Here is a 72,089-nt window from a genome sequence, read left to right on the forward strand (position 1 = left end):
AATCAGTGCACAGAACCTGATGTGGGGCTCGAACTCACAAAGTGTGAAATCATGACCTGAGCTGAAATGAAGAGTCGGACGCTTCAACTGACTGAGCCACCCAAGTGCCCCTGGGCATGTCCTTCTAAAATAAGCCAGATTTACTGGCTTAAAAGATCTTCTCTAGCAGGAAAGCTTTTTCCTCAATCACTTTTTAAATTTTATCAGAAGACATTATTGCAACCTTATCTACTGAGATACAATCTCCTACAAATGTTATGTTATGCTTATACAGACTGTACCTTACTGGACTTGATGTTTAATTATTTTTGTTTTTGTATTCTTTCTCAGTTCACTTTTTGACTCCATTTTGGGAAATAAATCCATACAGGTTTATTCAAAATTATTCCACTAATGGGACATTTAGGACCTATGGCCAGATCTATCTGACCCAGGAGATTATTTTTTCCTCGTCAATTAGAAGGCAAATATTTCATGATTAATATGGCTGAAATAACGTTCTTAGGTATTAATTAGTGTAGACTACAACAGTCGCCACAACAGTCATAATCTCTGGTGTAACTTTGTGCCTTCTCGTTGATCCAAAAGTGTGTCCTTCACTTTTTCAAAAAAAAACTGTGTCCAGTTTTTTGTTTCCCTTCATGCTCAACAGCTTCTGTTCTCTCTAGTTATAAACAATGAAACAAATGGACAATCTAATATTTGTCTGACCCTCAAGGTCACAGGTGGGATTCAGAGTTTCAAAGTTAAGATGCAACATTAACGTACATTACTTCAGGAGGACCTAAAAGAACACAGATAATAAGTGGCAAAATACTGTATCAAGAAATGTTAAAAATCATGATAATTTTGGTGTGGGCTTGGCTAACACTTCTTAAACTGGACCTTTGTTCCTTTATTATACTCCTGATTTTTCTCTTGCCAGTCTAAATAGATCTTATCAGAGCCTCAGGGACAGGAGCTAAATCAATTCTATGTGGTGTAATAGCTGGACACATGTTGAGTCCCAGATGTTGCTGAATGTTTCCTACCCCCCCCCCCCCCCTTATTCATTAAACACCATGCCTTCCTTCAGAAACACTGATATGTTTCCAGCCTTTTTTCTTGATTTTATGCAACCTTACCAAAATTTTTATCAGCCTTTTCTCTGAGTGCCAACAAATCCATCTGCTTTAAAGCAACAAATGACACAGCCTAAATAAACAATCTTATAGTGAAGGTTGCGGAATCACTCACTCCATTTTTATGGCCATGCTGATTCGGGGCATTCTGCTGTCAAAGGCTAAGTCCTTTCGGGAGAAACAGTGATTTTTCCCTACCCGACCAGGAAGGATGGAATCTGACAGGGCAAAGGCACGCCAGCACTTCAAGAGTGCCCACCTAAACCACCAGGGAAGCTCAAGCTCATTTCACTGGCAATTCCACAAAGGGCGCGCCGCCCTTTTCGGACGATCGAAATCACCTGTTCAAGGTCGCACATCCTCTAGTTACCGCATGCAATCAGCAAGGTTAGGCAGGGCTGCTGGGTCTACCGCCGGTTGGCTCTCGGCGACACACCGGGCCCACCTGCTACCCTGCAATCTGCGCAATCGCGGGGAGAACGCGCCCTCTCGCGACCGACTTCCCGCCGCAGCCCGGCCTGGAACAAACGCCCTCCGGGGCCCGCGACCCGCGGCGGCGGGGCAGGGGCCCCGGAAGGAGGCGGTGCCGGGGCGGCCCGAGGCTGCGCGTGCGGGAGGATGGGGGCGGGGCGCGCCTATATAAACTCCGTGCGGCGGAAAGGGCGGGCCTGGGCGAGAGCGGCTGAGTCGGCGGAGCGCCCGGCGCCGCAGACGCCGCCAGCGAGGACAGGGAGGGGGAGAGGGAGGAGGCGGGAGGAGGAGACGCAAGTGCGGGGTGGCGCCGGTCCACCTCCGCAGCTCTCCTGGCTCCCGCCGGCTTTCGAAGGCGGGCCCGGGCTGCGGCAGCGGCAGCGGCCTCGGCGGCCAGCGGAGGTGAAGCCGAGCTGCGGCGGCCTGTGGGTCGACGCGGCGTAGGGAGGGCAGGGCAGGGCTGGGCGGCCGCCGCCGCGGTGAGCTGGAAGGGCAGCTCGGCATCCCCGGGGCGGGGCCGTCGAGGGCAGGTGGCCCGTGCGCTTTTCTCCGGGTCGGCCTCCCCAGAGGCACCTGCACACGGGGCCCCAGCCTGGTGCCGGGGCGTCCGGAGGCTGTGGGAAGGGCGGGGGTCGGTGCCCTCGGGGCACTTAAGTGACCACCCAATAGAGGCGACTCTCGCGCGGGGCGCTGCGGGGACTGAGGATCAGTGCTGGCGTGCATGGGGCCTGTTATGCCCTTGCTTTGGGGTGCTCCGTAAGGGGATGCGCGGAGGTGAAGGTTGTGAGGACCGCTGACCAGAGCGTTGTGAGGCTCGGGAGGATGAGCCTTTAAACCCGTGTGGTGTGAGTGGTTATGGGTTAGTCTAAACAGAACAGAAAACCAACTCGGGGCGCTCGCAAGTACCTCGCTACAAATGTGCAGCAGTGACGGACTTGCCTTGTAGGCCCCAGAGCAATCAAAGGGAAGTTAGGGGTCTTGTTCAAGAAGCTGCTCCTCAGTTAGTGAATGAGGCTCTAAAAGAATTGTGTGTTGGGAATTTTTCTTTTAAATGGGCTTGTTTTTAGGATTGCGTTTGGGGCTAGTGGTGAGGGTAACGTAAAGAGGTTACAAAGGCTGCCTTAAGGTCCTAATGGGGAGAGCTTTTTTGTGTGTCATCATTCGACCATAGAAATTATTCAGAATGTGGATTGCCCTTACGAGAAGAGAGGAGCTCTGAAGCCATTGCTTGATTAGCAGTTCTTCTCCCTATGTGGAAAGTTGAATTTCTGGAAACATCCCCCGTATTGTAGATTTTGCCCACGTAAAGGCGCTAGCACTTGGCACTAATCTCCTTAAAAGTAGTAAGATGGAAACACAGTACCTAGCATCGCTGGGTTTTGAGCTCACTTCTGTGCAAAAGAATTTTGAGGGAGTGGGTCTAGACTTTTCAGGGAAGTTCGAGTCTCCATAGTCTCCTCTAGTCTTAATTTACTTTTAACTTTTTTTTTCCTTCCTTCCTTCAGCTTCATCGGTTTCAATGGTGCAACTCTCTTCATCTCCTTTTGGTTACCAGTCACCTTCAGGCCATTCAGAGGAGGGAAGAGAGGGGAATATGAAGTCAGCCAAGCCCCAAGTGAACCACAGTCAGCATGGGGAAAGCCAGCGGGCCATGAGCCCTTTGCAGTCTGCTCTCAGTTCTGCTGCCTCTCCTTCCCAAGCATATGAGACATATATCGATAATGGACTCATATGCCTTAAACACAAAATTAGAAACATCGAGAAAAAGAAGGTAACTTTTTTCCCTCCCATCCCTGTATATGTACCATCTTTAATAAGGGTTAGGGAACTGGCATTTTTGCTTTCTGTCAGGGCTCAGAGGTACTCTTTCCTAAAAGATTTACCTAACCTTGGGATTTAGCTGGCTGAAAACATACAAGTAGGTTAAATATTGGGTATATTAAGCATTTTATTTGATTTCTCAGCATAACTAAATAAAAATATTCCTCATAGTAAAATTACTATGCATGCTGCTGTTGAAATACTTGAAGAGCCAGCAACTTTAAGTCAGATTAATTCTTTGAGTGTAGTATTAATGTTTCTTTTCATAGATGAGTAATAGCCTGATTTTTTTTTTTAGCTTGTTTTCCTTGTGACTTTCTGCAGCAGTTGATATTGCAGTAAAGCTGCTGCAGTCATTGGAAGCTTCAGCGATGGGAGAGCCAGAAAAGGTTTTAGCACTAATTTTTGTGTTGCTAGGTGATCGTTTAAGATTGGTAGGTTAACATTGTAGAAAGCCTTATAAAGAGACTCAAATTATAATCAGCCCAATGTTACAGTAAATGCTGATGTAAAGATCCAAATCATTCCTTATTTCCTGAGTCATGTAGCCTGTGAAACAGTGCTGCACGTTGCTTTGTTGTGTCATGATTCTCTTTTGCTTGTGATAGTAAGGTGAGTGATTGACTATCTGGACCTGGGAACACTTACATATTTTTATTCCAGGATCTAGTTCAACCATAGGAAAGTTGCTTTTAATGGAGGAGTATGAAGAGATTTTTAAGATCTGGTTGACTCTGTCTCCCCCCAGCCCCCACCCCCCATGCCAAGGTAGGGAAGAAAGACCAGTTACTAGTAGCTTCTCTGTAACCCTGGCTCTCATCAGTTGTCTTTTGAATGCATGCAGTTGATCACAAGTGTGATAAGGTGAGTGTGCCTGGGTCAGCACAAATTCCCTGCCACTATGGGAAACTAGTCAAAGCACGATCTATTCAAAGCAGGATCTGTTGATGGAGACCCATTAATGTCTTTTTCCCAGGTGGAGGAACTACATATATGTGTATACTTACACGCTCTAGTGTAACTATAGTACCTCCTTAAGTTTGAATACTTATCTGGTCAGTAACAATGCTTTTGTTTGAAGCTTCTGGAAAAGCAATTGAAAGCTATAAAGCCAATATGGGAGAAGCCTAAACATTGCTTTTAGAATACTGTAGTGGGTCATGTCATTATTCTGGGGACAATAAATGCAATTTGTCATATATTCAGTGAAATATGAAACTCCAGGAAAAAAAGCTTTGAGTTAAGTCTATTATAATGCTAGAGAAAATATCTTCTACATTTCTATAATGCTAGAGAAGATATCCTCTTCTTCCATGAAGAAGTTTGCTATTCGACAAATGCCACATAATTCAACAGGTAACTAATAGTTTAAGCATGAGGTTAGAACAGAATTTCTCCGCCTCAACACTATTGACGTTTTTGTGCCAGATAATTCTTTTGTTGCAGACAGGGTGTGTGTGGGGGTGGAGGGGGGGTGGGGGGGGTGGCTATCCTGTGGAATGTAGGATGATTCGCAGCATCCTTGGGTTCTAGTCACACGATGCCTGTAGCATTCTCCACCTCCTTCTCATCCTTCAAGTAGTGACAACCAAGAACATCTCCAGACACTACCATAGATCCCTGAGGGTCAAAATTATCTCTGATTGAGCACCACTGGGGTAGGGGCATGTGATTGACTAGTTAAGTGTCTGTGTGTTAAGTAGTCTGATTGTAAGTAGAGGCCATGAAGAGAAGAGTTTTATTACTGCTTAACTTTTCTAATTCCAGACTAATGTTGATTGTAATATTTTTTCCCTGGCTGGATCTTATCTACAGTTGCTGCCTGCCTTGTAGTAAACCAGTATTCTTACAGATTGATAGCATACTTCAAGAACTTTGTTTTCATAAGAAGCAGTCTGGTATTTAGTTTATTTTTTTTCAGAATTTTGTATGAGACTACAGTAGATACAAGTTTCTCTTTTGTAGCTCAAACTGGAGGACTACAAGGATCGCCTGAAAAATGGAGAGCAACTTAATCCAGATCAGTTGGTAAGTAGTGTATAATCCTTGGGTCACACTTGTTGGCTTTTTTCTTTTTTCCTTTTTTTTCTTAATAAAACTCTAGACGGGATTGGTGAGAGCAAAGATTTGATAAGGCCAATAAAGAAGAGCGAGAATCCACTGGATTTTTCAGAAGACTTTCTTTTCTTCACTTATGAGATCTTACAGACTTCTTTTGCACTAGCAGATGGTATGGATGGAGGTATGGGTTGCTAAATAAGAGTGAAAATGTAGACTATTGCTGAACACACGGATTTAAGTTTTAAACTTTTGTTAGGCTGAACTAAAGAGGTGGAGGGACGACTAGCTTTCCACTGTTCACTGGTATATATAAACCTGACATCTTTCTGCTCTAAAATGTAAAAGAGTATTTATTCTAGCTTGCCTAGGTTTTCTCCTTTTGCTTCTTCTTAATCCTTATGTATTTTCTCCTTGCTTTTCTATCCTAGATTGCTATGTCACCTCTCAGGAGGCATGTTTACTTTAAAAAATATTGTTTAACTTGTCTGTGGTATACCTGGCATCTGCAAGTTTTATCTAATGTGGTGAAAGTTTCAGCAATATGGAAATAAAAATGCTTAATTGATGTTTGTCTGATATCTCTTGGCTAAGAAGGGACAGAATTAAAAGTTATTTGATCTAGTCTGTAGACCTATCATCTTCATCTTTTTCAACTACGATTTTTGGTTGTGTATCACAGATACTGGCATTCGAGATCTTTTCCCTTATTGACTCCTCTTCACTGACCTAGAATTTTTGTGATGTAGTAAATTATAATTTTGCTGAGGCACAGATTTGAATTGTGTGAGCTCTGAGAATGATGTGCTCACATAGCTGGTGAGAGGACTTAGCTGGGCATCCAGCATTTCAACATAGCTTTGTTCTCAAAGTAGTCATGGTATGTTCAGTAACTTTTGAAGTGATAATATTTTTCTTTGTGTAAATATCCTTGAAGGAAGTGTTCTGATATGGTAGTATTCTTGATTTTGGGGAAATATGGGGGTTAGGGAGAGGGAGGTTGGTGGTTCTCATGGAAGCTCTCTAGCAAAGGTCAAGGACATGCTGTATTTCAGAGCTCTGGCCAGGTAAACTGTAGTCTCAGTATTTCATTACTGTCTTTATAACTACATGTTGCTTTTGTAGCATTAACTTTTATTTCTTGAGTTAAATGCTGACAACTGCCAAATTTATGTTGCCAATAGATAAGCCCTTGGAACTCGAGATTCCTGTGTTCAGTTGCTTATTTGGCATCTCCCGACCCCCAAAACCTGTTCCTCCTCTAATCTTAATGATGTCAGTTAATGGCTTGGGGAACTAAAAGGATGGAGTTGCCAAAATCCTTGGAGAATTTCTCATCTATTTCCTGATACCACACATCTAGCCCATTAGCAAGGTCAGTTCTACCTTCAAAGTAAATCCGGAAACTGGCCATTTCTCAAATTCCGCTTCTGCCGTCCTGGTCCAGGCCACATCATCTTTCATCTACATTACTGTAATAGCTTCCTCACAGGTTTTTCTATTTCTGCTGTATCTCCAAGCTTGTTCTCAACATGGTAGCCTCAGTCATCCTGTTCGGATGCAAGTCAGTTGGTCATTCCTCTGTTCAACTCTCCATTGGTTCCCATCATGGCAGAATGTCCTTACTGTGGCCTACAAAGTCCTACAAAATATGCTTGCTACTTCCTTTCACATCTTTATTTCATGTCCTGTACTTCTGTCCCTTCCTAGCTTCATTCCGGCTACATTGGCCTTCTTGCTGTTCCTCAAACATCCCAGGCACGCTTTTGCTTCAGGGCTTTTTGCACTGTGTGCTGTTCCTACTGCCTGGGATGCTTTTTCCCCAGGTGTCTAAATGGCTCAATTTCCAACTTCCTTCAGCTTTTTATTTGAAGGTCATCTCAGTGAGGCTTGTCCTGACAACGCTATACCTCCATTCCTCCATTCACACTCCTTAGCTCTTTGCCTTGCTTTAATTTTTTAACTAGTAGTGCTTTTCTGACAAACTATAAAGTTTATTGTTTCTCTTTCTCTTAAAATGTAAGTTTCATTAAAGTAGAGATTCTGTCTGTTCATTGCTGTTTTCCTAGTACTTAGAATAGTTTAGAGAATATAGCAGACATGTAAAATATTTATTACAAAAGGATTTACTAAATATAAAATGAATGTTATGATTTTAGATAAAATTAAGCATATAGTTTGTGGTACTTTAAAATTTTTTTTTTTTTTTTTTTTTTTTTAACATTCATCTTCGAGAGACAAAGTGTGAGTGGGGGAGGGGTAAAGAGAGAGGAAGACAGAATCTGAAGCAGGCTCCAGGCTCTGAGCTGTCAGCACAGAGCCCGATGCTGGGTTTGAACTCATGGACTGCAAGATCATGACCTGAGCTGAAGTTGGACACTTAACTGACTGAGCCACCGAGGTGCCCCTAATTTTTTTTTTTTTTTAAGTTTATTTATTTAGAGATAGAGTGTGCAGGCAGGGTAGGGGCGATGGAAGAGTGTGAGAGAGAGAATCCCAAGCAGGCTCTGCACTGTCAGCACAGAGCCTGACATGGGGCTCTGTCTCATGAATGTGAGATCATGACAGCCAAAATCAAGAGTTGGATGCTTACCTGACTGAGCCACCCAGGCACCCTTAGTTTGTGGTTCTTATGGGAATGAACATCTCTTCATATAAGCAATATATATTTAAGGTAGAAATTCAGAAAATGCAGATAAATTGGAAGAAAAAAAATCTGTTATCTGATCCCTCAGAACTGTCATTAGTAGTGTAGTATTTAATTAGAAAAATCTAAGTTTAGTTTTTAAAGCTGGTAATAATTCACATAGTTCAGAAATTAGGCAATAGTTTAAAAGACAGTTTTTCTTTCACCTTGTCCTTCCTGTGTTCAGTTCTTATCTTACAAAGTAAGGCCCTGGGATTATGATCTGAGCTGAAATCAAGAGTTGGATGCTCAAATGACTGAGCCACCTGGGTGCCCCACTTTCTGTTTATTTCTAATTTTGTGTGGTTGTATTTTCCCAGTTTACTTTTAATTAAGTTAGCTAGTGCTTCTTCTTTTTTTTTTTTTAAATTTTTTTTAGCTTCTGGGTTTGTTTTAGTCTTTCTCTTTTTCTGCTGTCCTTTGTTTTATTTGCTTCACTTTCTAACTTTGAATTAAGTGTTTAATTCATTTGTTTTCTTCCCCCCCCCCCCATTGGTTTGCATTTAAGGCTGTGAATTTTCCTTCAAGTAATGCTTTAGCTACACATTTGATACTGTATTTTCAATATTGTTGGCTAAAAATTTTGTAATTTCAGTTTGTAAATCTTCTTTAACCCAACAGATATTCTTAATATTGTAAATAAAACTTTCTATGATCTGCATGGCTATTGTAATCCTTTTAACGGTAACTCTTAAGTAACCTGTCAAGACTAAGCTAAAGACTAATAAGATTTCATTGAGATTTCTAATATAAACCTAGATTTTTTTCCTTTGAAATAGTAAGATTGTGTAATGAAGTTTTTTAGAGTCCCATTTATAATTTTAATATTTATTTTGGTTCAGATCTGGATTTGAAATAGAGAACTGAGATTCAAGTGAGTGCTTGAGCAAAAGGCAAATGGGTACTTTCAGCTTCAGTGAAACTTTTAGTTTTAAAGAATTAAGATTTGGCATCCATCTCTAGTTGCTAAACTCTGACCCTATGTTATATTTAACGCATAATACAAAACTCTTTTATTAAATAATGTGAAATCTTTTCTGCTTTGTAGTCCCATTGCAGTTGGCCTTGTCAAGGCAAACCACTCAAATGTTACATGGGCTTCCTAATTAATATCCTTGTTTTGAGACCTTCCTTTTCAGTTCACCAGCCCTACTCCCTCTAGTGTTCTTTTTTGAAACCGAAATCTCAGTATAGGATTCTAATCAAAAGTTTAAAAATTCTATTGAGAATTTTAACATGTTTTCTTAAAACTTTTTTTTAAAAGCATATTTATTTTGAGAGAGAAAGAGCATGTGCATATGCATGCCAGTAGGGGAGGTGCAGAGAGCGGGAGAGAGAGAATCCCAAGCAGGCTCTGTGCTGTCAGCGTAGAGCCTGACTTGGGGCTTGATCTCACAAACTGTGAGATCATGACCTGAGCTGAAATCAAGAGTCGGATACTTAACTGACTAAGCCTCCTAGGTGCCCCAAAAATCTTTAGCATATTTGAGCCTAAAATGTTCTGAACTGTGTTTTATTAATTCAACCATAATATATTAAGTACTTACACTGGGGGATTCTGGGCTTAAATGCTAGGGTTATGATGTAAGGGACAAATGTGATCCTTGCCCTCAAAGATACAGTGTGATGAGAAAGAGGTAGGAAATAAGTAAATAAAAATGTGATGGTGTTAGGGTGAGGTACAGAGTGATAATGGATTGTAATGAGGAATTTAACCTAGTTTGGAGAATTCAGGACAGCTTCCTTGAGAAAGAAGTGCTTCAGTTCAGACCTAAAAAATGAGAAGGACTTAGCAAGTTAAAATGGGGAAGGAGGAAGAAGAGCAGGCTAGGCAGATGCTAGCATGTGTAAAAGTCCTGAGTAGGGAAAGAATGTTTTTACAAAGAGGAAACTGGAAAGAAAGCCAGTATCGATGGAGTGATGTAGTTGGAATGGGAAAGCTACATGTACATCCTTATTTCCCGTTTAAAGACTGTGTTTTTTCTTAAGGTCATCATAAATGATACAGATAAGTTTTAAGCAGAAAATAACTAGATTTGTAATAAAATCACTTTTAAGGGTGAGTGATGGTTTGGAGGTGGTAAGTGTGGGTGTAAGAAGACTAGATAATGGTTGGCTGTAGTCTCGGTCAGAGGTTATAGATACCTTGCTGGTACCAAAGTAGCAGCAAAGGAGTTTGGGTAAAGTAGATTCAAGAGATAGAATTAGCATAGCTTGGTGATAGGATCTAGTAGAAGAAAGAGCCAAGAATGGGTTCCAGGTTTCTGGCTTGAACACTTGGATGGATGGCAGAACCATTTATTGGGCCTGGAAACCCTGGAGGAGAAGATGGTTTTGGGAGGAGAGGATAAAAAGCTCAATTTTGGACGACTGATCAAAAAAAATTTTTTTTTTAATGTTTGCTTATTTTTGAGAGAGACAGATAGTGCATGTGAGAGCATGAACGGGGCAGGGGCAGATAGAGAGGGAGACACAGAATCCGAAGTGGGCTCCAGGCTCTGAGCTGTCAGCACAGAGCCTGATGCGGGGCTCAAACTCATGGGCCATGAGATCGTAACCTGAGCCAAGGTCAGATGCTTAACCCACTGAGCTACCCAGGTGCCCCAGGACCACTGATTTTTTAATGTGGCTGTGAAACATTAAGGGGTGGGTAATATCGAATAAGTGTTTGAGTTACAGGTCTGGAACACAAGTTTAGTGTACAGTTAAGCTCATCTGTGTGGTTGCTGATTGAAACCATAAGAAAAGATGAGACTATGTTGGATGAGAATATAGAAAGGAGAAAAGCCTAGGACAGAGGAACTTTGACATTTAATGTTTGGATAATAAAGGCTAAAAATATTTATAGCCAACTTTAGGGTCAGGTATCATTTTGAGTGATTTGAATTGGCCAACATCTCTGTGATGTAGGTCCTGTTTATTTTGTAAATGCTAAAAACTGGGGTGAGAGAAGTTTATGGAAAAATTACTGGTAAGTAAAAAGCTGGAGAAATGGGAGAAAAATGGAAGTTTAGTGTTATTAAAAACAAAGAGATGTTTGTAGAGCCAAAGGTGCTTTTGTGTGGAAGTCTTCTGAGAAACCAGAATGAGAGTTATAAAAGATCTATGGATTTAAAAGGTGGTATTGACATGCTTACTTTAGCCAGGATAGTTCTGGTGGAATGATGGAAACAAAATCCGGGTTGATAAGGGCTGAAGAGGAAATGGAGACTGTGTAGCCATTTTTGAAACTTTGAGACTGAAAGGAGGGGGTTGCCAGAAAGGCGCTTATTTTTCTTATTTAGGTTGGGGGAGACTTGAACTTGTATTTATTTATATATTATATTTATTTATATTTATGTTTTTGAGAGAGAGGGCACAAGTGAGCGACAGACAGAGAATCCCACAAGGGACAGAGAGATATACAGAGAGAAGTGGGGCTCACCTGGGGCTCGTGTTTTACCAGAAGCAGGGCTTGTGTTCACCTGAAGCAGAGCTTGAGCTCACCTGATGTGGGACTCGAACTCACAAACTGTGAGATCATGACTTGAGCCAAAGTCATATGCTTAACAACTGAGCCACCCAGGCTCCCAAGACTTGAACTTGTTAAGTACTAGTTTAAGCATCAACAGAGAGTGAGAAATTCAAGATTTTTAAAAGGGAATCATAGAGTAAGATTTTTTATGAAGACGTAATTGAAAAGGATAGAAGGTAGAAGGATATTTCCTCCAGTAAGCAAAAAAAGGAAGGAAGAAAGGATGTATTCACATTGGATGATGGGAAGTTAAGGTAGTTCCCATTTGATGCTGCTTTTCTTGAATTAAAGTTAATACCATTTGGGAGTAAATATGAGGGAGTATTCCCTTCTGGTTTTATATACCTCTGAGGGCTGTATACTATGATTGTGTTATCTGTGCAAGGTTCTATAGTTGGAATACCTCTTCGTCTTTTTTATTATGAAATAATACAGCTGCAACTAAGTGTCGCTTCTAGGTTATACTGCATAATAAAGCAAGCATCAGAATCCACCATTCAACTCCAGTAGTACATTACCAACACCACCAAAGCTCCTTCCCAGTTCTTTGTCTTTACTATAACCTGACCCTGAGCTGCCCACTGCCATTTCCTTGCTTTATTTTAATAGCACTTGTTTGTTGCCCTTGAATCTGTTAGAGTTGCTTTTTCGTACCTTATAATAAATGTTATCATACTGTGTTCTGCAGTTTGTCTTTTTCACTCATTATGTTTAGGATTTTTATATTAAGGAAAGTAGTTATATTTTATTTGTTTTACTCTACTTAGTAGTAGTTTGTGAGTAGATGATGTCCTACTTAGAACAATCTTATATGTTATTGAGACACAAGTGTGAAATTTTTCAGGGTGCACCTGAAAAATTGCCTATCATGGGCTGTACGGTATGCCCATAGTTAACTTCATAGGTAAAAATGCCAAACTTTTCCAAAATTATTATACTAATTTATGCTAATGCTGGTAGTACATAGTTATATAGCAGTATATAGGTAGACTCTATACTTTTGTAAAAGCTTATGTTATCACACTGGTTTTAAAACAGCTTTTTTGAAGTATCATATATAGATCATAAAATTAACCCATTTTAAGTATATAAGACAATGATTTATAGTCAATTCGTAGAGTTATGCAGCTTCCATGACAATCTAGTTTTCAAACATTTCCGTAACCCTTCCAAATTCCTTTTTGTCTCCTTATTTGCTTTCTATCTCTATAAGTTTGTCTTTTCTGGATATGTCACATAAGATAGTCTTTCCCATATGGCTTCTTCGAGTTATGATTATGTTTTTGAGGTTCATCCTTGGTGTAGTATGTATCATTAATTCATTCCTTTTTATTGCTGACGAGTGTTCCTTTGAATGATTGTACCACATTTTGTTTATTTACCAATTGCTGGATATTTGGATTGTTTTTATTTGGGGCCATAATGAATATGCTGCCATACAAATTTGCATGTAAGTCTTTATGTGGATATATGTTTTCATTTCTTTTGGGTAGGTACTAGAAGTGGGATACTATATTACTTTAAATATGGAGACTTTAAAATACTGTATATCTTTATGTGGTTAGACAAGTTTCCCACCTTGGTTTGTTTCATATTAGCCCTTTGTTTTTCCAAACAGATTAAAGTCCCATTAAAAAAAAGTCTATGCCTTTCCTAATTACCAACTTTGTTAATCTGTGAAATCTTAAAAAAAAAAATGCCCCTTGAATTTCCAATATTTTGGGGGTGTCTGGGTGGCTCAGTCAGTTCAGGTCTTGATCTCAGGGTCATGAGTTCAAGCCCTGTGTTGGGTTCCATGCCTGGCGTGGAACCTACTTAAAAAAATTTACAATATGGGGGCTCCTGGGTGGCTTAGTCTGTTTAGTGTCTGACTTTGGCTCAGGTCATGATCTTGCTGCTCATGGGTTTCAGTCCCACATCGGGCTCTGTGCTGCCAGCTCAGAGCCTGGAGCCTGCTTCAGATTCTGTGTCTCCCTCTCTCTCTGCTCCTTCTCCACTCATGCTCGCTCTTTCTCTCTCTCTCAAAAATAAATAAACATTAAACATTTTACAATATTTTTGTTATAATACTTAATTTTGTCTGTTATAGGTAATTGTTTACAAGTCTTTTCTACCATAGTATAAATTTCTTGAAGTTGCTTATTTGTGATCCTCATTCTGCTACTTGTGTACTATATTTGAGTAGTGAATGAATATTGACAGAGGAATACTATTGGCTCATTGCTCTTGAAAACCACAGGCTCTAGGGGTGCCTGGGTGGCTCAGTCGGTAAAACGTCCGACTTTTGGTCATGATCTTGCAGTCTGTGAGTTCGAGCCCTACATTGGGGCTCTGTGCTGACAGCTCAGAGTCTGGAGCCTGCTTCGGATTCTGTGTCTGCCTCTCCCCCACTCATGTTCTGTGTGTGTGTCTCTCTCTCTCAAAAGTAAAATAAAACATTAAAAAGATTTTTTAAAAACCACAAGTCTGGGGCGCGTGGGTGGCTTAGTCAGTTAAGTGTCCAACTTTGACTCAGGTCATGATCTCATGGTTCATGTGTTCAAGCCCCACATCGGGCTCTGTGCTGACAGCTCAGAGCCTGGAGCCTGCTTCTGATTCTGTTTCTCTCTCTCTCTCTGACCCTTCCCTGCTCACGCTCTGTCTCTCTCTCTCTCTCTCTCTCACAAATAAACATTAAAAAAAGAAAAAAAACACAGGTCTCTCTGATCTTATACTGTACACTTCATAGTTAGGAACTCAAGTCTGTTGTTATGGCTCAGATTTCTAGCATAAAAATTGAATCTTAAAATTTATATAACTTCTATTAAATGCTCTCTCTTCCTACATTTTTTGAGTATGGCTAGTCCATAAAGTCTTAAGTCTTTTCTACTCTTTTTATAGGAACACTTATTTTGACATATTTATATTTAGAAGTTAACAGAATTGATGTTTTCTTATCCTATTTGGTAGGAAGCGGTGGAGAAATATGAAGAAGTTTTACATAACTTAGAATTTGCCAAGGAACTTCAGAAAACCTTTTCTGGACTGAGCCAAGATGTGAGTACGTTTTCTTTGCTATTCCTGAAACCACTTTAGCCACGGATCTGGAAGAAAATATTAGCGTTCATTAATGGTGTTCAGTTATTACCATCCATCTCATTCCTGCTGATATTTTATTGGGGGTGAGGGGGTTGACAATAGCTATTGAAGAACTAGTGTTTTCAGGTTTCTGGAGTCTCAAGAGAGCACAAATGGTGTCCGAATATGAGACACTGTGAATAAAGTATTAGTTGTCCAATGGGTATTCACTGTGGAGTTTTAGAAATCATTGAGAAGGGGAATAAAAACTATTTTGATGGACACAGTTTACAAAAGATTTTTTAGAATATAGGCTTGTAAATTTGTATAACACAGGCTTGTAAGTTTAGCATTATTTAACGTATAAAGAAACAGAATTGGTAGACTCTTTTTCTTGAGACCATGGCAGTTATTACCAGGAAGATTTGTGATTCATGGTAAATAGAGTTAAGTCTGGTTTCACAGCTTGTTAGGGTCTCTATGTTGGCAGTCCAAACTTCTGTCTCTGACAGATTTAGTCAGTAATTAATATGAAGCCTTAAGCATTCACTAATGAAGTATTCTTCCCTGTTTTAGAATTGTATTAGAAGGCCCTTTAAAGATCATCTTTTAACAATTAAGAAATATTTTTGTAAATTCATTTCTGGGATGGGGAGTATGCTTCATAAAATAGTCTCTTTCACTTTTTGGGTATCTTCTTGTATAGTGAACTAAAATTCTCTTCTCCATTCCTCTGGCATCAAAAAACCTCCAAAAACAAACAAACCCAACACATCATTTCTAGGCTGAGGACATCTATCATCTTTTTATAATATCATTGCTTTCTCTGGATGTTTGACTTACTTAACTCTTAAAAGGTAGTGTGTAAATCTGAAATAGCCTAGTATAGAGCCATTATCTTCTGTTTTCTAGAAAATTCTGTTAATGCAACTCTAAGATGACATGAGCTCTTTTTGTCAACCATAGTATATTTTAACTCATGTTTACTCATTTATCACTTAATTTTAGTGCTTTCTGTGAATTTCACAGTTGTTAAATATTTCTAGGCTATTTTAGATACTTTTAAATTGATTTTTTTCCTTATGATTAATCACTCCCCCATTTGTTAAATTTATTTAGTTTTGACCCACTTTACTATAAAAAGATATTTCATATCTTCTTTCTGGTTGGATGTTTGGAAGTATACTTCTATAATACTTAAAATTTTCTATTAACTTTTTTTACTCAAAATTATTTGATAATTTTAGTTTTTCATTCAGGTGTTTATTTTTTCAAAGTATGTTTTGTTTCTTTTATCCTTCTTTTTATATTTAAATCTTTTTTTAAACACCTTCCAAGTGCCAGGTACTTCTGTAAGTCAACTTGATTTTTACAGCAATCCAGGAAATAGATGTATATAAGCCCCATTTTACAGATAAGGAATCCAATGCTCAGAACAAAAGGAACTTCTTCAAAATCATATAGTCAGTAAGTGGTAGAGTGAGGGTAGGACCCTAACTACTCTTTATCTCTAAAAATTGTGTTCTTTATACAAGTATATAGTATCTATCTATTTACATGCTTTTCCACTGCTGTTGTCTAGAGGTAGTTACCAATCCACCAAATTTTGTTGCTATCCATGAGGTTATTTTTTCTAATTTGTACTGTGGATTTACTTTCACTTTAGGTGAGATATTAAGGTACTTTGGAACATGCCTTAATGAATAAAGACCCCAAAGGTGCTTGCCAAATACCTTCCAGCCTACTAATTTTTTGAGTTTCCTTTTATTAAAGCCTTTCTTTTGTCAAACCTCTTTTAATGAGAGTCAGTTTTATAGTGTGTAACATTTTCTTTACTTACAAACTAAAGTTGGAAGCCTTTCTGTTCATCTCAATTACATCTCTCTTTGTCTTCATGACATAAGCTCTTTCCCTTGGTGGGGATTTATTATTCTAAGACAGGGATCAAAAATAAATTTTATTATTCAGTGTGATTTGTTGATAGTGGTTGACTTCATATCTTCTGCCACCCCCGCTTTTTTTTTTTTTTTTTTTTGAGAGAGAAAGTGGGTGCAAGTGAGCGATGTGCAGAGAGAGAGGGAGAGAGAGAGAAGTGGGCCTGGAGCTCACCCAACATGAACTGTGAGATTATGACCTGAGGTGAAGTCAGAAGCTCAACTGACAGAGCCACCCAGGTGCCTGTATCTTCTGCTTCTTTACAAACCAGTCCTCAACTGGTAGAAGAGAGGAAAATGTAACCTGACTTCTTAGTTTCTATATAAATAAGGAGAAATAGGGTGTTGTCAGTAGTTTTCTGATTATGATCTAGGAGACAGTGTACTTTCTTACTTGATACGTGATAGTCATCTGTCAGGCTTTATTTTGGGCATTAGTGATATATTGGTAAACAACAGAGATCTAGTCATCACAAAGCTGAAACCTATGGGGATGCAGGTAAATAAAAAGATAGCCTTTTAATGTAATAGGTACTTTGATAGGGGGAGTTCAGGGTGTCTTAAGCCCATAAAAACACTTAATCCAGCCTTGGGAATGGCTAAAGACAGATCTGCGTTAATCCTGGGATATAAGTTTGTCAGTTGCCTTTCTCTGTACCATCATGAAACCATCCAAGAGAATCCCACTGTTTTGGAGAGCTAGAATTGCCACCTCTATTCTCCATCGTCCTCAAACAGAAACTGAGGATAATGTAGTTTTGGTAAATGTTATTGGTGTAAGTCCATATTGAGATCTTGGTAAAAGCTTTTCTGAGCCTTTGCTGTCCTGAAAGTATCCTTGCCCTTGTAAACTCCAGCCAGTCCATTTCTCATTCTTGAAATTTTACCTTCACCTATGATCTCTTGTCCCTGATAGTGGCACAAGTTAAATTCATTAAGTGATCTTCATACCTCCTAGAAAGGAATTAATAATGCCTTAATGAATCTTTTCCAGAGATTCCCCCCTTCTTAATCTATTAGGATTTATGAACATGTCTTTTGTAGAGTCCTAAATATGATGGTGTATCAAAGTACTTTAACTTGCATATAGGAAAACTCTTTTAGATTTTTGTTTTATTCTCTTAATCTTCATACTTGGAAAATGTCCAGTATGATGGAAACATTACAATCAGAAAAGCAACTATGGGGAGAAAAGACCTTTTAGGTTTCTTACTGGAAATAGATGGTACTTTTTATTGATTGGTATTTTATAAATGGGAAGCCACTTCTGGGACCCATGTGTTATGTCAGACTTTAAGGTATTATAGTTCTGAGCTTTAGAGTAGATTCAGTTTGCTCAATCTACATACACATTTATTTGAGGGGAAATTTATGTTCTGCTAACTGTATGTTTTGTCAGCTAAATATTGAAAAATACAACTCCATCCAGACTGACAAACTATTGTGAAAATATCTTAGTTTTACTTAAAAAAACAAAAACAAAAACAAAACTATTTGCTGTGTATGTATTTTAGCATTACATTGGTAAGACATTTTATTTCTGTTTGGTTTTCAATTCCTTATGCTTTAGCCAGTATTCTTTGGTTGAAAATTGACCTTTTTAGTTTAAATACTCTTCCCCTGCAACAAGAATTTAAAAAGCAAAAACAAAAACTTCAAAACTAAACTGGAGCATTTTCTTAAAATCTTTGGCTTAAAAAGGCTTATATACATAAATATGGAAAAGTTAAATTTGGGGATTAATATGTGCATCAGTGATAGGTACTTATTGCTTATCATAGTGATATCAGAGGTACTAGATATAGCTTGGTGTTGGGAGTCAGATATTTTGACTTTCTTAGCTTTGGTTACCTGAGACATACTAGTTTATTACTCAGTCCCTTCCTCAACTGAAAAAGAAAAGGGGATAAATGAACCTGTCAATTTCACAGTCACTGTTATATATGTATATATGTGTGTGCATATATATATATATATGCATACATATATATATATACACATACATACATATATATACATATATATATAAAATAAGATTCATCATCTAATCTCAGCTCTTTGGCATTAGATTTTTGTGCACTATGAATTGCTAATATGAGATGGTAGAAAGTTGCCAGTTTTAATTAGAATTTTTTTTTAACAGCTACTTAAAGCGCAGAAGAAGGCCCAGAGAAGGGAACACATGCTAAAGCTCGAGGCTGAGAAGAAAAAGCTTCGTACTATACTTCAAGTTCAGTATGTATTACAGAACTTGACACAGGAACACGTACAGAAGGATTTCAAAGGGGGCTTGAATGGTGCAGTGTATTTGCCTTTAAAAGAACTTGACTACCTCATTAAATTTTCAAAACTGACCTGCCCTGAAAGAAATGAAAGTCTGAGGTAAGCCGAAGAAAATATTTTCCTAAAAGAGAACACATAACATTTTAGCCTAGTTTTTTAGTTTTATATATTTTATAGTATTTATACATACACACACATGTACACACACATGTATATAATAATTAAGAAAACATTATTGTGATTCACAATGGGAAACATTGGCCAGACCAGACTGTGATAGGGTTGATAGGCTATCTAGAAGGGAAGTCAATTTGAATGATCTCATTAATGTGCTTTTTTTATTGTAACATTGATTTTAAAAATGATGTCTCATCAAGTTTTGCCCCTATACAAGTATTAATTATGTATATGCTTAAAGGTTTTTTTGTAATTGTCTCAGGCTATTGTATTACCTGAGAGTCTTTGCCTTCTTACTACTGCTGTACTTAAGTGGAGGTTAATAAAATTTAACTTGGCCAGTATCATTAAACTTTCAAAGTGAGATAGGGACGCCTGGGTGGCTCAGTCGGTTAAGCGTCCGACTTCAGCTCAGGTCACGATCTCACGGTCCATGAGTTCGAGCCCCACGTCAGGCTCTGGGCTGATGGCTCAGAGCCTGGAGCCTGCTTCCGATTCTGTGTCTCCCTCTCTCTCTCTCTCTCTGCCCCTCCCCCGTTCATGCTCTGTCTCTCTCTGTCTCAAAAATAAATAAAAAACATTAAAAAAAAATTAAAACAAACTTTCAAAGTGAGAATTATTTGGTGGTCTTCTTATACTGTGAATAAATACTGAGAAGCAAATCTGATAATTTCAAATACAAACCCAGCAACTTGAGGTTACCTAGTTTTTCCCAGTTATCCGTTTGCTGTTTTTGCTTTGATGGGGGAAATCATCTAATGAGCAGATCTCTGTGCTTCTGCTTTGTTAGATATGGGTCCTTCCAATGTTGTGTCTTTGGCCATGCTAAAGCAGAGTCAGATTTCAACAATTACTGGAAATCAGCCCTATATCAGGAAAAAAATCTAATAAAACTCTCAATTATCTCTATAGTCATATGTATTTTTTTTTAATTCCCATTCTGATAGTGTAGTCCATCATCATCACCTATGTGGTTGTTTCCTTCTCTTCACTTTGATGAATTTAGGGAGTGTAGCTTACTTTAATATGTGTAAGTGAAACATAATTTGAAAAATAAGCTGCTCTCTTTAAAGTCAAATGCAGCTCTTAATATTGCCATTCCACTGTTCTTCCTTCTAGGACATACACTTGATAATTAATGACACTGCATTGACAGCCTCAAACTCTTTTTGGTCTGTTCCTTAGTGGGTCTATTTGGTACAATATTTTAGTTGTTTTTAAGAGAAAATGCTTACGTTTGATATCCATAAATAGGCATTTAGTCATCTTTTACAAAATTTTAACTTTTTGAGAGAGTAAAAAGACAAAATTAACCTTGAATGTCCTGATTGTTGACGAGTTCTACCATGTAAGTTGTACTGCTCCACATGTATATGTGTGTACCTCTAAAGCTACTTCGTTCTGCTCTGCTTTTCCTTGTCAGTGTTGAAGACCAGATGGAGCAGTCATCCTTGTACTTTTGGGACCTTTTGGAAGGTAGTGAAAAAGCAGTGGTAGGAACGACATGTGAGTTTTCTCTACTCTGGACTTATGCACTAAATACTAGACTTTATGTTTAGAAGTTTAGTATGATATTGAGGGCTGAAACTGTGTCAGTTCATTAGAACTTACATGTCTGACAATGCTATATTCATAGGGAAAAAGATCTCTGTTTAGTTTGGTTAAAAGCAGCTACTGTGGGGGCACCTGGGTGGCTTGGTCGGTTAAGCGTCCGACTTCCGCTCAGGTCATGATCTCGCGGTCTGTGAGTTCGAGCCCCACGTCGGGCTCTGTGCTGACAGCTCAGAGCCTGGAGCCTGTTTCAGATTCTGTGTCTCCCTCTCTCTCTGCCCCTCCCCTGTTCATGCTCTGTCTCTGTCTCAAAAATAAATAAACGTTAAAAATTAAAAAAAAAAAAAAAAAAAAAGCAGCTACTGTATAATCATACTCACTAAATGGAACCTAGGGAGAGTTTTTAAGTGGCAAGTCACTATGATTTGAGAATAAGAGCTAAAGACTAGTGCTGGCTTCAACACCGGCTTGACCATTTTGGGGTTCAGTTCTCTGCATAGCAGTACCGTACTAGTTCTATTTAAGAATCTTAAATACATACATTGTTATGTATCGGACCTGCCTAAGAAAATGGGGATGGCTTGGCTACATAGTCTTTTGAAGCATTGTTGTCTGTCAATCTGGAAATGATCTGGAGAGAAAGAGTCTTTTGGCTTCCTAAATAGACTTCAGCCAAATGACCAAGTACAAATGAACATTAAGTACATAGTTTTGTGTACTAGCTTAGGATAATGAGAACATTACAAGCTGGTAAACATTTTTGTTAGTAGTGAATGCTTCCTTTTTTGGAAATATATTTGTAGTATAATGCTTTCAAAATTTCTATGTCCTTTCAAGTTTAAATTATAGAAATTTTTTTCTTGGTTAGAATGCGAAATGATACAAATAACTTTGAGACATAGTTTGACAGTTTCTTACAAGTGAATGCTTACCAAATGACCAAGCGATTATACGGCAAGTACCCAAGAGAATTATAAACACATGTTCACGTAAGTACTTGACATGAATGTTCATACCAGCTTCATTCATGATAGCCCCAAAGTGAACACAACTTAGATGTACATCAACTGATAATTGATAAACAAAATATGGTATGTTCATACAATAGAATCTACTCAGGAATAAAGAAAGGATAAACTGTTGATACATGCAACAACATGGATGAATCTCAAAATAATTATGCTGAGTGAAAGAAGCCAGACCAAAAAAAGTGATACTTATTATATGATCCCATTTATATGGAATTTTAGAAAAGACATAACTAGAATGATAGCAGGTCAGTTGTTGCCAGGGAGTGGGAGGAGGGGATTGATATAAAAGGGACATGAGGGAACTTTTGATGAAAATGTTTTTTATCATGGTTCTGGTGGAAGTAACATGACTATGTATCTACTAAAACTGTACACTTAAAATGACTGAACTAAAATGAATGAACTAAAATTATATCTCAAAGTTTATTAAAAAAATAATAAACAGGGCGGCTGGGTGGCTCAATTGGTTAAGCGTCTGACTTCAGCTTGCATCATGATCTCATGGTTTGTAAGTGGAGCCCGCTTCGATTTCTGTGTCTCCCTCTCTCTGCCCCTGCCCTGCTCGTGCTCTGTCTCTCTATCAAAAATAAGTGAATATTAAAAAAAAAAATACTAAAAACCTGTCATAGTACTCCTATGAAAGGAATAATAGACCCAAATCAAGTATGGGCACCCAAACGTAATTTGGGAATTATGTTTTTAGGGGATATTAAAAGTGAAATAGACTTTAGATCTGTTTATGGTGCAGCTACTTTAACATCATTTTAAGATTTTTCTTGTTCATCAAATGGTGATATGCTCAAATGGTGATATGCTAAGAGTCACAGCATAATTCAAGAGTAAAATCTTTATCATGGGATTTTGGAGTTTAAAAATCCTTTAGAGATCGTCCAAGATAGGGTTTTCTAATGGTTATGTTTGAGGAACTTTTACTTCTATAAAGCCTTAATTACTTGGAAGGTAGAATAATTGCTAGTTGTGATGTCTTTGGGACAGACAGGAAAAATGGCTTTTCTCTCAGTTCAGGGAACAGATGTGTGCTTTTGTAACATAGCCTTTGATTAGGGTCTCTGATTTTAGCCGTTTTTCAAATGGTGGAAATGGAGGCCCAGAGAAACTTAAGTGACTTGCTAAACTTTGGGATTCTGATCTTTAAAATTTATATTGATTCAGCATGACAGAAATATGGCTTGCACATTTGCTGTTCATGATACTGACCAGTTCTTTGAATCCCCCCAATGTGGGGTGTTGACATACTGTAACTAGGATAAAATTATATTAGGATTTCTATTCTAAATAATTTTCCGTGAACTATTAGGTTATGTGATAACTAAGTCTTAATCACTCTTTCTTAGACAAACACATGAAAGATCTGCTGTCTAAATTGCTGAACTCAGGCTATTTTGAAAGTATCCCAGTCCCAAAAAATGCTAAGGAGAAAGAAGTATCATTGGAGGAAGAAATGCTAATAAAATCAGAGAAGAAAAAACAATTATTGAAAACTGAATCTGTCAAAGAGTCAGGTTTGTTGTGATCTCAGAAATTCTTTATAGTAGTTGCATTTTTAATATTTACACAGAATGAGTGAAATCATTGTAAAAGGATTGCCTTATTTTAATTTGTTAATTTCTACACGCATGGAAATCTTTACTTGCTGCAGGATAAACTTAGGTTTAGAATAGGTCTCTAGGTTTTATTACTGTGATTTACAGAATGAATGCTAACAGAAACATAGGTTATCCTTTGTTACAAGAGAATACCCTGCTGAAATGAGGCCCTTATGGAATTTGAATGAACCTCTTTGTTAAATTGTTAGTAGGATAATTCCATTTAAAATTGTCACTTAAAATGTTTATGGTAGAATCCAATATGGTAGTAGAATGAGAATATAAATAATCTAAGGTTAACATATTTGGAAAATGTTTGCCAAAATCAGTAAATGTACTTTTCAAAATTCCACCTTTCTTAAGGGAAGAAATATTTTGAGTGAATGACAGTTTTGGTCCTGTCTGTGGAAGCTCAATTTATTAAAAAAAAGTCATCTCTATGGGGGTAGAGAAGGCAGAGTTCCAGTGGCCACTACTAGCATGATTCAAGTCATTTCTTATGTCTACTTTCTATTAGTTCTTAACACTTAGTCTAATGCTTTAGGGTTTCCATTCCCTTACTACCTTCCAACCTTAAACTGGCTCGTAGGAGACCTTTAAGGCCTGTTTCAATGACTAATTTTTACGCCATGGGACTAGAGGTATAATTTCAACTTGAAAGAAGCTGTATTTGTGTGTAAGAGGAGATAGTCTTATTTTCAATCAGTTTTTAACTGCAACTTGACTTTAGAAAAGTGTCATATAAGGAGAACTACTAGCTTTAGCTCGTCTCAGACCACGTGCTTTTGACCAACAAGCAATAGTGAGAATTACTCCTGCCATTAATATATTTCATTGTACTGTCCCTTTTTTTTAAATATGTTACTAGAATGAATTACAGTTGTAATAAGTCTAAAAATGTAGTTTAGTATTTGCTTAATACTCCTTTTATCTTTTCAGAGTCTCTTATGGAACTTGCACAGCCAGAGATACAACCACAAGAGGTAAGTTTCTGAAAGGTAATTTGCTGATTTTGGCTTTTGAGACTTTTGTATTGTGTTGCAGTTAGGAGCTGAGGCTCTGGAACTAGGTTTCTTAAACTTGAATCCTAGTTTTGTAGCTTATGAGCTTAGTGACTTTGGCTACGATGTCTAGCCCAGCTGTGTCTGCTCTCCTCATGTATATAGAATAGGGATAATAGTAATGCCTGCCTTATGAGGCATCTTGTGAGGATGTAAGGAGTCAAATTCTAAATTACTTAGAATTTGAATTTGACCTGGTGCACAGTAAACTGCTCAAGCGTTAGCTACTGTTCTTGGCCCTTTAAAGATGGGTAGGATTTTGCTCTCGTTAGAACTTACTCATGTTGGTAATAAAGTGTTCTCTTTTTGAAGTGACATTGAAATTCATGGAAGCTGAAAAAAACCAAAGAGTCAAAGTCACAGTATGACTGATAGAGAAATAAAGAAAAGGCTGCTAATTCAGGAAACATAAGGCTTAAGGTTAAATAGTGTAAATGTGTGTAGTTGAACTATATCCTCTGCCTTAACATTTTAGGGAGTCGGGTAGTAGAGTGGTCTAAGGTTGGCAGAGGCAGAATAACCTTGGTCAAAGAGCCTGAGTCAAGCAAACGTGGCACGGTGATGTGCAGTTCTTAGGTGGGTCAAGTATACATTGCTACTGTTGAAGTATCAAAGGTTGTATTTCTGTTAACTGAGGGAAAAGGAATGGACAAAAACATAGGATGGTCTTTTCAAGTAGGATAAGGACAGAAATTTCCTGTTAGTTTAGTATAGTGACTCAGACCAATGGACATAGGAATACTAATAGAGTTCAGTGTTCCCCTCAAGGTCTCTCAAGGTCTTTTATAAATCTTGTGACTCAAGCACGTATTTTCCTCTGGTCTAGTTTCTTAACAGACGTTACATGACAGAAGTAGATTATTCAAGCAAACAAGATGAAGAGCAATCTTGGGAAGCAGATTATGCTAGAAAACCAAATCTCCCCAAATGTTGGGATATGCTTACTGAACCCGATGGTCAGGAGAAGAAACAGGAATCCTTCAAGTCTTGGGAGCCTTCTGTTAAGCACCAGGAGGTATCAAAGCCTGCAGTTTCCTTAGAACAGAGGAAACAAGATCCAAAACTCAGGTCTACTCTGCAGGAAGAGCAGAAGAAGCAGGATGTCTCTAAACCTAAGCCAGCTCCTAGCCAGTGGAAGCAAGAAACTCCTAAATCCAAAACAGGATATACTCAAGAAGAACAGAAGAAGCAGGAGACACCAAAACCTTGGCCAGTTCAGCTGCAGAAAGAACAGGATCCAAAGAAGCAATCTCCAAAGTCTTGGACACCTTCTGTGCAGAATGAACAGGACGTCACCAAGTCATGGGCCACTCCCATGTGTGAAGACCAGGATGCAAGACAGCCAGAGACTCCAAAATCCTGGGAAAATAATGTTGAGAGTCAAAAACGCCCTTTAACACCACAATCACAGATTTCTCCAAAGTCCTGGGGGGTAGCTCCAGCAAGCCTCATACCAAATGACCAGCTCCTGCCCAGGAAGTTTAATACTGAACCCAAAGATGTGAGTTTGTTTTTATCAGTCTGCTCTGGTCAATGTAGGCATAAGTAAGGACTGGTGGTAGTCATAACTTTTTAGTCCTCTTTAAAAAGAATCTCCGAAATCTGTGTTAAATTCATGTATAAAGTATTTCACTTAACTCCTTAACATGTAATTGGTTTTCCCTTGAAATTGGAAGTAGACCTAGTCTGTGTTTTAAGCCTAAGCTGAGGTGAAATTTCCACAGTTAGAAACTATTGTTTGAATGCCAAAATTTTAATGACATGATATGACATGAAAATAGTGAATAGCTCAGACAAGACCTTAGTGTGAACACATGAGAAATGTAAATGCATGTCACAAGACGAGGGGCTTGTTTTACTGTGTTTCATTCATCATCTTCTGCCTGGCACATGGATGACCTTTTCTGACAGAAGTTACATTTTTCTGTATTCTCTTGAGTTTCTTTCACTCTTTGTAATCACTCAGGTTAGCCTGCACTCTTTGAAGAAGGTACATGGTGGTTGCAGATATTCCAGTAGTAGGTCGGGTAGGATCTGAATTAGTTCTCCATTTCTGTTTCAAAATGAGAATTTTTCTGGAAGTGGAAACTATAGGCTTTAAATATTCTGTAACTAAGTTTGGAATATGAGATTTAGTTCAAATAGAAGACCTCATTCTGTTAATGATAACCTATTTCAAGAAGATAAGAAGGCTTATAATGAATAAGCCTTGGATACACTGCTATTAAGGTTATTAAATTACAAGTTATTTACTTCTATTTAAATATGAACTTGTTACTACCTTGTTTGCTAAGAAATGTGAACTTATCTTCCTAGTGTTTTCCATCTCTGTCTAGTAGTGTTCCCTGCACTTCGTGCCATTTTAGCCAGAGGCTCTCTGATAAATCTTTGGTCCCCTAACAGTGTGAAAAACTTTTGCTTGGAGAAATCAAAGCATTGCTTTTTATAAATAAACTGCCAAAGGGGTGCCTGGGTTGCTCAGTCGGTTAAGCATCCGACTTTGGTTCAGGTCATGATCTCACGGTTTTTTAGTTCGAGCCCCGCTTCGGGCCCTGTGCTGACAGCTCAGAGCCTGGAGCCTGCTTCAGATTCTGTGTCTCCCCGTCTCTCGGCCCCTCTCATGCTCATGTGCTGTCTCTCAATAATAAATAAACATTAAAAAAAATAAAAAAAAAACAAAATCTGCCACTGCTTCAGTTTTGCTTTATGGGAAGAGAACTTCAGAGTTACTTGTCTCCCTTTGCTCACCTTTTTCCCTCTTTTCTTCAAGTGCTAATATCAATTTCAGCTTCTTCCTGACCCTATAGAAGATTGATAGCCTTATTTCATTAACCAGATATCACACAACAGTAATTGTAATATGACAACTATTTTGAGAAACTTACTTAAAAAACCCAATTTAATATTTCAGTAAAGCTGTTTTAAGAAATTTAAAATTCCATTAAGTATAGTAGTACTGAGCCTTTACCTTACCAGAATATTATGCTATATGTTGGATAGTATGTAGAATTAGTTGGAAAGGCCAAAACTCATTTAATTTGTCTTTATGGTACAGACTGCATTATATTGAATTTGCAGGGCCTTTCAGTGACTGAGAGGACACTTGTCTATATAGTACACTGTCTCTCTGTCTTGCAATCTCAGCTTTCTAGAACATGACTAAGTACAGTCAAGGACAAAATAGAGTTCAAAGCTAAAAGACTAGATAACGTGAAATTAATCACTAACGCTAATACTTTTCTCCTAAAAGAGTCTTTCGTATATTCACTTAGGATTTATTAACTCTTATTTTGTATGACACTTTTGACAAGCTTAGCTGTGTGACTTCCCAGTGAATTAGAAGGTGGAGGAGAGGAGCTGGTGGAGACAGACACTGGCAGCTGTAAGATGTTAACCATATCAGCATTAGGTCAGCATTCAGGGTATGCAGCTTTCATAAGCAACTTAGCGTGAGGACTAACCACTTTATAAACATCGTTAGTCCCCCAAAGTATACTTAACCTGATAACAAAATATAGTAGTGAATTTTTTCAACCTTAGGATGTGTTTGTATACATATTTACTTCTTAATGTTTCTGAAAGCAGACATTTAAAAGTGGAATGTGGTGATAGTAACTTTTTCTCTGGGGAAAAAAAATCATTTGCGTGTCTTACAGTTAGTGGTATCTTATAAAGAATATCATCAGCTGATTGTCCATAATGAAAAAACTTTCTGTCAAGGAAGTTTTGTTACTCTGGGTCTTCCCTTTGAAAAGAGGTTGTTTTAGAAAGATATCCATTAGAGGTATTGTGAAAGGGAAAAAGTGTTTATAAAGTTTGCTTAAATTATTTAGAAACTGTATTGTTGTGGAAATTCTTTACCTGACATAAATCTGATAAATGTGCTTTGCTATGTGTTCTGGTTTCATTAAGATGTAGTGATAAGGTGAGTTTCCTGAATTAGGCTGTTGAATGTGAATTTCGCTCTTATACATTGTGGGTTTATTTTGTAGGTGCCTAAGCCTATGCATCAGCCTGTAGGTTCTTCCTCGACCCTTCCAAAGGATCCAGTATTGAGGAAAGAAAAACTGCAGGATCTGATGACCCAGATTCAAGGAACTTGTAACTTTATGCAAGTATGAGCCATTCTTAAATGAATCTTAAATGATATTCCTGGGGCTACTCGCTTCTAATCAGAAGTATTACAGTAAAGTGTTTTGTTTTTTTTTAATGTTTATTTATTTTTAGAGAGAGAGAGGCAGAGACACAGGGTGTGAGCAAGAGGAAGGGCAGAGAGAGTGGGAGACACAGGATCTGAAGCAGGCTCCAGGCTCTGAGCTGTCAGCACAAAGCCTGATGCAGGACTTGAACTCACAAACCGTGAGATGTGACCCGAGCCAAAGTCAGACACTTAACTGACTAAGCCACCCAGGCGTTCCTGTAACGAAGTTGCTAAGAGCTTAGGTTCTGGTGTTCAGAATGCATGGGAATTCTGGCCACTTCCTAGGTCTCACAGTTCAGGCAAGTTACTTTACTCTTTGCCTTGGTTCTTTTTTTGAAAAATGAGGATAATAATTCTTACTCCTAAGTTTGTTGTGAGTAATGAAATGAATTAAACATGTAAAAAGTATAAGTGTTCAAATATATTTTCTGCTGTAGATCATTGGTAGTTTCCACTCAGACTGTGAGAACCTACTCTGTGCTTGGCATTCTGGTAGGTGCTATTGTGTGTAGAAAATCATAAGACATTTATTGCCTTCAAGGAGTTTATATTCCAGTTGTATAAGATTTTAACTTGTGGCAATAGTTAAGTGCTAAATTGTGTCATACAGAGTCTTACAGAATTTCAGAATAGTACAATATTATTGAAGGAGGAAGTAGACAAATAAGATCTTTTTGTGTAGTAAAAAGATCTTGAGCTTTGGAGTTAGACTTGTGTTTAAATCCTGGTTCTGCTATTTACTGGCTATAAAATCCATGGCAAGTTATTTAGCCTGTAATCCTCTACTTATGAGGGAATTCCTTACCCATTTAGATTATTTGAAGATGAAAAGTGATTGCTACAAGGGTAGCTTAATTATTCAAAATGTTGGAAACATTTGAAAACTAAGATAGGCAGATGGGAGAGAGAATCGTTACTCATTATGAAAGATCAGAGAGCATGAATGAGCTAGATTAGTGGTTGAGATGAGACTGTTAAACCCCCAGTTGTTGGACATAATAAAAGCAAGGTTACAGAATTAATGCTTGTGTTTAAGAGCTTAAGTCAGGAGTTTTTTTGTTTTTTTTTTTCATAGTTAAGCTTTGGAATTACTTGACATAATTTTAAGGTTTGACAGTTACTTTAGATTTTAACTCTTAACTCTTTCTCTTATGAAGACTAAGTTGTTGGAGTATCTGGGTGGCTCAGTTGGTTAAGCGTCCAATTCTCTATTTTGGCTTAGGTCATGATCTCACAGTTTATGGGATTGAGCCCTGCATCAGGCTCCGCTGATAGCATGGAGCCTGCTTGGGATTCTCTCTCTATTCCTCTTTCTCTGCCTCTGCCCTGCTCATGAGTGCTCTCTCTCATAATAAACACTTTTTTTTTTTTTTTTAATAAAGAGTAAGTTATCAACATTTTGAGATAGTTATTAGCTAGATTCTTATAGCTACTAGCTATGGACAGTGTTGTGAGTAATGCAATGGTAATAGCTTTTAAACAGTTTATTTTTTTTTAAGTTTATTTATTTTTGAGAGAGAACACAGGAAGGGCAGAGAGAGAGAAATCCAAGCAAGCTCCACACCATCAGCACAGAGCCCAACATGGGGCTTGATCTCATCAACTGTAAGATCATGACCTGAACCAATATCAAGAGTCAGACACCCAACTGACTGAGTCACCCAGGTGCCCCAATGGTAATAGCTTTTAAATGAATAATTGTTTCTAGTCATGATTTAGAAAATCTTGTCTTTAGGAATCTATTCTGGATTTTGACAAACCTTCAAGTGCAATTCCATCGTCACAGCCGCCTTCAACTACTCCAGGTAGCCCAGTAGGTATGTAATCATAACTGAGAGTAAACATGCATAGGTCCAACATTTGTTACCTCTTACAAATAATTTTACTCTAGATATCTTAAGGGTTAAATTGTGTCTCTGTGTTAATTCTAAATGTATCTATGTGTCATCAGTTATATATGGGTAAATTACCATTAAGACATTAGTGTGCTCACCTCACCTGTTTGCCTTTTATAGAAGGTCTCCAGATGGTTAAATGGAGAAACACAAGCTGGTTTTGCAAATTTTGAAGTGATTGGGGTCCTTTTGACTCTATAAATCTAGTATTGAAACTTTTTGATCCCAATTATGAGTGAAATTACATCAGTGATATTTAGTACATTGATTAACACAGTACCTAATGACGGAACCTAGAATTGAATCTGGCCTGACGTTAGGCTTTTTGCTCTATACTCATTTATTTCAGGGGAGGAATGAGGTATTTGAAGCCACAGTCCAGTTGTAGTGAGCAGACACCAACTAGAAGATGGGTGTAGTAATTCCTGGATGAAGTAAGGAGAATGAAGAGTAATTAACAAAAGTGATAGACATTAACAAGAAAAAACCAAACCGAAACTATATAATTGAAAAGCATATTAATATACATGACCAAAGGGGGAAAAAAAACCTGAAAAGACATATGACCCAGCTAAGAGTTATTTTGAAACTTGGAATTTGAGTGTATCACTTGATTACTATTCATGATAGCTTAGATTTTATCTTCCAGTTTACTATTACTAGTCATTTTTTAAAGTAATAGATTTTTGGAAGCTTTGAAATGCTGCTTTTGCCCTTTGAACCTTAAAACATCATGAGTATCACAGATGGGACTAGTGTCTCCCAAATCCTCTCTGACTCTTTAGAGCTCTCACAGAAAATTCATGATGGCCTTGAGACCTAGTTTTTCTAGCTATGGCTTATTTTGTAAAGTATAAACTTTTAGTTTCCACCCAGTTGATATGCATAAACTTTTCTCCTTCCTCAATAGTTTACTGTTGATTTCACTCTCTGCAGCATCTACAGAACAAAATCTTTCCAGTCAAAGTGATTTTCTTCAAGAGCCATTACAGGTAACTTCTCCAAAGTGATCTTTCTTTGCTATTTTTAATTTCTTTGTTATTCAGGGAAGAAACTCTTGCTTTGGTAAGATAGATCAGACTTGCTGATTCTAATATACCTAACTAAATTATTGAAAGTGTTCTAAGGATATCTAGTTTTTTAGATTAAGTACAACTGGCCCTCCAAAGGTTACCTAATGATCATGGGGAAGACATCTGTTAAAATAGAGAAGGCTGGCAGACTTTAATAAGGAAAGAGCAAGCCTGAAGAATTCAGAGATACCTTGTCTGGGAATCTTACTCTGCCCTTGGCTACTTAAGTCACTTTGGCAGAGCAGCATAGTCAAGAGTCTAAAGAAAGATACTAATTTTGTTTAGCACATGGTTAGCTAATCTCCTGCCTCCCTTCACACATAAGAGTTGACATTCTGAGGAACTGATTTTCACAGAACACCTTAGATTTACAAAGGAACCAGATCATTGAGATCTCTGATGCCACATTGCACTTCTATCAATAGTAAGTTCAAGAAAAAAAAAAGTACAAGGTTTGATAGTTTTCTGGTCATTACCTTTAAAAAAATTATCAGGATCCCTCTGAAAACTTTATGGCAATTTTCTTAACAATAGCATCCCTGATAGGTTAAGTATTTTGACCAGATGGCTCAACAGTTATTGCCTTCCTGTCCAAAAACTTCTGAGTAAATACCATTTGTTTACAGTGGTTTATATTTAGTTGATAAGGTATGGCTCAGTTTTCAAAATGTATTTATTGAGCTGAGTCCCTCACCCTACTCACTGGTTTAAGGGTTCCATGTTACCTGTTCTAGCTGTTAGGGTTCTACATGAGGCTTTCAATGGACAAGTTAAAGGTTTTCAAAAAGCTGTTGGTCTAGTTTAGTAGTTCTCAGGGGCAGGTCTGTGGATGGCTGCATCAGAAGCACTTGATCACTTTAATAAAGGTATCTATATATATCTCTGTATATATATCTATATATCTATCTGTAAGGTTTTTTTAATTTTTTTTTTTTTTTTGAGAGAGACAGCAGAAGTGGGGGAGGGGCAGAGAGAGAGGGAGACACAGAAGCAGGCTCCAGGCTCCAAGCCATCAGCACAGAGCCTGACGCAGGGCTTGAACTCATGAACCACAAGATCATGACGTGAGCTGAAGTCAGAGGCTTAACTGACTGAACCACCCAGGTGCCCCTAAAGATATATCTATCTAGATATCACCTTAGACCTAGTGGATCAGAATTTCCAGGGGCGTTATCTAGACATCTATATTTGTAATAAGCTTCCTGGGTGAATCTGCACATGCATTGTTTGGGAATCACAGGTCCCCAGCATCATGTTTACTCACCAATACCTAAAACTGCTTTCAGCTGGTCTGCTTAAAGAGCAGTAATTTGGAAGCAAGAATTGCCATAACTTCTAAAGAAATACTAATGTGAAGAATTTATCTTTATTTTTTGTTGTTGTTGTTGTTAAGTGAACCTTTTAAATTCAAAAGCTCAGGTATCAATGTCTTAGCTTAACATTTGTAAATCTTTCTGTAGCAGGAAACTTCTGTCCCCACAATACCCAGTTCCAATTATTTTGGGCAGTTGTCTTGTTATTTTAAAAAGAGGACCAGAAGAAAGACCTAGTTTTAGAAACACTACAGTATCATAATAGTTCTAATATTTTAGTCGGATCTAAATTATACCTATTTATTTAGGTATATAAAATTTCAAAAGGATTTAAAATTTTTTTTTCTTAAGACCTCTTTTAAAACTTGGTCCCCATCTCCTTCCCAAGGAGTGGCCTATTATGATGACCCTCTCTAGAAGGTCACTGAAATGTAACTGCTCTGGATATTTGGTTGCCATTAATTAGTTTCCAATTAACCCATTTTATTACTTGGGCTTCTGAGATTGAGATAAAAGGAGTAGATTCATGTCATGGACACTTCAGACCTTGTGATTGCTGGATTTTTATAGATCTCTCCCTGTTATGTTCTAATATCTTTGTGCCATAGAATTCTTTTGTAGCCACTTTCTTAGTTTTTTATTGGTTACAGTTGTCACAGCCTTAGTTTTTCCTGTGCTTGCTTTCTTCCAGTTTTTGTTTTATGTTATTAGCTTTAACATTTTGTTAGAATTTTGGTGACTCTGTAATTTATGTAGAGCTTATCATTTTTTTCTTTCTTTCTTTCTTTCTTTCTTTCTTTCTTTCTTTCTTTCTTTCTTTCTTTCTTTCTTTCTTTCTTTCTTTCTTAATGTTTATTCTTGAGGGAGAGAGAGACAGAGTGTGAATGGGGGAGGAGCAGAGAGAGAGGGAGACACAGAATCTGAAGCAGGCTCCAGGCTCTGAGCTGTCAGCACAGAGCCCGATGTGGGGCTCGAACTCACAAGCCATGAGATCATGACCTGAGCCGAAGCTGGACACTTAACCGACTAAGCCACACAGGCGCCCTAAGCTTATCATTTCTATTTGTACTTCTGCCTACCTCTTTAAGACAGTGGGAGCACAGAGAGCCAAACCACAGTTACTGTGATCCCTGGCAGAGCTGTGCCCACAGTGTTGAATGTGCCCTGAGCTGCTTCCATTGAACTGCTGTTGAGGGCCAGATGTTCCATCTGCTGTTGAGGCCCAGGTTTCTAGGACCAAGAATCTTGATAAATGAGGATGGGATTAGATGTGTAGCTTTGGTGACCAGGCCTGGAAAGGCAATTTAGCTGACTGCTTGGGTTTGACTCTCACCACTAACTTAATTTTTGTGTGATATTGGATCCATTACTTAACTTATCTTTGCCTATGCCTTATTGTCTATAAAATGGGGATGGTTGTATCTACCTCACAGGGTTATTGTTAGGACTAAACACGTGAATATGTATAAAGTGTTTAGCATAGTATTTGGCACTAGTGAGTGCTTGGTAAGAGTTACATGTTATGAAGCTCAGGACTCAAGAAATATAAAGTGAACAAAATGTGCCTTTTATCATGTTTTATATCTTCCTGTGTCTAGGCTGCTTCTTCTTCAGTTACTTGTAGCTCAAATGCTTGCTTGGTTACTACTGATCAGGCTTCTTCGGGATCTGAAACAGAGTTTATGACCTCAGAGACTCCTGAGGTAATAAGAGGCCAATTGTGTTAATTTCTTTTCTGTCTAAAATAATAGCAGAACCAGCTTACCTTATGCATTACAGGCATGATCAGTTGAATTATTTAACATTTATACTTGACTAATGTATTGCTTTCTGTAGATATTGTCCTGGAATTACAGGTAACTTTGCTGTGACTTTGCCATATAAGTAAACTTAGTAGTGTGTAATGCCTTATCACATACAATAAATATGTCTAAATTGCTGTTGTCAAAAAAGATGAAAAGTTTTAGGTAGGAGTAAGTCAAGTTTCTCACTATATATATTATATTGATGGAATCCTTAGCAGAAAAATCTACTTACATAACTGAGACTCAGTAAATTTATAGTGTTAATATTAGCACTACCTCCATAAGAATGAATTACATTTTCTTTTGGCTAATTTTGTCAAAAGCATTTTGATAGCACAGTTGACCCTTGAACAATATGGTCTTGAACTGTGAAGGTCCACTTATACGTTTTAGTTTTTTGATAACTACAATACTGTAAATGTATGTTCTTATGATTTTCTTTTTTTTTTAAATTAGGTTTTAATTTTAATTCCATTTAGTTAACATGCAGTGTAATATTAGTTTCAGGTGTACGATATTGTGACTCAACACTTCCTTAAATCATCCTGTGCTCCTCACAATAAATGTACTCCTTAAATCCCCATCATGTATTTAACCCATTTCCCCTCTGGTAACCGTCGGTTGGTTCTGTGTAGTTAAGAGTCTTGTTTCTTGGTTTGTCTCTCTCTCTTTTTTTTCTCTTCTTCCCCCCCGCCCCTTTGCTCATTTGTTTTGTTTCTTAAATTCCATATATGAGTAAAATCTTACAGTATTTATCTTTCTCTGGCTGAGTTCTTTTGCTTAGCATTATCCTCTCTAGCTTATCCCTGTTGTTGCAAATGGCAAGATTTCATTCTTTTTTATGGCTGAATAATATTTCATTACACACACACGCACGCACACACCACATCTTTATCCATTCATCTACTGATGGACACTGGGCCTTATGCTTTTCTTAACATTGTCTTTTCTCTAGGTTACTTTGTTGTAAGAATACAATATATAATACGTATACCTTACAAAATATGTGTTAATCGACTGTTTATATTATTGGTAAGGCTTCCTTTCCATCTCTATAAGCTATTAGTAGTTAAGTTTTTGGGGAGTCAAGAGTTATATGTGGATTTTTGACTTTGGGGTTCAGCACTCCTAACCTGTGTGTTTTTCAAGGGTCAACTATATTATGTTTGTGCTTTCAATTCTAAAATGATAGTTTTTGCTAAGTTTGAGCAAATCCTTGAAATAGGTATAGCAAGATAGCATGATTTTTTTAGATTAATTTAGCAGCTCTTAGATTTTACTATTTTTGGTTTGCTATTATACAAGATAATGTATTCATTACAGAATATAAGAATATATAGATACACATTAATTTTTATCGTGTAGACTTGGTCTAAATTAAAATTACTTCGTTCCTCATTTTAAGAAGAGGAAGGTGTGACCAAGTGAGTCACAGCTCTCTGTTTCATAATCTGATTAGGACTGGGTTTTTGGTATCTTTTTAAGCCTTTGGATTTGTAATCTGTTACATCAAGGATTTGCTTATTACCATAGATAAGTATTATTTAAATTAGATCAGGTTTGATTTTCTTTTTTAAAGGCAGCTGACTTAGAAATCCAGGAATAAGACTTTAAAATCAAGAAAAATTAACATTGACTAAGCAACTAACCCAAGATTTTTCGTAATTCTTCTGTATAGATTTGGAATAATATTAGATTCTTAGTTGGAAACTACCGTTTCAGGGTTTGACTAGGTACTCATAAAAAGTTCAGTACCTCATCTGTTAGACTGATTAATAGTAAGACTCTTTCACTTAGTCAGCAAGCTGTGCACAGCAAATGCTAGTGTGCATCCTCAGCAGTTGTGATTTGAAATTGTAAGCAGAAGCTATTCTTTTGCATTCCTGTGTCCGAATGTCATCCTATAGAACTTGCTGACTTAGGCCAGTCTGGGGTTTAGTGTAAGTTAACTGCTTGTTATATGGCAGGTGATTGGCTGATGCTGCATTTCTCCTTCCCAGGCAGCAGTTCCCCCAAGCAAGCAACCATCTTCACTAGCTTCTTCAAATCCTCCCATGTCAAAGGGCTCTGAACAGGGCTTCCAGTCACCTCCAGCAAGTAGTAGTTCAGTAACGATTAACACAGCGCCCTTTCAAGCCATGCAGACAGTGAGTATGAAACGTGAATGGTGATTACAGTTCATTGTTCCTGTTAAAAAGCCATTGTTTCTCTTACGTCCATTATTGGGTACTTACTATGTGAAAAACTTTGCCTTTTGTATTGCTCTTATTTGGGTTGATCCTTGCTTTGTCCAATGCAAATATTATTTGTGGTGAAAGAGTATTAAATCCAAAGCCTTGAGAATTTTGAATGGATATTTTATCAGAACATTTTCCCCACTCAGAAAATTAGTAGCAGGCAAAGCTGAGGGTTCATATTAATTAAAAAAAAAATGTGTGAGTGAGAAACATAATTTTCTGTGAACAGCTTAATAATACTAACCATTACTAATACCACACTAGTGATGTTCCATAGCATCAATAGCCTGAAATATAGGGCACATACTTGGGTGTTCTGTCATTCTGGAAACTTTCATTTGATTTTATTTTGATCTTATGCTGATTTTGGATAATTGTTCCAATTTGTGTGGTATTCTGAATTACACATTCCTCTGCAAATTGTTTAAGCTTAAAACATTTTTCAAGGTAATATACCTAGGTTTATATGTTTACTCTCTGAAACAGAATAGTATAGAACAGTTCTTTAGAAAAAAAGTCTGAGCCAGTAAGTATCTGATGATGCTTAATGCCCCACTCTGGATACTTTTCAGTGATGGTGGTCGGGTGGGGCCAGTGGAGTGGCAATGGAAAGCAGATACAATGCAGGGAGATAAGCTTTTGAATTCAGGCACCTAAATTCACTAGTTTTATCCTTCATGCTTGGCCTCTTAGAACTGATTAGTTTCTTTGTTTTCCCTCTTGCCCTGTCCCTCCTGCACAGTGTTGCCACATTGGTTTTATTAACTTTTTCTCGTTAATGAAATCAGATACTGTTCTTAATCACTGGGGTTGGGTATTGGCAGTGAAAAAGAGACAAGTCTTTGTGCTCAAGAAGCTTACATTTGATAATGGAGGTGAGAGGGCTAGAGAGAAAAATATACACATACACATATATATGTGTATACGTATACATATGTATATATATGTATATACATATGGGGAAATGTCACCTGTGTCATGGGGAAAAATGGAGCAGGGTAAGGGAGCTGGAGAGTAATGGAAGTACTATTTTATAGACAATGGCCAGAGTCTGGACAGGTCATTTGCCTGCCATGTGGTAGAAATTTGGTAGGTGGCAGATTTTTTTCATCTTTAATTTTTGAAAAAGTACTCTCTTGGCCTGTGTAGCTTTCATGCTCAGTAAGCATTATTATATCATAATAGCAGGAAGATTAATTTTTGTATTTGAGTTTAGATCTACTAGAAACCAAATAGGTTTTTTTTGGCCATAGTAAAATACGTATGACATAAAATTTACCATTTTAACCATTTTTAAGTATATAATTCAGTGATGTTTAGTACATCTACAGTGTTGTACAACCATTTCCACTGTTTCCAAAACATTTTCATCATCCAAACCATTAAACTATACTCATTAAATAATAGCTTTTTATTCCTCCCTCTCTCCAGCTTCTAGTAACCTATCTTCTTTTTGCCTCATTACCTGTTCTAAGTACTCAGATAAGTGGAATCACATTATTTGCCCTTTTGTATATGACTTATTTCATTTAGCAAAATATTTTCAAGGTTTATTCATGTTGTATTATGGATGAGAATTTCATTTTTTATAGCTAAATAATATTCTATTGTATGTCTATACCACATTTTGTTTATCTATTCAGCTGTTGGACATTTCGATTGTTTCCACCTTTTGCCTATTGTTTTTGTTTTTTAATTTTTTTTTTTTTTAACGTTTATTTTTGAGACAGAGACAGAGCATGAATGGGGGAGGGGCAGAGAGAGAGGGAGACACAGAACCGGAAGCAGGCTCCAGACTCTCAGCCATCAGCCCAGAGCCTGACATGGGGCTCGGACTCACGGTCCGTGAGATCGTGACCTGAGTTGAAGTCGGACGCTTAACCGACTGAGCCACCCAGGCGCCCCCCTTTTGCCTATTGTGAATAATGCTGCTATGAACATTGATGTACAAAATGTGAGCCTCTGCTTTCAGTACTTTTGGTTATATTTTAGAAGTGGATTTGCTGGATCATATGGTAATTGCATGTTTAACTTTTTGAGGAACAACCACACTGTTTTCTACAGTTGGTTGCACCATTTTACATTCCTACCAGTAATGCACAAGGCTCAAATTACACCACATCTTTGCCAACACTTAGATTTTCTCTCTCTCTTTTTTTTTTTTTTTCTTTTGGTAACAGCCATCCTAATGAGTATGAAGTGGTATATTATTGTGGTTTTGATTTGTATTTCCCTAATGACTGTGATGCTGAGCATCTTTTCATGTGCTTATTGGCCATTTCTCTTCTTTGGAGAAATGTCCATTCAAGTCCTTTGCCTGTCAAATAGAAGTTTTTGAATGTTGGAGAATTTTGTTGGATGTCATCCTTAATCCTTTTCTATGAAACATTACAAAGGACTTAGTGTACCCTTTGTCTCTTAAGGTGTTTAATGTTAATGCACCTCTGCCTCCACGGAAAGAACAAGAAGTAAAAGAATCCCCTTATTCACCTGGCTACAATCAAAGTTTTACTACAGCAAGTACACAAACACCACCCCAGTGCCAACTGCCAGCTATACATGTAGAACAAACTGTCCTTTCTCAAGAGACTGGTAAGATCTTTGCATATGATATTTTGAAGACTTAGATGACAGCTAGTAGAATGGAAAGTAATTCAGTAGTGATACTTTAAGGGTTCTTTCTTGACTAGTAAGCATTATTTCTTCGCATGTTCAAGTGTTGAGAAACACTTAAATGCCTTTCTTCTATTAATTAAGTTCGCCTATTAATTTTAACTTTTGTAGAGGTAGAACCTAGATGGTTGATTAAACCTTGAAGTAGGTTCATATTTTTAAATCTGATTGCTTTGATTACCATGGACAGTAATAGGAGTAGATAGGGCGATATATATATATATATTGCCCTATCTACTATAGAAGTGCCCGTCTTCTACTTAGAAGAGTTTTGAAATCACTCTGTTGAATCTTTTAGCACAGACAGATAGCTATCTGGCCTTTTCTCTCTTTTTCCCTCTTACAATAAAGCATTGATTAATGCAAAGATATAATTTAGTATGCTTTTCCATTGTTTGCTTAGAGATGAAAAACTATTTTGCTCTTTTATGCTATCCAAATACATGAAAGAATAGGCAACTTTGTAGTTATTTCCTAATTTGATAAACACCTGTAGATTTTTAGTGTTGGTGTTTCAGATCCCCATTGAGTTTTCTAAAACTTAAGCCTGAGTAAATGAGTTGAACATTAGAGGTATTTGGTTACTCACAAGAGATACTAAATGTAAATCCTTGGACCTAGCCACCAATGACCTCATTCTGTTCTCACTTGTACTGAGTGAAAACATTGTGTAGATGATTTACATAAGGGATATTTGTCCTGTGCCTTCTTAGGTATAGTATTAATTAAAATTCATTGTCTTTTACTCCTTGATCTGGGGTGTTTAGCCTTTTTTCCTTTAATTGTGGCCAAATATACATAACATAAAATTTACCATTTTAACCATTTTTAAGTGTATGGCCAGATGGTTGTGTAGCCATCACCACCATTCATCTCTAAGGACTTTTTCATCTTTCCCAAATGAACTCTGTACCCATTTAACACTAACTCTCCATTCCCCCTCTTCCTACTGCCCCCTGGCAACTACCATTCTACTCTATGAATTTGACTACTCTAGGTACTTACCTAGAGTAAGTGGAAACAGACAGTATTTGTCCTTTTGTGACTGGCCTATTTCGTTCAGCATAATGTCTTCAAGATTTCATCCATGTTGTAGCATGTGTCAGAATTTCTTACCTTTTTAAGGCTGAATAATATTCTATTACCTAAATATATGTATAGATACCAGGATCTCTATATATACGTACGTGTATATATAGCACCTGTTTTTTTTTTTTTCAAAGGGAGAAAATTATATTAAAGGTTTTGATATACAGTGACTTTTAAGTATAAAGAATATTAAATCTTTGTTACCATTTAACTCTTGGACTTAAAACTGTTTCCTTAAGCAGCAAGTTATCCTGATGGAACTATTCAAGTAAGCAATGGTAGCCTTGCCTTTTACCCAGCACAGACGAATGTATTTCCCAGACCCTCTCAACCATTTGTCAATAGCCGGGGATCTGTTAGAGGATGTACTCGTGGTGGGAGATTACTAACCAATTCGTATCGGTCCCCTGGTGGTTATAAAGGTATGCTCTGAACAAAATTTAATTATACTGAATTATTTTGTTTATATATTTACTTAACTCAAACTATTTTTACTTTACCTTGTTCCTTTTTTAGTTGCCCTCCATATTGTGGTAGAAAATTCCCTATTTCTGTAAAATATAGCTTTTCTAATATACCTGTTGCCTATATAACAGAGGAACTTTTTGTATGAAAAGCAGATTGATCCTGTGACTTGCTGCAGTGAAAGGTTGAGCATCTTTCTTTTCCGGGGATGAATTTGGGTTTTCATATTTGAATACTTACTTTTTTTTAATTGACTTGACTGCCCCAAGTCAAACTATGTCAAATAAAAATATGTCTCAAAATGTGTCATAATCAGTGCCCATTTTCTAGTTATTTTTCTATGAGAGGATACTATACATAAAAATATAAATTTTGAGACTATAATAGTGATATTTTCTTAAGTCTTAGATATGGTTCCACATGTTATTCTCTTGGTATTAGCAGAATTGCGCTAGACAGGCCTTAACCATGCACCTTTTTGAACCCCATCTGCATTGCAGCAGTAGTAAATCTCTGCCCTTGGCTTATTTGAAGTTAGCGGTATTTTATAAATATGTGTTTTCCTGTGGAAGCAATATTAGTAGAGTTTGCTTAAAGAAGGCATAAATCTAATGATGGTATTATAGGATCAGTTTAACTTTTAAAGTGGTATAGAATTAGACTATTTAAAAGTTTAGTATAATTTTGCCCATAATTTTATTTAAGTTGTTTGTTTATTAGGTTTTGATACTTATAGAGGACCACCTTCAATTACCAATGGAAATTATAGCCAGCTACAGTTCCAAGCTAGAGAGTATCCTGGAACACCTTATTCCCAAAGGGTAAGAATAGTTGTCATAGTTGAATAATATAGTACAGTTGTTGATGTTAAGCTGTGATTAAACTATAGCCGAGTCACAGTGTATTTGGTGTAAGGCACTCTTTGTTTTTTTTAAATTTTTGAAATGTTTATTTTTGAGAGAGAGTTAGACAGAATGTGAGCAGGGGAGGGGCAGAGACAGACAGAATCCAAAGCAGGCTTCAGGCTCTTAGCTGTCAGCACAGAGTCTGACACGGGGCTTCAACCCACAAACCGTGAGATCATGACCTGAGCTGGAGTCCAACACTTAACTGACTGAGCCACCCAGACACTCCAAGGCACTCTTTGTTTTAGAACTACTTGTCAGTACTGTGGAGAGTTGAGTTGGAAGCTTTTCAAGTAACCCACAGAAGATAAATGACAATTGTCTGTTACACAGAACTTAGAAGGTCTTAAGAACTTTATTTATCATGTTGTTTGCATTAACTCATTCACTCCTCTACCTTTTGAGAGAAACTGGGGTTCAGAAACAAATTACTTATCTGAGGTCACTCAGCAAATGAATGGTAGAATTAACATGAGACTGCATGTTTCCTAACTCCAGACCCTATGAGCTTAACTTTATTATTTTCTTTTCCTTTTTTTTTGAAGGGGAGAGAATCTCACACAGTGTCCATGCTCCATGTGGAGCCCGACATGGGGCTTGATCCCACGATTCTGGGATCATGACCTGAACTGAAATCAAGATTTGGGTGCTTAGCCGACTGAGCCACCTAGGCGCCCCAACTTCATTATGTTGCTTTCAGTTTAACTTTTCTAGGTACCTGGTGTAGCAAAAGTATTTTTCAAAAATTTATTTTTTTATTTATTTTTATTTGAATAGCTCAGATTTTCTTTACTACATATGATAAAAGACTGGTAAGAGGTTAGACATTCTACTTTAACAAACCGTGGGACCTCTTTGTCATTGATCATCTATGGATATGACTGAATACGTCAGAATTTTCAGTTTTGAAGTTTTACAAGTTTTTAAGTATGTGGTTTCCCACTGAGTTCTGTTGTGATATAAAGTACCTGTTTTTGAGGAGCTTACAGTTAGTTAAATGAGGTAAGGTAGATGTCTATACAGAGACAGTATTGAAAAGGGGGTTAAGAACACACCTCGAAGAACACACCAAATCACTTAAATGACTTGGGTTTGATTCCTGATTTCATCACTTCCTTTGTTGTGTGACCTTGGGTATGTTTGAGTAAACTTTCTGATCTGTGGTTCCTCATCTGTTGGATGAAGACTCAATCTTACTCTGAAGTGTTGTGAGGATTACTTTCTGAGATATCCTGAGGATTAAGTGAATTAACATACATGAAGGCTTAGCACGGTAATGTCAGACAGTAATGAACAGCTCCTTTAAAAAAAAAAAATTTTTTTTTAAATATTTTATTTATTTTTTGAGTGTAAGGAGGGAGAGGCAAAGAGAGAGACAGGATCTGAAGCAGGCTCTGCACTGACAGGCTGACAGTAGCCAGTCTGCTGTGGGGCTTGAACTCAGGAATCGTGAGATCATAACGTGAACTGAAGTTGGACGCTCAACTGACTGAGCCACCCAGGTGTCTGTAATGGAGCTGTTCTTAACACCAATATTCTGGAATTTTTTTGTGCTGCTTTAAATGTCTTGCTGGGGTGCCTGGCTGGCTCAGTCAGTATAGCATGTGACTTTTGATCCTCCGGGTCATGAGGTCAAGCCCCACATTAGGCATAGAGGTTACATTAAAAAAAAAAAAAAAAAAAAAAAGAAAGTAAATTTCTTGCTGAGAAAACATGAGATAGTTGTTGTATTGGGAAAAGGATTAGGAGTTTGGGGTAGGAGACTTAATTATTGTGTGCCTTCTTGTCCTGTTTAAATTTTTTATTGCATGTGTTTATTTTTATTGTATGTGCTAATTTAATGCCACTGATCATTCTTTTCATGTGTTGTCTGGAGGCTGACTTTCAACATACCTGGGAGTCTGTTTGAAATGTTGCCTCGTGAACATTTTTTTCTTGAGGATATTAAATTATGTTTTCAGGCAATAGTACATTCATATGGTATAATTCTTACCAACCTCTCTGTCAAAACAAAACAAAATCCTGACGTAGTTCATAATTGTCTTCACAGTTTGATCTATAAATAGAGCAAGATTGAAATAGTCTGTGTTCTTGCCTTATTATTTCCCTTTATCTTGCGATAAGGGATAGAGGACCAGGCCATATTTCTGAATTTCCCTCATTACCTCACATTGTATCTTTTACATAGTGTTTCCTGGATGCCTTCTTGTTTTTGCAATTATTAGCATACCTAGTTGGTCAGGTTAATTCACAGATGAAGCAAGTATTGCTATTGTTGCCCTTTTTGCCTTTCTTGGTGTTTGGAAACATCCGAGCCTCTGTGGCTGCTGGGGAAGGGTAGAGAAAAGGCTAAGAGGACTTTAATCTTACAAATTTACCAGCCAATAACACTGGGAAAGGACTATCATCTTGCATTTTTGGTGCCAAGGTTAAATATTACGCGTTCATTTCAGGATAATTTCCAGCAGTGTTACAAGCGAGGAGGGACATCTGGTGGTCCTCGGACAAATTCAAGAGGTAAGGATGATTAACTGGGTTACACAGAACATACCTCTAGATCTTTCTTTGTCTTCTGTGAAGTTCTCCCCAGAGTACATTGTTTTCACCATTTAGCTTTTAAAGTTTTCATTTTGCATAAATGTAGTACTGAAGACCTGAGGGAAATACTAGACTAACTGGAATGGCTGTGGAAACCAGTTGTCCATTTAAATTAAAAGTGTATGTGTGTGCTTTTTCAGTTTGATTGATGCCACAGCATGATTCAGCCTTTGATATGTATTCATCTTGCATACTTCAAATAGTTTCATGTGATGATTCAGAATGATGTTTCTTGTAATAATGGGCATTTCTAGATACTCTAATGTCACTACATTGAAAGATAGGAAAAAGCAGCAATTAAGACACCATGACTTGAAATTTCAGAAGATATTATAATACTTTTTAAAATGTGAAAGTTTAATAGGACCTTTAGTAGAAAAGATTCAGTGTAACTGAGAAAATCAAGAATTACCGAAGATTAACTAACTTTATCACAGAAAAACAATCTTTTCCTTTTAAGAAAGCAATCAGTATTCACACTGCCTTGGCCTTCTATCTGAGCTATGTTTTTGTGTAGTACTTAAAACATTAAGATTTCATGATATCACATTAACTTGGAAATGAAGAACAGGCATTCATCATGGGACTTAGTATCATAACAGAGTATCTTTGAGTGGCGAGTAGTTCTAAAAGTTGGTTCTTTTATGTAATCTCAGTTTTCTTGAGTCCTTGTACATTAGTTTGAGTAGATTTATCACTGAGGAATGAAGAACTGAGTGAGAATTACAGAAGAAAGATAAAAGAAGTAAAAAGAGTGTTCAAACCTGGGTTTCAGACTTTGCTAATCTTTAGTAACTTAGCATTTCCTGGAGGCTTATTTTCTTAAAAAAAAAAAAAATCTTAAAAAAACAATGAGGCCCACCAGACAAGATCATCTAGGTCCTTTTTGGCTTAATAGTAATATGAAAGCCTATTGCTAGAAAACTTTAGAAAAGTATACTGTAGCTATACTTTGTTGTTTTTGTTTTAGAATTTACTATAAAATGTATTTTTATCTGTATTTCAGTAGCCGACTAATGTTAAATATTGTGTTCAAAGCTAACTGCTTCATTATGAGAAACTCACTGTTGCTAATAAAACAGCAGGGTGGAGTGATTCTTCTCAGGTGAGCAGCCCAGAAAGAGACAACGAAACGTTTAACAGTGGTGACTCTGGACAAGGAGACTCCCGTAGCATGACCCCTGTGGATGTGCCCGTGACAAATCCAGCAGCCACCATACTGCCAGTACACGTCTATCCCCTGCCTCAGCAGATGCGCGTTGCCTTCTCAGCAGCCAGAACCTCTAATCTCGCCCCTGGAACTTTAGACCAACCTATCGTGTTTGATCTTCTTCTAAACAACTTGGGAGAAACTTTTGATCTTCAGCTTGGTAGATTTAATTGCCCAGTGAATGGCACTTATGTTTTCATTTTTCACATGCTAAAGCTGGCAGTGAATGTGCCACTATATGTCAACCTCATGAAGAATGAAGAGGTCTTGGTATCTGCCTATGCCAATGATGGTGCTCCAGACCATGAAACTGCTAGCAATCATGCAATTCTTCAGCTCTTCCAGGGAGACCAGATATGGTTACGTTTGCACAGGGGAGCAATTTATGGAAGTAGTTGGAAATATTCTACATTTTCAGGCTATCTTCTTTATCAAGATTGAAAGTCAGTACAGAATTGACAGTAAAAGAATGGTGTTCTAATTAGTAGGGTTAAAGGAGAAGTAGTCTTTGCCCTTGTGACTGGTTTAGGAAAATGTTTTCTTTCCTAGAGGAAGGTGGAGGTCCTTACTTTTTTTGTTTTCCTCCCCAAGGTGAAAAATTTCAAGCTGAATGACAATTAGCACTAATCTGGCACTTTATAAATTGTGATGTAGCCTCGCTAGTCAAGCTGTGAATGTATATTGTTTGCACTTAATCCTTAACTGTATTAACGTTCAGCTTACTAAACTGACTGCCTCAAGTTCAGGCAAGTTATAATGCCTTGTTGTGCCTCAATAAAAAAGTTACATGCACCTTCAGTGTTCTTATTTGATTAAACATTTAGTTAAGGGGTAAAGTATTGAATTTTTTGCTATGCATCACTGATAACTTTTGGATGGGTGTTAATTCATGGTTCATACTATTATTTTAAAGTAAGACTATATATAATAGCTCTTTTTAGAGTTTTCTCTGATGTTATACCTGTCATTCATCAGAAGATATCATCTGTTTTCCTTTGGCTAAATAACATTTCTTTTTGAAGCTATTTTGCATTAGGACATGCTATTATCTGTTAGCTATTTTTAAGTACCTACTACTTGTATAATAATACAGGAAACAATAGTAGATAGGTACAGAGCTAATACTACTGGTCTGACATCAGTGAAGCTTATACCTTCTAGTGGATTCTCAATTTGAGTAGGTAGAATGTTTAAAAGATTTCTGGTCAGGCAGTGCTGTGTTTGAGTCCTGATTTTGCCACTTAGTTACTGATCTTGGGCAAGTTATTTTACCTCTAAGATCCCCCCTACCTTCTCTTTCTCTCTCTCTCTCTCTCTCTCTCTCTCTTTTTTTTAATAGACCATTTCCACGACCTCCTAGGGCAAATGTGAAGTTCAACTAAGAATATCTAAAAGACTTAACACAGTGCCTGGCACGTAAGCATTTAATAAATGTTAGGTGCTATGATTTTTTTTCATTCCACATACTTACAGAATTGTGTGTGTGTGTGTGATGTAGTATTAGTATAGCAGGCATTGACAGAGTTTAGTAACCATTTTAGGCATATATTCTCACACTTCACAATTTTTTTTTTCTAAATTTTTTTTTTTTTAACGTTTATTTATTTTTGAGACAGAGAGAGACAGAGCATGAACGGGGGAGGGTCAGAGAGAGAGGGAGACACAGAATCTGAAACAGGCTCCAGGCTCTGAGCTGTCAGCACAGAGCCCGACGCGGGGCTCGAACTCACGGACTGCGAGATCATGACCTGAGCCGAAGTCGGCCGCTTAATCGACTGAGCCACCCAGGCGCCCCTCACACTTCACAATTTAAGCTTATTTATGTTTCTCATGAATAAGAGCTTAATAATTTTATTAATTAAAGCATAGTGTTTTTTAAATTTTTTTTTTTTTTTTACATTCATTTTTGAGAGACAGAGATAGCACAAGCGGGGGAGGGGCAGAGAGAGAGGGAGACACAGAATCCCAAGCAGGCTCCAGGCTCTGAGCTGTCAGCACAGAGCCCGATGTGGGGCTCAAACTAACGGACCACAAGATGATGACCTGAGCTGAAGTCGGCCACTTAACCGACTGAGCCACCCAGGCGCCCCTCTTATAGTCAATATATTTTATTTATTTGAGAGAGGGAGACAGTGTGAGTAAGGAAGGAGCAGAGAGAGAGGGAGAGAGAGAATCCTACCTAGGCTCCACATTATCAGTGTGGGGCTCGAAATCATGAACCGTGAGATCATGACCTAAGCTGAAATCAAGAGTCAGACACTTAACTGACTGAGCCACCTAGGGGCCCCTGTAATCAATATTTTTTATCTGGGCGTGGGTTCATCAATTAAACCCTTAGGCCACTTTTAACTCTCCATGTTAGTATAATGTTCTCAAGATGGAGGATGTAATGTCATTAACTATTTAACAGAATTTTTTAAACTCATGGTAGGTATTTTGTGGGTTAGGGATGTTAGTATTCCAGTTAAATAAATTAGTTAGTGGCTCTTATGTACAGAATACAAAGCAAGAAATATATGGAAAAACAAATATTATTAAATGACTAAGGGGAAAACGATGTGTTTTGTTTTTGGTTTTTTTGGAAAACTTGATGTTTAAGAAGAGTTGTGGATCAAGTTCAACAAGGCCTTTCTCAGCTTTTTTTAGCCATTTTGTTTTCTACCACATTAGGATCTTAAGCTTAGTCTTTTCCCCTGCACACAATCAGGACCATTTTTGTTAATTTATTTAAAATATTGTGAGTAACTCCTTTTTTTATATTTTTTAAAGTATCTGACAAAGAGATTCATTAGGGTATCCCCTTATGATGATAGTCATGTTTTAGAGAGTATTCTAAATGGAATACTATTTTCCCCAAGTGTAAAGACAATGGATTAGAAATGGGCAATTCTTAGACTTCTGAGAATGAATGGAAAAGACCTTTCATTCTGAACTAATATAACTTTCGGAAGATACCATTCTTCTGGAAGGTTTTAGTAAAAGTCCAGATATCTTTATAGAAAGATATGTAAAGCCTATTTGTGGACCTCATGTAAAGAACTTATATTTTACTGGGAAACTCTTGTAGATACAACTGAAGAGGAAAAGCATTCCATATAGTTACCATGTAGTCCCTGAATATATATAGATTTTTAGCTCTCTTACTGTGGGAGAGAAAAAGTTTTGTTTTTTTTTGTTTTTTTTTAAATTTAATGTTTATTTATTGAGAGAGTGAGAGACAGACACAAAATCCAAAGCAGGTTCCAGGCTCTGAGCTGTCAGCACAGAGCCCAATGCAGGGCTCGAACTCACAAACTGAGATCATGACCTGAGCCAGTCAGACACCCAACTGACTGAGCCACCCAGGGACTTTGAGAAAGTTTTTCTATGTACTGAATTCTCCCTGGAGTTTTCTTCTTTGACTTTAAATTTTTTAGTCTTTTGTGAATGAACTGTCCCCCAAGAATTGTGAGCTACTGTTATCTTCTCTATAATGGTTTAATGAATAAGTTCAGGTATTTAAAGCAGGAAATGTTTTTTTGGCAGATTTGCATATTCGCTTCCTGTACCAATTATTTGTCAACCACCTGATTGTTTTAACTTTCTCAACTCCATAATCGCTATATTTTTACACTGCTTTGATATCACATACTGTGTTTTTATACTTTAATCTTTCCTGATTGCAAATTTTAATTCCTTAGCTCTAATGGCTAATGTTCTATTGTGATTCTCGTGATAGGAAGAATGATAGTTTATTTTATGAAGTGAAATAATTGTTGGCATATAGACATCAAAGTTTTTCCATAGGATTTCCACTCTGCTTCCCTGCCATACACTTCATTTTGATGAAAACCTTAGATTTGTCTCCCTAGGTCCTCTACTTGATAATTTATCTCAGGGTTATTCTTAATCACCACTTTAATGATTAGCCAATAGCTTTGTCCCCACTTTTCAGCTTTTGTGCAACTGTTGACAACTGATAGGTATATCACAGTTGTGATCAGTGCAAGATGCTGAATGTCAGATTATAAACTGTTAACCCATTATCGATACCAGGAGGCCTTAGGCTCACTAATTCTAGATTTTCCAAACATTATTTCTTTATTCATTTTATTTCAGTGGCTCCTTTTTTTGAAATAAACGATTAATCTTTCAAGTATGTGGGTTATGTAATTTGTACCTGGCTCTGGGGCTACAAAGATGAAAGACATTCTGATGTTCAGACACATCAGGTATTTCAATTTCATCCATTTCATTTGCTGAGAGCAAATCACTCTTTTGCATGATGCCGTGCTCATCACAAGTGTAGCTGCCATCTGCCACCGTACATGTTGTTAAAATACCATTGACTATTCCCTATGCTGTGCCTTTCATCTCATGACTCACTTAGTTTGTAACTGGAAGCCGGTATCTCCCACTCTCTTTCACTCATTTCTTTGATCCTCCCACTCCCTCCCCTCAGGCAACCACCAGTTCTCTGTATTGATGGGTCTGTTTCTGTTTTCATTTTGTTTTTTGATTCCACATATAATTGCAATCATATGGTATTTGTCTTTCTCTGACTTATGCCACTTAGCATAGTGCCTTCTAGGTTCATCCATGTTGTTGCAAATGGCAAGATTTCATCCTTTTTATGGCTGAGTAATATTCCATGGTATATATACACATCACTTATATGTCTATTACTCTATCAGTGGGTACTTAGATTGCTTCTGCATCTTGGCTATTATAAATATTGTCAAAGGAGAATCTCGAATTATTTCTTTGATTCTGTTACACTTTTTTTTTTTTTTTTCCTGTTTTACATCTGGAACTCTTACTATAGAAGCTAGACCTCCTTGGGGCACCTGGGTGGCTCAGTTGAGTGTCTGACTTCCGCTCAGATCATGATCTCGTGGTCTGTGAGTTCGAGCCACGCGTCGGGCTCTGTGCTGACAGCTCAGAACCTGGAGCTTGCTTTGGATTCTGTGTCTCCCTCTCTCTCTGCCCCTCCCCCGCTCATGCTCTCTCTCTCTTTCTCTCTCTCTCTCTCTGTCAAAAATACATAAACATTAGAAAAAAAAAAAGCTAGACCTCCTTGGACCAGTTATTTAATCTTCTCATCTTTTGTCTCTCAAGTTTCACTTTCTGGGAGATTTCCTTGATTTTATCTTCCTGTCTGTTCACAGAGTTTTAAATTTCTGCTACATTTAAAATTTATAAGTACACTTCTTTTATCTGGATGTTCCTTACATGTATGTATTCCGTTCTTGTTTCACGATTGCATTATTTTCTAACTCTAAGGATAAAGTTTTCTTCCCTGTGTAGTTTATTCCCTACGCTTTTTCTGTTGGTTCTAGTTTCTTATCTGTGTTGTTATATTTGTTTAGAACCTTGTGATAACTGGTTGACTGTTCATATTTAAGAGTGGGGCACCAAAAATTTAATTGGAAGCTTTGAATACAGTGGTGGGACTAGTTGACTTTGGCCTTCATGGTAGTGTGATTTGGAGCGGAGGATGGAGGCACTAATGTGGGAGAAGGAAGAGCTTTCTAAATGGGACACAAAACCCAGAAGCCATAAAAGATGAACAAATCTTACACATAGAATTTATTCTCCAAAACTTCTGTTTGGTGGAAATAATGTCAAAAGACAAATGACCACCTGCAATCAGAGGAAATCAAGAAAAAGATAGCCCCCCAAAAAGGGCAACGTGTGGAGAGGCAGTTTGTACAAACATACACAGAAAAATAAGCATACATAAAGTTTTGAAGGGCATATTTTGGCAAGGATTTGGGGAAATGGACACTCACACTATAGATGGGAATAAAATTGGTATTTTGGGAGAGTAACTTGGCAATAGCTTTCAAGATAAGAAAGCATATACTTTTTGACCCAGAAATTCCACTGTTGGAATCTTACAGGTAGTTTTGGAATTATGCCATGATACATGCCTATAGATATTCTGTATAGTATGAATGACTAAAGCAAAATCTGGAGAAACAACCTAGATGCCCGCCAGTAGGGAAGTTATGGAGTGCAATATTGTTCCTGTAAACATTTCCAAAAGAATGTATGTATGATTACTTGGATCAGTTTTTCTGGTAGTATGTACAAGAAATTTAATGTTGCCTCTAAGGAAAGGGGGTTGTAAGAGGGAAGAAGACTTTTACTTTTCATTCTGAACCTTGCTATAGAGTTTGAAATGTACATATCACTTGTTAAAATTTTTTTTTAAAGTTTGAGAGAGTGTGAGTGGGAGAGGGGCAGAGAGAGACTAAGAGAATCCCAAGCAGGCTCCGCACTCTTAGCATGCAGAACCTGAAGTGGGGACTTGAACCCATGAGCCATGAAGTCATGACCTGAGCAGAAATTAAGAGTTGGATGCTTAACCAAATGAGCCACCCAGAAGCCCCTGTTAAAAAGTGGTAGGTTTCATGGTTCTTATACCACCTTGTCTTGGATAGAAGTTGAGGGTTTGTTTTTATATCATTAAGCCCGGGGCAGTACATGGAAGAGTTTTACTGTAAAAACCTAACTACCTTCACTTTGCACTAATATTTGCATTTACCTCATGTATGATATTATTGGATCCTCACAGTGGCCCTGGTGAGGTAGATACTGCTTTGGGATAAGAAGATGGAGTCTTTTGGAGATTGACTTTCTAAGGCCACTAGCAGAAGTGCTGGGGCCAGACTTCGCTCTCTCAAGTCCAAATCCAGCCTAGCATTTTCTTTTTTCTTTTTTCAAAATGTTTATTTATTTTTGACAGAGAGAGAGAGGCAGGCAGAGTGCAAGCGGAAGAGGGGCAGAGAGAGAGGGAGACACAGAATCCAAAGCAGGCTCCAGGCTCTGAGCTGTCAGCACAGAGCCTGACGCGGGGCTCGAACTCACAGACTATGAGATCATGACCTGAGCTGAAGTTGGACACCTAGCTGGCTGAGCTACCCAGGCGCCCCAGCCTAGAATTTCTACAGTATTTTTTCCTCGTCTTCAGTTCTCAGGTGCTATTGCTTTTACCATATTTTACCCATCATTTTGCACTCATACGTTTTGGGTGCATTACTCAGTTTTGCTATAATTAATTAAACACTTTGTGAACCGGGTAAACTGGAGTCAGTTGAGACTGTCCTTAGTTGTAACTCCAGTAGGTTCTGAAGCTGAGACAGGATGACTCCTTTTCCAGTGTGAAATGTGGAAAGCCTGAGGAAATAAAGAAATGACATTTTGAGAAAAATGCCAGATTTGAAACTAAATATTTCTTCTTTAGTTCTAGTTAATACTACTATCTTTAGCCTTTATCCCTCCCCATACCACTACTGTTTCAGTCTCTTGGAGAAGGAAGTTTCTGGCTTCTTTCAGAAATTTCCTAATCCCTTATTGCTTTAGCTTATTTATCACTGATTTCTTATTTTTATTTTTAAAATTTATTTTTTATGTGTATTTATTTTGAGAGAGAAAGAGAAAGCAAGCGAGCAGGAGGAGGGGCAGAGAGAGAGAGAGAGAGAGAGAGAGAGAGAATCCTAAGCAGGCTCTCTGTGCTGTCAGTGCAAAGCCTCACAATGTGGGGCTTGATCTCACAAACTGTGAGATCATGACCTGAGCCGAAATCAAGAGTCAGATGCTTAACCGACTGAGTCAGGCTCCCCTGATTTTTTATTTTTAAAACTGAGAGGTCTGTCACATTCTTTTAGAAAAGTCCATTTAGGACCTTTGGTTACACGTGACATTTTAAAGGAGACTCTCATTGACTTTTATTACCCAAATGCTAAGGGTCTTATATTTAGAAAATGTGTGTATATACTCTTGCATATATTGCAGATGCTATGATGTAGAACCATGCCATTGTAGATACTTTTGGGGTAGAGGTATTCACTTACAGATTATCATGGTTTAAAAGATGTATTATTAAACTTACAGATCAGGATTTTTGTGTGTTGAGTTTTTACTCCCATTTTCTCTTTACGGTATGGACTAGATTCAAGTCTACTAACATAGACCAGCAGATGGGGAGGACAGCTGTGTGATATTCCATTTTGAGGACTAAACATATTAAATCTCAAAGGCTACAGTGGCAGTGCTTGGAGTAAAAACTACATCCTGTAATTTGAGTTGTAATCATGCCAGTGATTCTCTATGCTGTATTTCTTGGGTAATGTCCATGTTTCTGTGCCAAGTAACCTATATAGACAGATGATTCCTAGTTCTCTAACAGCATCCCTGCATTCCTTCCTCTAATCCCTGCCATAGTTTCCTACCTCCTCACCCAGCTCTTTAGGGAGAGCTAGATGTGAATTTCCAGTTGTCACTGGAAACTTCTAGCTGTAGAACTCATAAGCGCTTCTAGTTCAACATGTTGAAAGGCAAACTGATCTTCTGTCCAAAACTTAATACTCCTGTTTTCCCTGGTTAATGACTTCCATAGGTCATCAAAGCTTGAAACTTCAGAATCACTCTTGACTTCCCATTGTTACTTTATATGTTGTGTAAGTCACAAATTCCTGTTGATTCAGCCTGTGAAATGTCTCATATCTGTCTTACTTTCTTAATTTCTATTGTAGATATCCCGTTTCAGAACCCTTACCTCTCTCACATGCATTTACTTATTCGTTCAACCATTTATCGATTACTTTTTATGTACCATGCATAGTGTGAGACTAGGTCTCACTATGTCTCTTTCAACAAAGGTTGAACAAGGTCTCTCCTCTCTTTTAAATAGAATACAAAGATAGTTAATACTGAGCATGTACCATGGGCAATGTGCCTATTTCATTTAGTCTTCACAACAGCTCTTGGAAGCAGATGAGGAAACAGAGGTACAAAGAGGAGAGGCATATGCAAACCATGATGGTACAAGACAATATAGCTGGCTCAAATTCTACCATAAATAATGTGAGTGTATCAAGAAAGAAAGACATCCTCTCATGTAAAGTAATAAAAAAAAGGGACTCATAAACAATGAGCCATATAGAATTTAAATATGAGTTATAGTTTAGGGAAAGCTATTTTAAAATATTTGCAAAGAAATCTGAGAGCAGAATCATAGATACTTATGTTTTTTTTTTCCTGTTGCCTTAGACACTGCTAATTTGACAACATTGTTTTTTAGTAATTTATCTTCACTGAGTCTTTCCAATGTCTGCAGAGGTTTAATGGGCGCATCAGTTCCCTTTAATTATGTATTTTGTCAAATTTTTTATTTGAGATAATTGTAGATTCTCATGCAGTTATAAGAAATAATACAGATGGAGCCTGTGTACCCTTTAATTTCCTCCATGGTAACATCTTGCAAAACGATGATACAATATTACAACCAGGATATTGAGATTGGTACAACGGAGATAAGAACATATCCATCACCAGAAGGATCCCTCATGTTGCCCTTTTATAATAATGCCCACTTCCCTTTTGTCCCCAGCCCCATTTAAGCCCTCACAACCACTGATCTGTTCTTTCTGTAATTTGTTATTTTAAGAATGTTACATTTAAAAAGTTATATAAATGGAATCAGATAGTATGTAACCTTTTGGAATTGGCTTTTTTCACTTCTCTGAAGGTCCATCCTGGTTGTTAAATGTATCATTCCTTTTTATTGCTCAGTAGTATTCCATGGTATAGGTGTGCCAGTTTGTTTGACCACTGTTTTCTGAGAGGTGGTATCCTTTTAAACCCCCACCAACAACATATGAGTGATCCAGTTTCTCTGCATCCTTGCCAGCATTTTTTTAAAGTCTTTTCTCTCTTCTTATGCTATTGGAATGACTGCATCAAGTCTCTCCCTACTCCAAACCATCTTCAGTGCTACCAGAGTTCAGTTTTAGACATGTGCCTTAAAGGATTTGGGTATATCTGGGTAGAAACATGGTAGGTATTTGCAATATCTAGTTTAAGAAAAGAGATTTTGGTTAGGAGCAGTTTTGTGGATATAAGCATATAAGTGGATGAAATGACAAAAGCAGAATAGGTTGAAGACAAAGAGGGCTGAAGACAGAGTCCTGAGAAGCACCAGTGTTTAACAGTTGGGTGATCAAGTCAGTAATCAAAACATTACAAATATATTCTCTAAGAGAAAATAAGGAAACATATAAAAAAGAAGAAGAAGGGCACGTAATATAGTGCCAGATACCAAAGAAAGAGACGTTTTAGGAAAAGAACTGAAAATGTCTTTTGCATTTGGTATCTAAAGGATCAGTGTTGATTTTCGCTTGGCAGTTTCAGTGGGGGAAATGAGGTCAGAAGCCTGGGGATGGCTGATTGAAGCATGAGTGGAAAGTAAGGAAGTAGAGACAAGAAGTGAAGACCATTCTTTGGAATGAAAAGTGAAAAAGAATGAACAATAATTAACATTACTGGAGAAAGATTGTCTTTTAACCTGGGGAAATATTTTTAGGCTGAGGTTGAATCCGTGTAGAGAAAGGGGTTGAAAATATAGGAAAAAGTTTTACAAAATTGTGAGTGCAGGCATGTACTAATACTAAACGTTTATTTTAATGAAAAATCTATAGAAAAGAGAGAAACTTATGGAGCAAGTTCCCAGAAGAGATGGGAAAGGATTGGATTTGTATTGGAGGTAAGGAAGTGAAGAGGGGTAAGCAGAGATTAATTTGTGTTTGAGTGAGTTGAGCCTGATGGCTTTGCTCATCTTTGCAGGGCTCTATGAGACAAGGTAGGGAATTTGAGAAGAGTCTTGAGGGTTGGAACAGTTGAAAGGCACTAGGTTTCCTAAGACCCTGGAGTGGTAAGGAGTTTGTATTTTATCTTGAAATTGATGGGAATCATCAAGGAAGGGACATGACAGTATTAATCTTTAAGAAATGCTCTGATGGCAGTGTGGAGAATGGATTAAAGAAGGGCAAAACTGGAAGCGGTTAGAGACATATCGCCATCCACTATGCCATTGAATTTATCAGGTCAAGTATGGCCACAGTGGGTGGAAATTGTATAACCCTTCTTGCCTTTTACTACTTTTCTGAGAAGGTAGGACATTTTTCAGAAACCCTCAGGCACATAGTTTCTCAGATCTCTTTATTTCCAATTACTTCAAATGTTTGTACATCTGTCTCTTCTATCAGATTGTAATTTCCTTCATAATAACCTGCATCTCATTCATCTTGTTGTAATGTGGCACCTAAATATCTCAGTACTCTGGTTCAGAAACATCTGTTTCACAAATGTTCAGTGAGTGAATGAATGAATGAATGAATGATGGTTTCTACAAACCAAGGGAACCCTGTCCTCGTGTGGGCTAGATGATCTTAAGGTCCCAACAAGTCTGCCCTGGCACAGGTTCAGTTGAGATGCCCAGTTTTCGTACTAAGAAAAAGTGCCATTCCATCTGTATATGCTTAATTACGAAGCAGCTGTAAAGAGACACCGAGCCCGCGGGTTTCCTCATCTGGGAAGCGGCAGACTGTTTTCCGTAAGGCAGCATGGCGGCCGCCTGCCGGAGCCAGTAAGTGCCGTTTCCCTCCCGGAGAGAAGCCACTACTGGTTTTTCGTACAGCAGCATGGAGGCCGCCTGTGGGAGCGGCCATAGAATCACGCCCTGGGGAAGAGGCCGCCGTAAAGGAAGCGCCGCTTCCTCTTCTCCCTTCTCCCGCCTCCCACCGGCTGTCGTAAAAGGGTGAATGGAGAGCGAGTTGTGGGGGGTAGAAAGGGAGGACAGGGGGCGCGGAGTCAGAGTGGCGCAGCAAGTGGCTGCAGGTGGCGACGGTGGCGGGGGGTGGGGAGTGAGGTAGTCCAGGGGTCGCGGAGGAGGAGGCTGAGTGGGTCAAAAGAAAAACTAAAGCTGCAGTCTGGCCTACTGGTCCGGGGGCCGCGGAGCCCCCACCCGGGGAGATGGACCTCAACCGAATCATCCAGGCGCTGAAGGGCACCATCGACCCGAAGCTGCGAATTGCAGCTGAGAATGAGCTCAACCAGGTGAGGAGCGGGCCTGCGGCGCCCCCCTGGCACCCCCCGCGGTCTCGCCCGGCTTTCCCTCCTCGGCGCCCCTGATCTCCACCCCAACGGGGGCTTCGGACCCTGGCGCTGGTCTCGGCCCGGCTCGCCCCCCGCCCCGGGGTCCCGTTGAGCGGCACTCCCTGGATGTTTTCTGAACAACTCGCGCACCTGTTGGCCACCTTTGCATCTTTTCGTGTCATTTTCCTTCCACGGTGCAGTTTGTTTAGCCCGTTTGGTCCGGAGAAAGAGGCTTTGGCAAGCTTTGCTGGTGTTTGCAGGGTGTGATTTCCCTAAGTTCGCTGATTTAGGGACACGGGTGGGAAAATTCGCTCAAAATTCAAATCTGAGTTCGGCTTTACTCCAGACCAGCCCTTTTTAGGTGTTGCGGTGGGAAACCCTGCCCAGCGCCTGCTTCTGTGGGCTTGGTAGGACTGTTTTTGACACTGATTGGCAGAGTTTTGTTGGACTGCTGGGAAACGCTGCCGGGAGAGTGCTGGGGGAATAACAGGCAATTTTCATGGTACTACTTTACAAAAGACACGTCGAGTAATTTGTGTTTGGAGGGATGTCTTTATATAAACGCTAAAATGTGTAAGACTTTCTTTTATCTTCTCTGTTCTTACTAGCCCTGATCTTGTTCCAGCGTTACCACTGACATTTAGAAATTGTAATGATCCCAAAATTTACCTTATGTTTTCCCTCCTCACCTGTAAATAATGATAGACCTCTCACGAATTAAGAGTGACAGCTGGTTGATTTTGGGGGTACTCTTTAAAATGTAAAGGAATCAACATCACCTGGGAACTTGTTGGAAATGGAAGTTATGGGGCTTCACATTTAGAGAATCAGAAACTCTGGGGTGGGGCCTAATTATGTTTTAATTAGCTGGCTAGGTGATTCTGTGCTTCCTGAAGTTTGAGAGCAACTTAAGTAAAAGTTTCTGTAGGAGTTCTCTCAAGTTTTCCCTGGTTGGAATTGACTTCAAAGTGCAGCTATGCGTTTTGAATCTTTGAAATCCAGTGGGAAATCTGAGTGGTGCTTGGAGTAAGTGTGAATTCAGGATTCTGAAGAGATAAAAGGGAGAGTGAAAACACTGGTTGAGTTAAACTGAAGCCTAAAAGAATGTGTTAGTACCTCAAAAAGAAAAGGACTCTTGCTCACTAGTGGAAAGTTAAAGTCAGTACCTGTCCCGGGCTTTGCAGAGTAGAGGTACTATATGTTGATTGGCCAGAAGAATAGCAATCCAGGGGTTGGTTAGAAGGAACAAAGCAAGAGCTGAACTTGCAGTCTACTAGTATGAACAGGGGAGTTGGCCTGTTTGTGACCCCCTTCTCTTCACAATGAGGCCAGATGTTATTTTGATAGTGTCAGTAGGGATCGTATCTTTGATGTCATGTTATACCTTCCTGCCTCTGTTAGCCTATCCTTGCTTTGTTTCTGATTCATCAGTATTTAAGTGCAGACTGTATAGAAGGAGAAGGTTGGTGGGAAAGCTTGCAGAACTAGGAGAGACACTTGGGGCCCAGTTCTGCATTTTTCTTCATGGTATTTCAATCCAAAACCATTTCGCCCTGACTCTGCCCTGCCCCATATCCACCCATTTCATCACAGACCATAATTTCCTCTGCAACTTCTAAAAGTAGCTTATTGCTGTGCCACTCGCTTAGTATTTATATTTTGTGTAATGCTTTGGATTGTAATATGCTCTGAGTTGTGTTTTGTTTTGAATTGTCTGTAAGTAGAAGACAAGTATAATGTTGCATAACCTTATAGTAAAATACGGTTATAATGTTGGGTTTTGTATGCTTATTCTTTATCGCCACTGTAACATCTTGCTTTGTTGGATAAATGGGTGGGTCATCTACCATAAGTGATTAGGGTCCAGTTCATTTATTTTAGTCTAGGTCCCCCCCTCAGCAAATAGGCTGAGGAAATGGGAGCAGTGTATTGATGATTTGTCAATTGTTAGGTAGAAGAGTAGGCAGTTTCAAAACAACAGCCTGTGTTCTGAAGGGTAAATTCTTGTTTGAAGCTATATTTTTCTGTAGCCAACATATATCTGTTACCAGTGACTGGTTTCTTGATTGCCGTGTATGATGTTGTATATATGGGAAAACACATTTTCATTTCTCTCATAATAAGAATGCATCCTGAATATATTCCTCCTTGTCTCTAGATGCAGAAGTCCCTTTAGCAGCAGCAAAGGAAAGTAGAAATGGGTAGATATCTTGCTCCCATAACTCATATAGAAAGGTATCTTTTTCTAAAAAAGCATTCTCCACATGGCCTTAATAGGGAAATAAAGATAATTACTTTCATTGCCAAGCTTTGGAATCCCCGCTTTTCCGTGCATCTATCTATATCATTTCTGTTGCCCTTTAAGAGAGATTGCTTATATGAATAACATATTTATTGAGTTATAATGCAGGCACTAATACAAGGCTCTGCTTTCACAGAGCTTGCATTCTAGTGGGGTTTACAGACAAGTAAATAATATAATTTCAGGTCATTAGTGCTATAGATAATAAATTCCTGGAGAGACAGTGTTGGGGTGTACAAATAGGGTGGTCATTCTCCTGAGTAGAGACCTAGATGTTGTGAAGGAGTGAAGCAACTGAAGGACTGGGAAGGCAACAGAGGGAAGAGCAAGTCCAGTAAAGGACTTCAACTTGGATGTTGGAGGACTAGAAAAGTTAATGTAGTGGGAACAGTGAGGCAGAGAATGGGAAACATCAGATCGTTGCTTTAAATGAGTTCTCATCAGATGCAGAATTTAGGTAAGTAAGCAAACTCTTATTTATTTATTTATTTATTTATCTATCTATCTATTTATATATCTATTTAATTATTTAAATGCTTATTTATTTTTGAGAGAGAGAGCATGGAACAGGGGAGGGGCGGGGGTGGGAGGGAGATAGAGGACCTGAAGCAGGCTCTGTGCTGACAGCAGAGCCGGATGCAGGGCTTGAACTCATGAACCATGAGATCATGACCTGACCTGAGATCAGGCTTAACTGACTGCACTACCCAGGTGCCCCAGTAAGCAAACTTTTGTTTTCAGAAAGCTTCACAGATACAAAGTAAATATCAAGAAATGGTTTTTGTTTTTTTTTTTCTTAGAAACTTGAAGCCCAAGGTGGAAAAAGAAATGGGAGAAATATTTGTGAGGAAAGTAGTATGAGACTCTATCTGAATTTACCCTTGAATGTTTTAGCTGGCCAGATTAACATAGGCTGAATCAGGGCTGAAAGGAGAAGAGAAAAAGTTGTACAAGTTCATTGAGATGGCAAGCATTTGCAAAAAGAGGAGTTCCAAAATGTGTATAAAGGCAATAGTGTTGAAATAAAAGCAATCTCCACAATAAGTCTTAAATAGATACCATTAATCAAGTGTAAAGATTTTGTACTTTGTATATTAAGTATCTAACTGTATGGATTAGAACTATAGATGTTTGTTTTTTTGTTTTCTTTTTATTCGTTTTGAGAGCGAGAGAGACAGAGAGATGAGCGTACAAGTAGGGTAGGGGCAGAGAGAGAGGGTGAGAGAGAGAATCTCAAGCAGGCGCCACGTTGTCTGTGCAGAGCCCAGTGTGGAGCTCGCTCTCTTGAACTGTGAGATCATGACCTGAGCTGAAATTAAGACTTGGCCACTTACACAACCAAGCTGCCCAGGCATGTAAAACTGTAGAGTTTTTTTTTTTTTTTAATTTTTTATGTTTATTTTTGAAAGAGAGAGACAGAGTGTGAGTGGGGGAGGGGTAGAGAGAGAGGGAGACACAGAATCTGAAACAGGCTCTAGGCTGAGCTGTTAGCAACAGAGCATGATGCCAGGCTCAAACCCACAAACCGTGAGATCATGACCTGAGCTGAAGTCAGACACTTAACCGACTGAGCCACCCAGGTGTCCCAAGTAGAGTTTTAATCTTGATTCACTAAAGGATCTTTCATTATCATAAACATGAGTTGTTTAATAAGAATGTAAAGATAGGTTAGATTGGGTTAAATCTGTATTAATTTTGACTCCTGTAAACTGCTGTTAAAAGAAATCTGTTTTCTTAAAAACTACTTTAAAATGGTGGTTTCAATGGTAAATGAAAGAGAATTTACTTTATATACAACAGATTGAAGATTCTGAGATTTATACAGGATAAAAAGGAGAACAATTATAAGATAATTCAAAATTTTATAGAAAGATTTGGAAAGCATAATGTTCTTGGATGGAAAGGATTGATATTTTAAAGATGCGGGTTTTCTCCAGATTTTTTAGTCAAATGCTTATCTTAATAAATGCTATTATGAATAAATGAATAAGAAAGGTGATAAATTAATAAGTTGAGTGGCATACATAAACCTAACGGTATATTGAAAGGGATGCCACCATAGATCCAGGCTCCTGGGAGAAGGTAAACTGAACAGATTCTCTGCATCATTGTCAGCTTTAGCCTCACTGAGAATTTGAGTCCTTTCTGGGAATGTCTGTGGGCAAGGCCAATTGTAAGCTCTGGGAATGTGGCACGGTGGTAACATGGTCCAGGTAGTAGACATCTGGAGGGAATATGGTCAGAAGGAATGGGCTGCTCTGTGCTTTTTAACTTTTTTTTTTTTTAAATTTTTTTAATGTTTATTTATTTTTGAGAGAGAGAGAGAGCAAGCAGGGGAGGGGCAGGGAGAGAGGGAGACACAGAATCTGAAGCAGGCTCCAGGCTCTGAGCTGTCAGCACAGAGCCCTATGTGGGGCTCACATTCATGAACTGTGAGATCATGACCTGAGATGAAGTTGGACGCTTAACCAACTGAGCTACCCAGGTGCCCCTGTATTTTTTAACTTCTAAAGTCACCATGGCCAAACTCAGGAGTAGTTCAAAGTAGAACATGTGTGTGGGAAGTGACCTAGGCAGCAGGCATTCAGTATAGGCTCACTTGGGCGTCAAGTCTATTTTATTTTTTTTATTAAAAAACTTTTTTTTAATGTTTGTTTTTGAGAGAGACAGAAAGAGTGTGAGCAGGAGAGGGGCGGAGAGAGAGAGAGAGACAGAGACAGAGACAGACACACACACACACACACACAGAATCCAAGCAGGCTCCTGTGCTGTGCTGACAGCTCAGAGCCTGATGTGGAGCTTGAACTCATGAACCATGAGATCATGACCTGAGCCCAAGTCAGATGCTTAACCAGTTGAGCCACCCAGGTGCCCCTGGGTGTCAAGTTTAAAAGATGCTCCAACAGCAGAGGGCAGATGGTGATGACACCTCTCAACACTGTCTTGTGAGGCACATTGTTCCAATCTGGACTGGTTCCTCTCCATAACCTCCGTAATCTCCATAACCTCCTCCTCTCCATAATCAACATTATCTTGTCTGTTTTCCTGCATTGGATCTCCTGTTTTCTGTAGCCCATGTTTTCCACGTTTCTGTTTGTCAAAAATAATACAAGCAAAATTGAAGCACAAATAAGCTGGGAAGAAACACTTGGAATGTATAGGTGCAATAAAAGGTTAAGATTTTAAATTCACAAATAGCTCTTAGGATTTTTAAAGAATAAAACAAATATTTTATTTAAAAAAGGATACAGGGAATACTGAATTTGTAGAAGAAAACAAATAGCCAACCTTTTTGTTGATAAAATTTCAACCTAGCAGAAATGATATGAGAGTAAGGTTTTAAAGTTTTGAAAGAATGATAATGCCAATCCTTGTATTGGATAGATGGGGGTATTCTACTTTAGGGAGTGTAAATTGCTACATAGTTTCTAGAGAGCATTTTGACAATGTATGTTAAAAAAAACTGTGTAAATTGCTACATAGTTTCTAGAGAGCATTTTGACAATGTATGTTAAAAAAACTGTAAAAATGTTCTTACACCTTTATTCATCAATTTGTTACAATTTTGATTTGAAGTATTTTGGTAATCTTAATTTTGCCTTAGAGAATTTCTCTCACTTTAAAAGTTTTCCTTTTATTTGCATAGTAATGTATTCAGTTACAGTGTTAACAGTTACTTGTTTGTATTGCCCTATTTTATAAATATTTCTTTGTAATTTCAGTCCTACAAGATTATCAATTTTGCCCCCAGTTTACTTCGGATTATAGTCTCTGACCATGTGGAATTCCCAGTACGCCAGGCAGGTGAGTAGGTTTTTTATCTTTTATAAAATTATTTATAGGTAAAAGTACAACTAGAGTTTTATTTTAATTCTAAGTATCTGTGATTTCTTTAAAAAATGGAAGTACACACAAAGCATTTCTTTTTTTTATTTAAAAAAATTTTTTTTAATTTTCTTTATTTTTGAGAGGCAGAGAGAGACAGAGTATGTGTGGGGGAGGGGCAGAGAGAGAGAGGGAGGCATAGAATCCGAAGCAAGCTCCAGGCTCTGAGCTGTCAGCACAGAGCCAGATGTGGGGCCCAAACTCACAAACCTCGAGAACATGACCTGAGCCAAAGTCTGATACTCAACCAACTGAGCCACCCAGGTGCCCCACACATAAAGCATTTCTAATGGCTTAGAAACTCACTTTCTTTTTCCCTGGAAACTTAGAGATAGATATTGAGCTCTTACATCTCCCCTACCTCTTCCTCTTCTTTCCTTTTTACCTGTGGATTCCTTGGTAACTTTGCCATTTTTTCCCTTCGCTTTCACAATTTTAATAGGTTAATCCCCATAAATTTTTTTTTTTTTTTTTTTTTTTTTAATTCCTGGTGGCCCACTCTTTGGTCCCATAGTGTAAGACTATGAATTTATGTATGTGGGTTTGAGCTCCATTCATAAGTCAGATCATGGACATAATATATGCACAGATGATCCTAAACACATGTTTGGGGAGCAGGACTTTTGTTTTATTTTTTTTTTTTTAATTTTTTTTTAACGTTTTTATTTTATTTTTGGGACAGAGAGAGACAGAGCATGTACGGGGGAGGGGCAGAGAGAGAGGGAGACACAGAATCGGAAGCAGGCTCCAGGCTCTGAGCCATCAGCCCAGAGCCCAACGCGGGGCTCGAACTCACGGACTGCGAGATCGTGACCTGAGCCGAAGTCGGATGCTTAACCAACTGAGCCACCCAGGCACCCCAGGACTTTTGTTTTAAACATGAAACTTAAATTTGAAGTCTCTGGGACCTTATGGTAGTTCCATGATGCTGTGTATTCCTCTTTTTGCCTTTTTAATGAGCTGGTCATTAAAGCCCAGAAAGTAAAAACTGGAGAAAGCCTTGGAGTGTCATGAGTCCTGAAAAGATAGTAATTTCAAGATAAAAGGAGTAAAATGACAAATGCTAAAAATCTGAAAAGACTTTTTTTATTATGTTATTGTTATATGCTCATTGTAAATAATTTGGGCAATACAGAAAAATACAAAGAGGAAAGTAAAAAAAATTGCCCAGTATTTTCATTGCTCGGAAATGGCCATTGTTAATATTAGGTGAACATTAATTTTTGCATATGTTCAGGTAGAAGTACAGATTAACAGTTTTATAGAGATGAGTTTATACTCCATATGCTGATGAAGGTATTTAATTTTCCTTGAACATAACAAAGAAAAAGGTAAGGAATCATTAGCTTTGGGAAAATACTTAACAGCAATATGTATTATTTCCTGTAGAGGGGAGCCTGGGTGGCTCAGTTCATTAAGTGTTTGACTTCAGCTCACGTCATGATCCATTTGTGGGTTTGAGCCCCACATTGGGCTCTGTGCTGACAGCTCAGAGCCTGGAGCCTGCTTCCTATTCTGTGTCTCCCTCTCTCTCTGCCCCTCCCCTGCTTGTGCTCTGTCTGTCTCTCTCTCAAAAAATAAATAAACATTAAAAAAAGAAAACAAAGGAAAACCTATAGAGAAACATACGCATTACAATTATTTGTTACTTTAATAAGGTTTATAAGACTTCTGTGTAGATTTTTTGAAACCATAACTCTCAGTTGTTTAATCTTTGTTTCATAAAATAGGGCTGTTCCGAAATAAAGTTTTGCTAAATGGAACCTATTTTAATAACCTAAATAAGTATTTATTGGGCCATTGTGAAGTTCCTGTGAAGCTTTGTAGAAATAGTATTTTTAAAGCTCTTAAAGCATTTTGTTAATTTAATATGTATTCTTTACATGACGTATAAACATTACAGAAACTCATTGGATTGCCCTTAATTCCACCCCCATTGATACCTATGATCAACTAACTATTGGTTTTTAAAAAAAATTTTTTTTTAAATGTTTATTTATTTTTGAGAGAGACAGAGTGTGAGTAAGGGAGGGGCAGAGAGAGAGGGAGACACAGAATTGGAAGCAGGCTGCAGGCTCTGAGCTGTCAGCACAGAGTCCGACGTGGGACTGGAACCCAGGAACTGTAAGATTATGACCTGAACTGAAGTCGGATGCTTAACTGACTGAGTCACCCAGGCACCCCACTACTATAGTTAATTTAAACAATTTTATATATATATATATATATATATATATATATATATATATATATATATACATACATATATACACATATATATACATATGTATATATATATGTGTATATATGTATATATATATATATATTTATGTTTATTCATATTTGAGAGAGAGTGTGAGTGGGGGAGTACTTTAGTTTAAATCTTTTTTTTTTTAATGTTTATTTTATTTTTTGAGAGAGAGACAGACAGAACATGAGGAGAGGAGGGGCAGAGGGAGAGGGAGACACAGAATCTGAAGCAGGCTCCAGGCCCTGGGCTGACAGCAGCAAGCCCAATGCTGTGCTCGAACTCACGAACCGTGAGATCATGACCTGAGCTGAAATCAAGAGTCAGATGTTCAGCTGACTGAGCCACCCAGGCTCCTCAACGTTTAGAATTTTGACTCTTCTCACCAAGTTGCTTTTGCTTACTTTTTGTATCAGTACTGCATTAAATGCTAGATTCCTCATATCCTCTATGCAACTTTGAATCTTAATAACTTAGGTAATTAAGTTTTGATATAAAATGTAAATGGCATTTGTAGGCAATTTTTCTTCATAATTTATGTAGATTTCAAATCTGTTAGTCACAGGACAGAGTTTATCTTGGTGGTTCATTTTTTAATTTATTAGGTAATTTTCTATCCTAGAGCATCCATTTTATCATAGAATCTGAAATACACAGTGTAAAATTCTACATTATAACTGTCCTAAATTTGAATGCCACTTATACATTTTCTGTCCTATTTAATCTATGATTAAAATACAAGGATGCTCTAAGAACCTTTTGGTGACACCCAGACAAGTAACTTGTTTTATCATGACATTTAAAAAAGAATGATGTGATCTTTGCTTTGAAAAAAAAAAAATAAGCCTGCATAAAACTGTAAAAAATTTGCTAGTGTTAACTGGAAAGACATAGTTCTGCAGAATATTCAGTTCTTGATTTTTTGGTTTGTGGGCAATACTAAAATATTCTTACTACCATCAATCAAGCTCATTAGTGAATGTTCCTTATATCACCTTACTGTGAAGAAATAGGAAAAAAAAATGTAACATTTTGATATTGGTAAGCAGAATAAAATAAATTTGGATGTTCTCTTGTTTCCTTTTGAGGTATTGAGAGGCATAATAGCATTATTAATATTATCATGTAATATGCAGAGAAAGGAACCCATTTTAAATTTAGTACAGTTATGATTAAGAATCTCTCAAGTGACTTTGCTTCCAATTTTTTACTCCTTGCCTGTGAGGAGACCCTCTAATATATGTAAACTTAGGTTAAGAAATGTCTTTTCTTTAGTACATTTTCAAGTTACTGTCAGCAGAAAAGTAGTTTGGATTTAAAATTTGTGACCCTTCATCTTGGGGTTGTGAATTCAAGCCCCATGTTTGGTGTGAAAATTAAAATAAATAGATTAATCTTTATTAATAATCTTTATTAATAAGATTAAAAATAAAATCTTTAAAAAAAAAGATAAAAAAAAAAAGTGGTAGTTGAGGAGTGGGTGTTACATTAGACCCAAAGAAGCATTGTTAGTGCCTGGTGCGGGGACTGTCATTTAAAGAATAGCATGGTTTCTGTTTTCTGTCAGTTGCTTGCTTTTTGTTCTCCTGGCTTTTTGTATGTATTTCTAAAAGATGGATAGGGAGAGGATATAAAAATTCAGCTTATAGCTAAGCAATTCACAGGTGATTCTTTAAGGTTAACCTTAATGTTCTAAAATACAGAACCTAGAAAAAACCAGGAATATGCCTCCGATCAGTCCAGAAGCATTACAAGAAACTCTTCCATTAAAATTCGTGGGTCTTGTTTGTATGAAGTTCCTTGGTTCTTAGAATCTATTTGATTTTGTTTTGGATATAATTTACACACTTTATTCGATTTCCTAGCCATTAACAGATTCAACGGGGGGGGGGGGGGGGGGGGGGCGGCTACTAAATTACAATGAAAATAGAAAAGCTTAGAAACATCAACTCAAAAAGCACAGCATTTTGCTTCCATGAGTTCATAGTGGCATCCTTTCCCCTTTGACATTCTGGGACTGACTGACCTGTGTAGTTGTGGGTCTGGGTCCAGAGCATAGGGCGTAAGTGGTGATTCATTATGCTTGAGAAGGGAACTGTGTGTATGCTTTAGAAAGTTAATTTCAAACTTAAGATGCTTGGAATGGTAAGGAGATGTTGCAGAAAAATAAAGTTTAATAATTTCTTTATGACTGGATTAAGATGATACTTGTTTTGTTTTGATTTTGTTTCTTAGGTCTGGCAGATGGTTAGATAACTTTAAATAATTAAAGGGAGGTTTTTAGGTTATTGATAGTTTGAATTATCTTTGGTACTTTTCCTTCATCATTCTTAGCAATCCATGATTATCCATAAGAGAAATTAATATTCTCTTTTTAAATTATTACATTAAGTTCAATTTTGTTTTAACTAATTGAAGATTTATGTTATGATTTTTAAAAATTTTTATTTGAGGGAGAGAGAGGGTGTGGGGAAGGGCAGAGAGAGAGAGAGAGAGAGAGAGAGAGAGAGAGAGAGAGAGAGAAGCTTAAGCAGGCTCCATGCTCAGTGTGGTGCCCTGAGAAGGGGCTCAGTCACATGAGCCTGGGATCATGACCTGAGCCGAAATCGAGAGTTGGACAGTCAACCCACTGAGCCACCCAGGTGCCCCAAGATTTATTTTAACATATATAAATTGGTGTGCCTTTTATGTAGGTCATCTTGTATGGAGCCCTATAATAAAAATATTTTTTTGTGGTAAAATTAATAGCACTAAAGACTAAATTATAAGTAAGTCCACTATTTTACTATGTCTGTATCTTTGCTGTCTGAAAGGTACTATTTTCAAGGCTAGTTCTGTAGAGATTAAAATTTGGTCTTGTGTATAATATAGCTGATTTTTGGGGTGCCTGGGTGGCTAAGTGTCCGACTCTTGATTTTGGCTCAGGTCATGGTCTCATGGTTCATGGGTTTGAGCCCATGTAGGGCTCTGTGCTGACAGTGCAGAGCCTGCTGGGGATTTTCTCTCTGTCTGCATTCCTCCCCCTGCTTGCATTCTCTCTTTCTCTCTCTCTCAAAATAAATAAATAAATGTTTAAAAATATATAGATGATTTTCTTTTTGCAAAGATTAGTCTCATAAAATCATTCTGAACTACTGACAGGTTGGACCATATTCTTAGATCACTTATTCAGTTTTTCACCAGCCTATAAATTTTTATGGCTAATAATATAATAAATGACTGGGATAAAAGATGGTGCTTAGTCCAGAGCTTATGTAACCTAATTAAAAACAAGTTAAGACAAAAACTCAAGGAAACCCCCCCCCCCCACTTTCTGTCTCTCTTTCTCAAATGATTTTTGTTTTTATCCAAAAAAAAAAAAAAATGGAAATCTTAAGTAGAATTGTCTTTTTCAGACCTTTGTTGAATCAAAACTAATGAAAGAAGAGCTTATAGTATGTCAAGTTCATGGCTTCATTAAATTTCAACTGTATTACAGGCAGTGTAGAACATGTTGGTTTATTCTTTGTGTTATAATGCTTCTGTGAACCAATTTAGTTTTATGTTAAAACTGGAATGAAGGGAGGGTATGGTGGGGCAAAAAGGGAGAGGAGAAATTGAAGGGAAGAAAGTCACACGTCTTTGTAGTTCACATTTCTTTATTATATATTATGTATATATAAGCATATGATATTATAAGTGAATATTTACATTCACTATTCAGCTGGGGTAGTTAGAGAGCTTCACTTTCCCTATCAAAACCCTGTTGTAGTATGTCAGCTTGTTTCTTTCAGAAGCGTTTTGCTAACTATTGAAGATGGCTGGAAAGAATAGGAACAAAATGATTAATTATGTATTTTGATAGAAATAAACAGCTGAGAAATTTCCTGAGGTTTTACAAGAATATTTGAAGGCTGATGTCCTTTTCCCTATTATTGTATTTATAAGTGGTAATTATTTTAGAAGGGTTAGACAAAAATTAGCAATATTTCAAATATGGTAGTATGTGCAGGATAGTAGCCAGTGAAAGAAAATAAACAGGAAAAGCAGTCTACATGAAGGACAGTAGAATTTCACCTGTTGTAAACTCAGCATAGGCATTATGAACTGTATGATTTTTATGATATTAAAGTACATTAAGATAGTTTCATTTAGACTACCTGGTATTTAGTCTAAGGATGCATACTTGATTCCTTGATCATTTTTCTGTCATATAAACTCAGAAGCTTGATTTAATGAAATGTTTTCTGCTTAAATTTGCTTTACGAGTTAAAGAGAAACTTACATTTCTTACACATTTTCCCTTCCCCAGTTTGCTATTTATAATTGTAAGATTTTCCATTTTTGCTGAGTATCCTGTTTAGCAGGGCTTAGCCTTGCATGCTCTGTAAAGCTGAATTAAAGCCATCTTTTCAATACTGCTACATTAGCATTGTTTTCCTCTATCTTAGCTGCCATTTACTTGAAGAACATGGTGACACAGTACTGGCCTGACCGAGAACCTCCACCAGGGGAAGCGGTATTTCCATTCAACATTCATGAAAATGATCGCCAGCAAATACGTGATAACATTGTGGAAGGAATAATTCGGTCTCCAGATTTAGTGAGGTACATTATACTATATATGATTAGTAGCAGGCACAAAATACTTGGATGGGAGAGGTTGGATTTAATCATCAGCTTCAAGTTCGTATTTCTAAAGAGGTAAAGTAATGAAGGTGGGCACTCAAAAAATATTGTTTTACTTATTTGTCTTTGCATTTGTAATTATTTGCCTCAGAATATTTTGGAAAAGATTTAGTTGCCATAATTAGCCACAAAGAGTTAAGGCAAAAATCATACTTAACTAAGATTATATAAATCCTTGCTATTTAAATAATCTGTGTTCTTAGTTATGGTTTCTTTACGTTTTACTATCTGTTTCTGCCACTTCCCCCACCCTGATACAGGGAAATTGACTTCTGGGAATTTTAACCTACCACTTTTCTTTATACTTTACCTATCTTTTTACTCATTTTTTATGAACTGAGTATCTTTTCCTTTGGAGAAGGCAGGATAGAGTAGGTATAAGCTAGAAGATTGGCTCTGGTTTTTATTTTTTATTGTTTTTAAATTTATTTTATTTTAAAAAAATGTTTATTTGAGAGAGAACATGAGCAGGGGTGGGGCGGGGAGAGAGGAGGAATCCCAAGCAGGCTCCATGCTGTCAGTGCAGAGCCCGACGTGGGGCTCAAACTCATGAACCATGAGATCATGACCTGAGCTGAAATCAAGAGTCAGATGCTCAACCCACTGAGCCACCCAGGAGCCCCTGGTTTTTAAAATTCAGGTTAGAGGGTCAACTGGGTAGCTTAGTGGGTTGAGCGTCCAGCTCTTGATTTCTCAGCTCAGGTCATGACCTCGCAATTTGTGGGATTGAGCTCTGCATCGGGCTCCAGGTTGATGGCATGGAGCCTGCTTGGGATTCTCTCTCTCCCTCTCTCTCTGCCCCACTGTGGTGTGTGCACTCTCTCAAAAGAATAAACAAACAAACATAAAAAAAAAAATAAAATTCAGATTAGATGCTATAGAGCAGCACTGTCCAAGAGACCTTTTTATGATGATGGAAATCTATAGCCATGGCATGACTATTGAGTACTTGAAATGTGGCTACTGTAACTGAGGAATTGAATTTTTCATCTAATTTTGGTTAAAGTGTTAACATAGAGCTAGTGGCTTCCCCTATTGCACAGCAGAGCTCTTGAGTCATAAAAATTTTGCAATTTTAAAAAAGGAAAAATAGATTTTTTTTCAATGTGAGCTTGTAATTAAGTTTCTGTTGAAAAGGGAGGAGGGAAATAGGTGAACCTGAGGTAGGGGAATGAAACTGTTTAATGTTAAGAGATGAGATATAGCTTTATCCCCGAGTGTCTCATGTACA

The 72,089-nt window shown here is 37.8% G+C and overlaps 2 protein-coding genes across 13 annotated transcripts in view; both read left to right on the forward strand.

Annotated features, from left to right (window-relative positions):
- The first annotated feature begins 1,899 nt into the window (after nucleotides 1-1,899).
- Nucleotides 1,900-46,628, forward strand: CAPRIN2 (caprin family member 2). Of its 10 annotated transcripts, none has more exons than XM_019452370.2 (19): nucleotides 1,900-1,994; nucleotides 3,098-3,363; nucleotides 5,379-5,441; nucleotides 14,621-14,707; nucleotides 18,806-19,044; nucleotides 20,546-20,628; nucleotides 23,060-23,227; nucleotides 24,251-24,294; nucleotides 25,199-25,873; nucleotides 28,365-28,487; nucleotides 30,309-30,390; nucleotides 31,405-31,460; nucleotides 34,453-34,557; nucleotides 36,660-36,806; nucleotides 39,320-39,488; nucleotides 40,898-41,080; nucleotides 41,844-41,944; nucleotides 44,482-44,545; nucleotides 45,709-46,628. In XM_019452370.2, exons 2-19 carry the CDS (start codon nucleotides 3,112-3,114, stop codon nucleotides 46,275-46,277), a joined length of 3,210 nt encoding a protein of 1,069 aa, XP_019307915.1. In that variant the 5' UTR covers nucleotides 1,900-1,994; nucleotides 3,098-3,111; the 3' UTR covers nucleotides 46,278-46,628. The 10 variants fall into 10 exon arrangements, with proteins under 10 accessions (XP_019307915.1, XP_019307917.1, XP_053750738.1 ...); XM_019452372.2 differs by having other exon boundaries at nucleotides 40,901-41,080; XM_053894763.1 differs by having other exon boundaries at nucleotides 40,958-41,080; nucleotides 45,665-45,850.
- Nucleotides 46,629-57,405: 10,777 nt separating this feature from the next.
- IPO8 (importin 8) overlaps nucleotides 57,406-72,089 on the forward strand; it is an 85,993-nt gene continuing 71,309 nt past the window's right edge. Inside the window, exons 1-3 of one of the 3 annotated variants that reach the window (XM_019452366.2) lie at nucleotides 57,406-57,716; nucleotides 63,780-63,861; nucleotides 70,621-70,777. In XM_019452366.2, the coding sequence (XP_019307911.1) occupies nucleotides 57,633-57,716; nucleotides 63,780-63,861; nucleotides 70,621-70,777 (323 nt within the window). In that variant the 5' untranslated portion in view covers nucleotides 57,406-57,632. Of the gene's footprint in view, nucleotides 57,717-59,936; nucleotides 60,515-63,779; nucleotides 63,862-70,620; nucleotides 70,778-72,089 lie in introns of those variants that run through there. The other 2 variants (XM_053894694.1, XM_019452368.2) reach the window with 2 other exon arrangements.

Source organism: Panthera pardus, unplaced genomic scaffold, assembly GCF_024362965.1.
Source record: "Panthera pardus isolate Hobbes unplaced genomic scaffold, ASM2436296v1 HiC_scaffold_6, whole genome shotgun sequence".
Classification (NCBI taxonomy): domain Eukaryota; kingdom Metazoa; phylum Chordata; class Mammalia; order Carnivora; family Felidae; genus Panthera; species Panthera pardus.

Bases quoted from the DNA above. Each gene is read 5' to 3' on its own strand.
- CAPRIN2 (XM_019452370.2), top strand. From the start codon at position 3,112: ATGGTGCAACTCTCTTCATCTCCTTTTGGTTACCAGTCACCTTCAGGC. The intron at 25,874-28,364 runs GTGAGTTTGTTT...TTTATTTTGTAG, and splicing joins TTAATACTGAACCCAAAGAT to GTGCCTAAGCCTATGCATCA. The intron at 31,461-34,452 runs GTAACTTCTCCA...TCCTGTGTCTAG, and splicing joins TTCTTCAAGAGCCATTACAG to GCTGCTTCTTCTTCAGTTAC.